General features: G+C 35.8%; 12 non-coding genes across 12 annotated transcripts; 6 read left to right on the plus strand and 6 right to left on the minus strand.

Moving 5' to 3' along the window:
* Positions 1-10,601: 10,601 nt before the first annotated feature.
* Positions 10,602-10,673, minus strand: TRNAE-UUC (transfer RNA glutamic acid (anticodon UUC)). Its single transcript has one exon. It is a non-coding gene; the product is annotated as a tRNA-Glu (tRNA).
* Positions 10,674-12,355: 1,682 nt separating this feature from the next.
* TRNAK-UUU (transfer RNA lysine (anticodon UUU)) lies at positions 12,356-12,428 on the minus strand. Its single transcript has one exon. It is a non-coding gene; the product is annotated as a tRNA-Lys (tRNA).
* Positions 12,429-15,407: 2,979 nt separating this feature from the next.
* Positions 15,408-15,479, plus strand: TRNAE-UUC (transfer RNA glutamic acid (anticodon UUC)). Its single transcript has one exon. It is a non-coding gene; the product is annotated as a tRNA-Glu (tRNA).
* A 2,002-nt stretch (positions 15,480-17,481) lies between these two features.
* On the plus strand, positions 17,482-17,553 carry TRNAE-UUC (transfer RNA glutamic acid (anticodon UUC)). The gene has a single exon. It is a non-coding gene; the product is annotated as a tRNA-Glu (tRNA).
* Positions 17,554-18,115: 562 nt separating this feature from the next.
* Positions 18,116-18,187, minus strand: TRNAE-UUC (transfer RNA glutamic acid (anticodon UUC)). Its single transcript has one exon. It is a non-coding gene; the product is annotated as a tRNA-Glu (tRNA).
* Positions 18,188-18,866: 679 nt separating this feature from the next.
* On the minus strand, positions 18,867-18,938 carry TRNAE-UUC (transfer RNA glutamic acid (anticodon UUC)). The gene has a single exon. It is a non-coding gene; the product is annotated as a tRNA-Glu (tRNA).
* A 2,026-nt stretch (positions 18,939-20,964) lies between these two features.
* On the minus strand, positions 20,965-21,078 carry TRNAL-CAA (transfer RNA leucine (anticodon CAA)). The gene is made up of 2 exons: positions 21,041-21,078; positions 20,965-21,009 (listed from the first exon to the last, which is right to left on the minus strand). It is a non-coding gene; the product is annotated as a tRNA-Leu (tRNA).
* A 2,715-nt stretch (positions 21,079-23,793) lies between these two features.
* On the minus strand, positions 23,794-23,907 carry TRNAL-CAA (transfer RNA leucine (anticodon CAA)). The gene is made up of 2 exons: positions 23,870-23,907; positions 23,794-23,838 (listed from the first exon to the last, which is right to left on the minus strand). It is a non-coding gene; the product is annotated as a tRNA-Leu (tRNA).
* Positions 23,908-28,652: 4,745 nt separating this feature from the next.
* On the plus strand, positions 28,653-28,724 carry TRNAE-UUC (transfer RNA glutamic acid (anticodon UUC)). Its single transcript has one exon. It is a non-coding gene; the product is annotated as a tRNA-Glu (tRNA).
* A 908-nt stretch (positions 28,725-29,632) lies between these two features.
* TRNAE-UUC (transfer RNA glutamic acid (anticodon UUC)) lies at positions 29,633-29,704 on the plus strand. The gene has a single exon. It is a non-coding gene; the product is annotated as a tRNA-Glu (tRNA).
* Positions 29,705-34,049: 4,345 nt separating this feature from the next.
* TRNAE-UUC (transfer RNA glutamic acid (anticodon UUC)) lies at positions 34,050-34,121 on the plus strand. The gene has a single exon. It is a non-coding gene; the product is annotated as a tRNA-Glu (tRNA).
* A 1,873-nt stretch (positions 34,122-35,994) lies between these two features.
* TRNAE-UUC (transfer RNA glutamic acid (anticodon UUC)) lies at positions 35,995-36,066 on the plus strand. Its single transcript has one exon. It is a non-coding gene; the product is annotated as a tRNA-Glu (tRNA).
* Positions 36,067-72,089: the final 36,023 nt, after the last annotated feature.

The raw sequence follows: 72,089 nt of genomic DNA on the forward strand, positions 1-72,089 counted from the left end.
TTCTATGAGAAGTCCTCCAGGTCTTCTATGAGAAGTCCTCCAGGTCTTCTATGAGAAGTCCTCCAGGTCTTCTATGAGAAGTCCTCCAGGTCTTCTATGAGAAGTCCTCCAGGTCTTCTATGAGAAGTCCTCCAGGTCTTCTATGAGAAGTCCTCCAGGTCTTCTATGAGAAGACCTCAAGGCTCTCCTATGAAAAGACCTCCAGGCTCTACTATGAAAATGCCTCCTGGTCTTCAAGGAGAAGACCTCCAGGTCTTGTATGGGAAGACCTCCAGGTCATCTATGAGAAGACCTCCAGGTCTTCTATGAGAAGACCTGCAAGTCTTCTGTGAGAAGACCTCCAGGTCTTCTATGAGAAGACCTCCAGGTCTTCTATGAGAAGACTTCCAAGTCTTCTATGAGAAGACCTCCAGGTCTTCCAAGTCTTCTATGAGAAGACCTCGAGCTCTTCGATGAGAAGACCTCGAGCTCTACTATGAGAAGTCCTCGAGCTCTTCTATGTGAAGACCTCAAGGCTCTTCTATGAGAAGACCTCATGGTCTTCTATGGGAAAAATTAAACCTTTTATAGGAGGACCTATTTTTACCTATCGCTACCCACTGTCTCAAGCTCTTGCATTTGCTTCAATTTTTATCGAATCGAAATAATTTCAGTTCTACTAACCCATTTCAAGTATGGTAAACAGGGTTGGTGTGTTAATGATAATTATGATGACCGGGGAGGCTACAATGGACTTTTGGCTACACCCAGATAGCTACTCCGCCTGACACATTGATTTATGTGCATTTGCATCGTGTGTTATAGCTTCATTTAATCGCTGGTTAAGTGTTATGATCTTTTAAGGTTAATAGTTTATTTTTAGATGCTGCACGTTTCGGATGTGGAGCAGTTTTCGCAATCGCCTCTGCCATTCATATTTTGCCATATCTTGGCATTTGCATCTTTGTAACATGTGTTCTTTGTAACGTCTGTCGTGCTTCCATGGATATATGGCTTTGCTAAGATGTTGGCATTAGTGTTGTTTTTGTAATTCCAACAATAATAGTTCTTAGGCAATGGTACACGTTTTCCACAATCACAGCCCAAGAAAATGATGCTGCAGCTAAAAGATGTTCGTTTGCTGTGATCTTCGTCGTTACTTTGGCAAATACTTCGATTTCAACTGACCGACCAGCAATGAACTGATCTGAACTTCTTGTCTTGGCGTTTCGTTCGCCATTCCGTAACAGTTAAACGGTTCTATGTTCGGTTCATAAACTCGTTAATTGTTGTTAACACCAGGCTGGGTTGGTTGGCCGGTCGGTCATTTATCATCATCAGAGTCGTCGTCGTCATGTCTGCTCATCATTATTTCTTCGTTTGTAACATTCACAGATGTGTGTGTGAGTGTATTGCTTACCCTGCTACCAGATTTGAAGCAAATCTCCGTTTTTCTTTGGCCACAATTGTTGAGAAATATTTCGACCATTATTCGGTTGACAGCTTTAAATTTTGTTTTTTGAAAATCGATATTGTAATACCGTAAACTGTAACGCCATAATTCTTAGAAAGTAACATCTCTATTTGTTCTTTTGTGGAATCTGGTGCATCTGTGGAAGAACATTGATGGCATATAAAGACTTGAACTATTTTTGGTTGCAATTCTGCTGCATAGAACGTGGCATATTGTTCAGAATTCAGTTACAGTTGGAAATATTTGTAAATGATAAATGGCTGTGATTTGAGTAACATAACTAACTGAAACGGTTTTCCGTACAAGACATATTACTTGTGTGTTAGAAATTTAGCGTTCTTCCCTAATTTTGGAGAATTTTTTGAATATGTGGAGGTATGAATACACCTATTTGGTGATCATATTTTGAAATTTTTTTGACTTATCCAAAAAGCGTTATTGGCCTTCCCTATTCCCTATCTCCAAATTATTTTTGAAAGAAGTCGATCTTATGTAAGAAAACCTCTACCTAAACTCTTGACATGCTTGTAAAGCAGTTACAAGTTGTGTTTTATCCGCCATATTAATTCCTCTTTGTTTTTTAAGCCCCTAAGTAGTTTTACGGTCCAAACTTTCTTTACGGACCAATATATATAGCCAAAGTGTTCAAATGTTTGGGTCATATGTAGAATCATTTGTACAAACTATAGGCAATGTCGGTCGACATTTTGGAATAGCCCCCAAATAAGGGTATACCTCGATATGAAGTATTTTTAGATCCTACCCATATTTTTCATACTAATATCGGCAAATTTTGGTCATTTCAGATCTAAGTAAGAAGAAACCATCCTTGCAAAAAATATAAATATAAGCCCAGGTATAGGTTTCATCCTCATTGATTTGGCGCTTAAGCATCTTGGTTTATAAGGGTGCAGAAAACCTTTTCGAAATTTTTCAGAGTACCGCTCATATTAAGGTACCTCCTGATTTTACCTATTTCGAGGGTCTAGAATACGTATTTGGTATTGGTGAGTATCATGGTGGAGATTTCGTGTGAGCGGGCCAATATTATCCATTCTCTTCAATTTAAATAAGATATGTTATAATTTTTCAAAAATGTTGAAATATGAGTGAGGAGCCAGCTATAGTGGAAATATGTATTCCACTTCATCTTATACTGATAAAAATATTTGAATATGCAAAATTTAAAGAAAATCGATTTTTTTAATTTCATGCTAATAATTGTTAATCAAAATTGTAAATTCCATATTTCTGCCATATCTCAGGTTAAAATAAATGTTTAGATTACCAAGTTTGGAAAGAATCACTGACTTGCCATGCAAGTTATGAGAGATAAGTATTCACAATTTTGACCTGTTATGGCGGAGTTATCGAGGACCATATTCATGCCAGTTTATTTATTATTATTTTCTTTTATAAAAATACTGAAATGCATTGAGTTTGAAAGGAATCGGATTTCGAATTTTATAAATTTCATGGTTTTCCTTTCTTTTACCCGTTGTGGGGGAAGTACCAGAACAAGTCAACCGATATATCCCATCTTCACATCAAATCTTTTGTTATCAACAGTGTTGCGATGTGTGAGAATCTGCATTTTAAGAGAAATGTAATTATTCAAAATTTTGACCCGTTGTGGAGGAAGTACCAAAAGGAGTGCTCCGACATGTCCCTCCTTTATATCTGAATTTGTGTTGATGGAGTTTAAAAGGAATCGGATGCATATTTCGCCTTTTATGAGTTTCATGATTATTCAAAATTTTGACCCTTTGTTGGGGAGGTACCAGAACTAGTGGTCCCACCTATCTCATCTTCATACCAGGCCTAGAGTTGTCAGAAACATTGGGAAATGCTAAATTTGAAGACAATTGGACTCTTATTCCATATTTAACAAGCATTGAGATTATTCAAAATCTTGAACCTTTGCGAGGAAAGCATTAGAGGGAGTGGTTCTTATTATCCATTTCCTCACCTAAACCACCACAAAGGCAAATATTAGGATTTGCAAAGTTTCAACAAAATCAGATGAACTTTTCGGGTTCTATGAATAAATTATTTACTGTGAAATTTTTGACCCTTTTTGGTGGGAGGTACCAGAAGGAGTGGACCGAAATAGCCCATCTTGATAATAGTATAAAATTTGGACCAAACCCGACACTTCCTTCGAGAGTTATCGTGCGCACCAGCTAGACAGACGGACGGCCACCACTAGGTCGACTCCAAATGTAATAAAACGAATTTTGTTTAAAGAATACTAGAAACTAAAGAAAACAATTTACCGTAACACTGGTAGCGTAGCCCGACGTCAAAGAAGTGGACGGAAGAAAACAGCAACATCAGCAGAAATGGTTCGAAAAGTAAAGATGCGATTTGATCGAAACCGCGTGGCTCGTGACCATTTTTCGGCCACTGAACATATCACAATATTCCATTCGGCAAATATTGGAAAAAGAGCTCAGGGTAAAGCCATTGAAATTCCAAAAAAAGTGCAAGAATTTACACCGCAACAGCAGAAAATAGACTCAAAACAGGTAAAGAGTTGCTTCGCTTGGCCGAAAGTGGTGAAGTGCCGAATTTGGTTTTCTTCGATGAGAAAACATTCGTTGTCCATCAGTTTGTAAACAAACAAAATAATCATATTTACTTGCCAAAGAGGTCAGCTGAAAATATGCACCTTCGGTTGGCCACCAGAACTCAAGTGCCGGCCATGGTTATGGTCGCCATAACAGCCAATGGTCGCTCTCCGCTCGTATTAATTGACCGTGGCATCAGAATAAATGCCGAATATTATCGTGAAAATATTCTGGAGGGTGTATTAAAGCCTTGGGCACGCAAACATTTTGGCCGCAGACCTTGGACATTCCAACAGGACTCAGCACCATCACACTCAGCACGCGCAACCCAAGAATGGTTACAAAATTAGGTTCCTCGCTCATTTCTAGCTCACAATGGCCACCAAAATCACCGGATACCAATCCGTTGGTCTATTGTGTCAGGAGTATTTAAAAAGCAAGGTTGGCAACAAAAAATACTAAAGTGTCGATCACCCCAAGCAAGCGCTCCGCCGGGAATGGGCCAAAATACCGCAGAGCAGCGTGTGACGGTTTCATTGGCCGTTTGAAGGCTATAATTCGTACCAAAGGTGACCAATTCGAAAAAATCTAACATTTTATGCTATTTCCGACATTTTTTGCTTTTATTCAATAAAATTTAATAAAAAAAATAAAAATTATGTCATTTGACTTTCTCGCAGTTATTTTATCTCACTCTGTAAGGGTACATGCCGATATATGGTATTTTTATGATTTTTGCCACATTTTCCCACTTGTTTGTCTAATAAATGGTATTTGTTGTTTGTAATGGGTTCTAGCTTCGGTGACAGAACATTTGTTATATAAGTCCACGTTTTCGTAATGCCTTCCGATATTCGGTATTTTGATGGTTTTAACCACACGTTTTCCTTAGATTTGTCCAAACAAATGGTGTATGTATTTGTTTACGCTGGCGGAACATTGCATATCTAGGTCAACGTTATCGTGAAGCCCCTGTATAAGGGTACCTGCCGATATTCGGTATTTTGATGGTTTTTCCCCATATTTTTCCACGGATTTGTCTAAAAATTGTTATTTGTAGTTCGTAATGGGTTCTAGCTCCGGTAGTAGAACTTTGAATATCTAGGTCCACGGTTTTATATAGCGAAGATATAACGGTATTCGGTATTTTGACAATTTAATTTACATTTTCAAATCGATTTGTGTGACATTTGATATTTGTACTTCATAATGGGTTCTACAACCGGTGTCAAAACATTGTCCATATAAGACATCGGTTACCATACAACGGTTCGGCATTTCATATGTAGACCTACATTCGGTATTTTGACGACGATATTAAGTAAAATTTGGTGTTTAAGACTAGCAATAGATTACCACCTTGTAGTATAAAATTTTTTATAAAGGCTCCTGGTTTGGTTTGGCCCCCTTGTAGCGGTTCCTACCACTATATTGTTTTTTGAAAACTCTAACTGCATTCTCCTACTGATATTACTGGAATTTATATATAGTTTGTTTACCTAATGTTGGAAGGTATTAGAAGTCCGTCCCGGCCGAACTTAGTGGCTTTTTATTTAACCTGATATTTATTAAAACCACATATTAGATGTTTAAAAACAAAAAAAAAACATATTTTTTTTTTCTTTCCAAAAAACTTGTTCTTTCATGGAAAAATATAGGTCAATCCATAGTTCTATTGTATGGTTTCCTCACACTTTCATAAATTTCGATTAATTTTCTCAAAATTTTCCTATCAACAATTTTTTGAGTTCACTTCAAAAACCGATATTAATAAACTTTCTTTGTTATGCAAATTAATTTAACAAAAAGGCCTATTAACAATAATACCACTATTGATGTTGTTGCCGTTTTGTTTCTTTGACTTCAACAAATCTATGGAAAACTGATGGAACAATTAAAACAAAGAGAGGAAAATTTCACTTGTTTTGTTAGCTTTTCTTATGGAGATGTTGTTGTACAACAACATATGTTGTTGTTGTTGATGGGTTAGTTACTATTATTGGTATCAGGCGGGCTGACTGGCTGGCTGACAGACTATTTATGTTGCAGTCATAACGGTCACTTTATTTTTTGAAACGGCCAATGGATATGGCTTTGAAAAGTTAGGGGAAATTGCTTGAAAATAACAAAAAATACAAATCATTTATCAGACACACTCACGGTTTTCTTGTTGTTGTTTTTCTTTGTTTACAATATTTTCTATAAGTTTTCACACACACACACACATAGGTACCACTCTTTGCAATATAAATATTATATTTTTTTAATTCATTAATGCATTTTTCCTTCTTTGATTGTTGGCTAAATGGTTGGTTGGTTGGCTGCCTGGCTGGCGGTCAGACTAGCTGATTATCTGCTTTTGTTGTGGTTATTGTTGGTTTTGTGTTTTGACCAAAACTGTAAACTTCACTGTAATCGTAAATAATAATTGGACCGATAAAATGCATTTAAACAGATTATTATAGCCTTCTTGGTTGGGGCCAGCAACAGCACTAAAACTTCACAGATTTCAACATTTTTATTTTTATTTTCATTAAATTTTTCTAGACTTTTTTTTCGTTATTAACTTCCTTTCTTCTTATTCCTTCCTTCTCATCACATAATTCCAATGAAAATTTCCAAATCATTAACATAACAATTTCAATCTAAACTATCGGTTTTCACATTCTTCTTTTTTTAACGAATCACAATTTTTTTTATTCTTAAAACGACTTTCAAAATTTATGAAGATTTTCAAACAAATACCATTGTTTAGATTCTTGATGATCAAATAAATTGCACGTCTGGTTTTTAACACCGCCGCACTCTGTGTTTTTGTTTTTGGGAGTAAGTGAGTGAGCGAGTGATAAATCAATCGAATCCGTCTTGGTCTTCACATTAAAGGCCACCCGAATGCCGTTTGTTTGTGTGTCTGTTCGTTTGCACTTAGTTTGGAAATTTGCTCAAATCGAGTTTTCCATTTCGTAGAAAATAAGTTTTCTCTCTTGCTCGCTCGATCTATCTTTCTATCTCTTCCCGTTCCCGTTGTTCCCCGTTTTTGCCGTGTTTTTTTTTTAAGTTTTGTAGTCGAGTTAAGCTTTGAAACGGAGCAACCGAGCATCAGCCAACAAGCCGTTGTGTGGTGTGTTTACTTTAAGCCTCAAATGAAGACTGATTTCTATCATCCGCCTGGTTAGACGATGAGCGCTGAAAATGGTAACAAAAACGTTTGTGGTTGCGACGATGGCTGCTGTGATTATTGCAGTGGCAGTTAGTGGAGGCCATATGGCAGCAAATGAACCGGATACCTACAGCGCTGAGGGAAGTCGTATGTAACTTTGGTGGATCAAAGAGAGGCTCAAACATTGCAAAATTGTTTTGGCATTTGGTGCCAAAATCTTAAGTTCAAGAAAACGAGAAAATCAAGGGTCAGAAATTCTGCTACACATGTAGATCATTCTAGGGTTGGGGAGTCGAAGTAGAGCAATTTTGTTGGAATGCGAGTTAGGCAATTTTATTGGAGTAGAAGTCGTAAAAAATCGACACCGCCTGAAGCCTAATATACACATAATGTTAGTGTCATATGTAAAGCAACTTTTTCTACATTTTTGTTAAGTATTTTAATATATACAGGGTGAAATAAAAAAACTGCAACAAAGTCAAACGCCATAATTTAAATCTTTTTATACCCTCAGCCATATGGCTACAGAGGGTATATATCATTTGATACGGCCAAAACGTGCCTAGTTTTTAAATTTTATTGAATGAAATCAAAAAATGTCGGAAATAGCATCAAATTTTAGAATAAGTTCAGAGTTGGTCGAATTGCTCTGAGGTATTTTGGCCCATTCCCGCCGAAGCACTTGCATGAGGTGATCGACACTTTGGTATTTTTTAGTGCCAACCTTGCTTTCCAATATACTCCAGACACAATAGTCCAAAGGATTGGTATCCGGAGATTTTGGTGTCAATTTTGCGCTGGAAATAATGCGAGGAACCTCATTTTGCAATCATTCTTGGGTGGCGCGTGCTGAGTCCTGTTGGAATGTCCAAGGTCTGCGGCCAAAATGTTTGCGTGCCCAAGGCATTAATACACCCTCCAGAATATTTTCGCGATAATATTTGGTATTTATTCTGATGCCATGGTCGATTAATACGAGTAGATAGCGACCACAGGCTGTTATTGTGGCCCACACCATCACCATGGCCGGCGCTTGAGTTCTGGTGGCCAACCGAAGCTGACCTCTTTGGCAAGTAAACACGATAATTTTTTTGTTTACAAACTGCTGGAAAACGAATGTTTTCTCATCGAAGAAAACCAAATTCGGCAGTTAACCACTTTCGGCCAACCGAAGCAACTCTTTAGCTCTTTTTAGTCTATTTTCTTTCTGTTGCGGCGTAAGTTCTTGCACTTTTTGGAATTTCAATGGCTTTACCCCGAGCTCATTTTGCAATATTTGCCGAATGGAGTATTGCGATATGTTCAGCTCACGAGCTATTTTTCGGCCACTGCGACGCGGGTTTGGATCAAGTCGCTTCTTTACTTTTCGAACCATTTCTGCTGATGTTGCTGTTTTCTTCCATCCACTTCCTTGACGTCGGGCTACGCTACCAGTATAATGGAAACGAGCGATAATATGAGATACAAAAGATTTATTTACATTTAAATGCCGGAGTGCTCTAACGATAGCCACTTGTGGTTTTCCAGCCAAATATAAAGAAATCACTCTATCACGCTTGAATTCCATCACGAATAACTTTTTTCTGGAAAATTCTCACCAAAAATGATTTTGTACGCTTGTAAACAATATAATGAGCTGTCACTGGAGAAATTTTAACAGTTGTCGGACGAGTGACTTAGAAATGACAGCAGTCTGGGTGCATTTTTTTATCTCACCCTGTAGAGACGATGTCCTGAAATTTGATATGGTTATCACTCTTGGCGTCTGTGGTTAGTAAAAGGAACTGGTTTGCAAGTGCGTACTATAACTGTACTAAATGGCACTAAAATTGATAATGGAGGAAATTGAAGACCTGAAACTGAATAAATTATGCATTTTGAGTTATTATACCCTCCACCATACTATGGAGGGTATATTAACTTTGTCATTCCGTTTGTAACTCCTCGAAATACTAATGTCAGACCCAACAAAGTATATATATTCCTGATCAGCGTAAAATTCTAAGTCGATTTAGCCATGTTCGTCTGTCTGTCTGTCTGTCCGTCTGTCTGGTGTAATCACGCTATCTTTTGCACGAATTGAGATAGAAGGCTAAGATTTTGCAAACGTGTTTATTTTTCTTGTAGGCAGGTTAAGTTCGTAAATGGCCCATGTAGGTCCACGTTTTCATATAGCCCCCATATAACGATACCTTCCGATATTCGGTATTTTGATGATTTTAGCGACATTATTCACCGGAATCCTTTCAACTTTGGCATTTGAGATTCGTAATGGATACTACAGCCTATGACAGAAACTAGTCTGTGCAGGTCCACGTCTTCGTATAGCCTCCATATAACGGTACCTCCCTATATTCGGTATTTTGACGAGTTTAGGTACAATACCCACCGAAATCGTTTGAGATATCGTATTTGACGTTAGTAATGGATGCTATAGCCTGTGACAGAAAATTGTCTATGCTGGGCCAGGTCTTCGCACAGCTCCGATATAACAGTACCTCCCTATATACGATATTTTGATGATTTTAGCAACAATATTCACCGTTTATTTCAAGTTTCGAATTGGAATATGGTAATGGCTAATGGCAAACAATGCCTATGTAGGTCCACGTCGAATAGACCCCAATATAACGGCTATATTCGGTATTTTTAAAATTTTAACAGAATGTTTTAAGGATTTTATATTTTGAAAATTTCTAAATTCGTTCCAAGTGGTGGAGGGTATTTAAAGTTCGGCCCGGCCGAACTTACTGCTTTTTAACTTGTATTTATTTTTTGATTATTCAATATTTTGACCCTTTGTGAGCCGATGTATTCACACTTTATAAGAGTTATAATTATACCAAAACGTTAACCATTTCTGTGGTAAGATACCAGAAGTAGTTGTCCGCTATTTCGCATCAGTACTGGTTTTGCTAAAAATATTGGAATTAGAATCGAATGCTTAATTTGGATTTTACAAACATTAAGGCTATTCAAAATGTTGACCCGAGTGAGATATCAGAAGAAGTTTCGTGTGCTTTCTTATCTTTATACAGTATGTAGCAAATTTGAATGAAATCAGATACCCCCTTCGAGATTTATATTGGGCGCCAGCCTTAAAAAAAATATGCTACTTCACATAAATTCTCAATTGTTATTGGTAACTCTACTAAATAAGCCTTTTATATAATTTTCATTGTAGTATGTACAAATTAAAAGTAAATGCTCCTCATTCAGATAGTCCCACATACCCAAAACGCTCTACAATATGCGAAACAAAGTTGCATTAATTATAAATCGAGAGATGTGATTCCTGAATTTTCAAAAATATTTTGTAATTAGAACGGATACAGAAGCCAATAATAAAAAACTTCCCATACCGGGAATCGAACACTGAGAAAATAAGAACTTAAATAACTTCTAAACCAAAAAAATCTTCCCATACCGGGAATCGAACCCGGGCCTTCTGGGTGAAAGCCAGATATCCTAGCCACTAGACCATATGGGATGGACTCTTGAATGTCTGAACTAGTTGATGCACTGGCGAGGACATATGTGAATTCGTCCAAGGTGACTTCCAAAATAATACTATAGAATTATGAAATAATTCTATTTAAAAATTTTACCATTTTTACTAGAAACTTGCTTCCTTAGTATAAAAGTTGCTCTTAAATTTAAGAGAACACAAAGAAATAAGTAGAGTAAAAAGTAGTAGCACTAAAAGGATTGTCATCCCAGTTAAGAGATGATGTTAGGGAACTACCTTTAGCTAAATTCGTTGAAAAATTACATAACAAAATAACTTTCTTTCCTCATTACCCAGTAACGGTATAATAAATACCCCGTGTAAAAATAATGGGTTAGTAGGTTGATTTGTAAGAAGTTTATATTACCAAAAATTGGTCAGAAAACTCATTATTTAGTAATGGAAGTTTTTGCTGGGTTAACATTTTTTATGAATTGACAGTATTTTTGGCAAAATATGTTTTATCCTGAGATGTTGTCAAAACAGTATGTTGTGCGAAAATAAGTAATTTGAATAACTTCTACGTCAAAAACAAGTAAAAAGCGGCTATGTTCGGCCGGGCCCTCCACCATTCAGAAGGAACTTACAAATTTTCAAAAAAAAGAAACATCGAAAAATTCCGCCCAAATGAAAGCTTTCATATGGTGGTGCCCGTAGTGCTTTAAGTAATTTTTTGTTATAGATGTAGTTACGATTCCGAACTTCAAATACGAAATTTGAAACAATTCCGGTGAATAACGTCGATAAATTGATGAAAATACTGAATATCTGGGGGTACCGTTATATGGGAGATATGCGATATCGTAGACCTATATAGAAAATTCTTTTCCAAGGGGTAAGTAGTCACGAGGAACTCCTTGTGTAGAATTTCAGACAATTCCATTGAAAATGTGGCTAAAATCGTACAATATCGTGGACCTACATAGACAATTTTTTTTCACGGGGAAAATTAGTAACAAGGAACTCCTTGTGTAGAACTGCAGACAATTCCATTGAAAAATTTGGCTACAATCATCAAATTATGGAATATCTGGGGGTACCGTTATATGGGGGTTATACGATATAACGTATATGAACAATTCTTTTTCAGGGGGTAAAGAAGTGTCGAAAAACTCTTTGTGTAAAATTTCAGAAAATTCCATTGAAAATTTGTCTGAAATCGTCAAAATACCGAATATCGGGGGTACCATTATATGGGGGCTATACAATATCGTGAACCGATATAGCTCATCTTCGAACTTACCCTGCCTGCAGACAAAAGACTGATCTGTGCAACATTTTAGATTCCTATCTTTATTCGGTTTGACATCACACTAAGATTACAACAGACGGACAGACGAACGAACGGACAGGGCTAAATTGTCTTAGAATTTTACGCTGCTCAAGAGTATATACACTTCGTTATGTCTTAAATTATTATTTCGATGAGTTACAAAGGGAATGACGAACTTAATATATCCTCCATACTGTGTATGGTGGAGGGTATGAAAATTTGTCAGAAAATGCATTATTTGTAAATGGAAGTTATTGCTGGCTCATGAAATGACAGGATTTTTTGCCAAAGAGCATCGGCAGCAAGAACTACCAAAATATGTCTTATCCAGAGATATGGTCATAACAGTAGGTTCTGGCAAAATTTAAATAACTTCTAAGCCAAAAAAATCTTCCCATACCGGGAATCGAACCCGGGCCTTCTGGGTCAAAAGCCAGATATCCTAGCCACTAGACCATATGGGATGGATGTTCAAATATCTGCATAAGACGATGTCATATATAAATTCGCAAATATATCTATAAGGACCTACGAAAAAATGTGATCCAGGTCGTTCCCAAAGAAATTGACCATTTGAATAACATCATGGGCCCATTTGAATAACATCAGCTGATATCTCCTAAACAAATATACATATATTTTGCTTTCTTTGTGTTCCATTGTGGTATGACCTCTCTGAACCTATTATTTTAGAAATTGCTATAAATTATAACACATGGTCCAGTGAGAATAGAATATCTGCCATTCATTCAAAGAATTTGTTTCGCAATATTTTCGCAAACAGTTCATCAAATTTGAATATCAAAGAATAATGTCTCATCTGATCTAGTGGTTTAGATAATTTCTATTATTCTTTTCATTCATATGTAGATTTTGATTTCAATACAAAACCATTTTAACAACGAATGTTGTGAGGAAAAATAATATTCTCAACCGGTTCTTGAAATAAAACACATCACTTGGACTGCTGGTGTTTGCGCCGTTGTTTGGTTTTTGCTTCGGGACAAGACATTCAAGCCATGTTTACAAGTGAGTTTATGGCCAGGCCGGCTTTGTAATATATGTTTGTTTGTATGTAGGTATGTCTATTTCGCATAGCTTTTTGTTTTCAGTCTGGTCTTGTATGTGTGTGTGTCTCTAGCCATAGATATTTAGTTCTGTTTCGATTTTAGGAGTGATAGCCAAGAGACATGTATTATTGCTTTGTCCCAGCCATCGATTAATACCAGTTGTCAAGCTACTACTACAGAAACATATTGGGAAAAATAGAACACCTAGAAAGGAAATGGCCTAATTTTTATGGGCATTCTAAAGCTGGAAAATTTAGGTTTTGCCGAAAAAATGTACTTTGCAAAACTTTCCATTTCTTTTGATTTAAAAAAGAGCATAATTTTTATTTACATTCAAACTCCAATGGCTACCCAGGGCCAGATTTGTTTTTTCCAAACCGAATACATATTTTCTTTTTTATTTATTGGTGCGAAAATGGCCTCTTGACTCCGGTAATGATATTGGTTTGGCCTCCAGCCAGCCATAATTTTTCCAGCTTTTTAACATAATTTAATCAATGATTGCTGTTTTGTGTGTTGCGTTTTTTCGTCGATGAGCTCCGTTCATCGCCATTATGCCATGTGTGTGCCGCACTCTCTGTGCCATCTAGAATCTATGGCATGTTGTGATCTTCCATCATTATGGCATATAATGATGTCAAAGAAATTATCCACATTTATAGCAGAAGATCATAAAGAGTTGGAATATTTTTATTTATCGATATGGGTATTTCCACACATAATAATGGTAGTAGAACAATGAAGACGAACACAATGAATTCAAACGGAACAACAAAACTTTATTATGGTTCTTTCTTGATATCAATTTTGATTATTTTTTTTCAGGAAATATGTGGTTAAAAATGAAAAAGACATTAATTTTAATGAGGGTTCAGTAAAATTGATGGTGGAAATATTTCCTTCCACCTTGAACATTCCTAAGAATATTTTGTGGTATAGCCATATGGTAAGAGAGGGTATATACCATTTGATACGGCCAAAACGTGCCTCATCGAAATAACGGTTATAGGCCCTAGGTCTCTTTGGACCAAGTCCGTTTTCGGACATTTCAAGTCGATCTAGGGGGTCTCCGTCCATCCGTCTGTCTGTCTGTTTGGCTGGCTGGTGTCCAAGATAACTCTAGAAGGGAGTATCCGATTTGGCCCAAACTTGGTACATCGTAATATTATTTTAAAACTCAGATGGAATTATGAGATGGGCAGTGTCGGCCCAATCCTTCTGGTAAAAAGTTCGAAATTTCCAAAAAAAACATATTGCACTGCACAGAAAAAGGAAGGATAACCCAATTTTCTCTAACTTTGCAAATCCTAGTATTTGAATCAGTGCTGAGTCAGGTACGAAAATGGGCAATGTCGGCCAAATCCATCAAGTACCTCCCCCACAAAGGATAAAAATGTTGAATAATTACAACTCTTACAAAATGTGATGTAAGAGTCCGATATTTTACTGCACAGAAAAAACCCGAATTTGCTCCAACATTGCAAATAATAATATTTACATCAGTTCCAAGTCAGGTGCGAAAATTGACAATATCGGTTCACTTCATCAAGTACCTCCCCCACAAAGGTTTAACATTTTGAATAATCAAAACTCTTATAAAATGTGGCATAAGAGTGTGATTCTTTTCAAATTTTACGCATCAAAATTATTGTTTTAACCACAAGGTCTGGTGTGAAGATATATCCACACCTTCTGGTACCTCCCCCACAATGGGTCATAATTTTGACTATTCATGAAGCTCATAAAAAACGCGAAATAAACATCCGATTCCATCAAAACTCCGTACGTCGCAATATTACTATTAACTTAAGAACTGTTATAAAGATAGCAGTGATCGGATCAATCGTTCTGGTACCTCCCTCACAAAGGGTCAAAATTTTAAATTACGATTATTATTTCTACCAACACAAGATCTGCTGTGAAGATGGGATTCATCGACGCCCTCATTCTGGTACGTCCCCCCACTAAGGGTTCAAAATGTTGAACAACAAAACGTTCATAAAACCGGGATTAAGCATCCAACCCTCTTCAAATTTCACACATCCAAACATTTTTGCTGTTTTTGATTATCCGGTGTTTTTCTTTTTTTTTTTTTTTGAAACATTTTTATTTTGGATTTCGCAAATCTTATTGTTTTGTTCAGAGAGCAAACCTGAAAAATGGTTAATCCTTCCGGTTTTACTACATTTTCTTTTGTTATAAAATACGACATTGATTTCTTCCTTTTCATGAAGGACATTTTTTCACATTTAGCTATTTTTTATGGTTTTCTACAAAAGAGTATAATGCAGCCGTACTGTCTGACAACGAAGTTGCTGAAAATTTGCTGCAGAAAAAAATAGAGGACCCACCTATTGTATTATCAATGCTGTATCCCATATGGTCTAGTGGCTAGGATATCTGGCTTTCACCCAGAAGGCCCGGGTTCGATTCCCGGTATGGGAAGATTTTTTGAGTAAAAATTTGATATTGTGAATTTTTATATTTCCTATAAGAAAAGAGAGAATTTTATTTTTCGAAAAAAATGTAGCCATCTATTCATGTGATTTGGAAAATAGAATTCTGGTTACTGGTAATTGTCGGTTTACCTCGACCAACGAAATATGTATCCGAATCCTTGTCGGGGTTGGGTATATACTTTTGTTTAATAGACAAAATATTGGGGTTTATAAGTTAAATATTCAGAAAGTGAAGAAAACTTGACAATTTCGGTCCGCCCTCTCACTCTTAACAAATCCACGTGCCAGTATGTCTCTAAACACAAAACTTCTAGAAACAATATTCTTTAAGTCCAGAGCCATTAACATAACTTTTGAATACTTCAATTTTTTGAAAAGTATTTATAAGAAAGTCCTTGGCCATGAGATTTTATATGAAAGCCCTTAACATTGTTCTGAAAGCTTTGTAAAATGTGTTGTTGAAAATCCACAATTTTTGAACGAAAAGGAAAATTAAAAAAAAAAAATACTGACTTAACACCTTATCCAAGTTTCTGATCCTTGCACCTGGCATTTATGAAATATTTTCAATAAAAACAAGTTAAAAAGCAGCACCCTCCACCATTTGGAACGAATTTGGAAATTTTCAAAAAATAAAGTCCTTAAAAAATTCTGTTAAAATTTTAAAATTACCGAATATAGCCTACATAGGCCTTGTTTGTCATAAGCCATTACCATATTCAAATTCGAAACTTGAAATAAAGGGTGAATAATGTAGCTAAAATCATCAAAATATAGTATATAGGGAGGTACCGTTATATCGGAGCTGTGCGAAGACCTGGACCAGCATAGAAAATTTTCTGTCAGGCTATATCATCCATTAGGAACGTCAAATACGAAATCTCAAAAAATTTCGGTGTGCATTGTACCAACCGAATATAGGGGGGTACTGATATATGGGGCCTATACGAAGACCTGTACCTGCATATACAATTTTCTGTCACAGACTGTAGTTTCCATTACGAACTCTAAATACGTAATTTGAAACAATTCCGTTAAATAATGACGCTAAAATTATCAAAATACCGAAGTTTGGGAGGAACCGTTATATGGGGGCTATACGAAGACGTGGACCTGCACATACAATTTTCTGTCATAGGCTGTAGTATCCATTACGAATCTCAAATACTAATTTGAAACAATTCCGGTGAATAATGTCGCTAAAATGATCAAAATACCGAAGATCGGGAGGTACCGTGGTATGGGGGCTATACGAAGACGTGGACCTGCACAGACAATTTTCTGTCTTCAAATACCAAATTTGAAACAATTCCGGTGAATAATATCGCTAAAATCATCAAAATACCGAATATCGAGAGGTACCATTGTATGGGAGCTATACGAAGACGTGGACCTGCACAGATCATTTTCTGTCATAGGCTGTAATATCCATTTCGAACTTCATATACCAAAGTTGAAACAATTCCGGTGAATAATGTCGCTAAAATCAGCAAAATACCGAATATCGGGAGGTACTTATATATGGGGGCTATACGAAAACGTGGACCTACATGGCCCATTTTCGAACTTGACCTGCCTACTGGGAAAATAAGCACGTGTGCAAAATTTTCGCCTTCTATCTCAATTCGTTCGAAAGATAGCGTAATTACAACAGACAGACGGACATGGCTAAATCGACTTAGAATTTTACGCTGATCAAGAATACATATACTTCGATGGGTCTGACATGAGTATTTCGAGTAGTTACAAACGAAATGAAAAAGTTAATATACCCTCCATAGTATGGGGGAGGGTATAAAAATTATTCGACCTGGAAAATCTTGAATTCTCTTAGACTCCACATTTTTACCAGAAAAAATCCTAACTAAATCCACAATCCTTAGTTCTGAAGTTGTTCCAATTATAACTGAAAAAGAACGAAATATGAAATGCATAATTGTATTTTAAAACTGAATGTGAATATTTCAAATATGTATGTGAAACATATATCCCATATGGTCTAGTGGCTAGGATATCTGGCTTTCACCCAGAAGGCCCGGGTTCGATTCCCGGTATGGGAAATTGTTTTTAAAATAAAGAGATAAAAAACGTTCAACTCGGCGATAATGTACCACCACCACACTCCGGTCGTCAGAAGCACCTATGTCTACGACTACTCAATGGATTCCATAATTCATGCTATAATGAGGGGGAGTAACAGAAATTCGTCAATATTGTATGTAAGGAAGCAAAAGGAAAAAAATATATAGCGAATCATGGGGTTTTCTCCTACTCCGCCAACTGGGTGGGTCATAAGAGACGGAAATTCTTTGCTCAAAATGGGGTTTTCTAGCCACTCCACCCACATATATGAATGCATCTGTCGCACCCAACCCTATTATGCTACACTATGATCCTCTTCTGCATTTTTAGATATTCTCTACATACTTGCCCTGTTTATTTGCATAAGTTATTGAATACTTTTTTTGTGCACCGGATTATAAATTTTTGTGCATCATTTATCACATATTGGTATAGATATATATAAATACAGATGCTGCATTTATATTTATGAATGCTGATCTTTTATTCTGAAAATTATCTTTTCAAACGGTTTTTTTTTACGCAATTTTTAAAAACATTTTCCCATACCGGGAATCGAACCCGGGCCTTCTGGGTGAAAGCCAGATATCCTAGCCACTAGACCATATGGGATATATGATAATCACACAACCAAAGCGGAGAGTATGCCGAAAAACATATTCTAACCCAAACATATTTTATAATAATTTAATCTAAATTTTTTTTTCTGCAAAATCTTTTCTATTCAGTCGCCCATATAATAGCTACCTCATGCACACCAAATGCGTATAAAAATAATAACAACATATCGATACACACAATTCCCCCAATTGAGTGTTCCAGTTTTTAGTCCAACGAGCTTCTAGGCTTGTATAGATTACCAGCGATGCACGCACATTGTTTGCAATCAAACAATGTTGTTGCAATACCATACTGGTTGAGTGAGTGACGAATGGGTAGTCAGCTAGTCAGTCTTTTAGTCAGTGAGTGAGTGACTTATTGGTGCATCACAAAAATCATGGTTCTGTTTCATTTATGGAATGTAATTTTGGTCAATGTTGGCAGGCAGGCAGACCATCAATATTAGTGCCATACCCAATCATCATACATACATATATGTATGTATATAATCATCAATGAGCCACAACCAATAATTTTCCAGTTTTTGCAAAAGAGAATCAAATATATGTGATTAACATCGTAATTATCATTATTATTGGCATTATATGGATTTTTAGTGGCTACGCCATACGTGGAAGAATGAGTAACAATAAATAAGAATGAAAAAAGAATTAAAAACGTAAAAAAAATCTTCCCATACCGGGAATCGAACCCGGGCCTTCTGGGTGAAAGCCAGATATCCTAGCCACTAGACCATATGGGATATAGCAGCCGGGTTGCTAAATGGTGGTTTTTTTCAATGAACCATAGGTCAGGCTTATATTTAATTAAGAATGAATTTAAGCATGAATCAAGTTACTAATTAAAGAAGACCTTCAGCGGTGTGTCACTTAAGCACAACTTATGCCCATAGAACAGTGATGCTAACACAGCGTTGAAATAAAATCGCTAGGGTGCAAGATTTTGAGTATTAGGCATGGGAATTTCAATACTTTTCCAAAATTAAAATACAAAGTATTATTGGAAAATTACTAAATTCAACTAAATTTGGTAGAGGATGAAGAAATAGAGCTGGAATCCCGAAATTTGAGATTGGGGTTTCTCTTAGTATCTGGGATTAAGATATGGTTTTGGAAATGTGTACTATAATTGTACGAAAAGTTCTAAATAGCTTAAGTAAATATATTCGAGGTGTTCTTTCTTCATCATTGATGCAATCTTTGGATGGCTGATTTCCTCTTCGGACAAAATCCGTTTCAGAACATTTGGAGTCGATCTAGGGGAATCCCTCCGTCAGTCAGTCTGGCTGATGCGCACGATAACTCTCGAAGGAAGTAACCGATTTGGTCCACACGTGGTACATCGTAATATTATTGTCAACCTCAAATCGAGTTCGGAGGTGGACAATATCGACCCATTCCTTGTGGTACCTCCCCCACAAAATGTCGAAATTTTCAAAAAATATATTTTCTGCACAGAAAAAGAAACGATAATCCGACTTTGCTCCAACTTGGCACATCCTAATATTTGCGTCAGTGCTACGTCAGGTGCGAAAACGGTCCACTCCATCAAGTACATCCCCCTCAAAGGGTGTAGATTTTAAATAATAACAACTCTTAAAAAATTCCAGGTAAGATTTCGATTGTCTTCAAATTTCACACATCCCAATATTTTTTATCAACACAAGGTCTGGTGTTAAGATGGAATATATCGGTCCACTCCTTCTGGTACTTCACCAACAAAAGCTTTTTTTCTACTCAGAAGCAATAATCCGATTTGCTCTAACATTGCAATTCCTAATATTTGCGTCAGTTCTATCTACAAACACAAGATCTGATATGCGGATGGAATATATTGGTCCACCCCTTCTTGTACCTCCTCACAAGGGGTTAAAGTTTTGAATAACCAAAACGGTCATAAAATACGAAAAAAGCATTTGGTGCTCTTTATATTTCACATACCCCATTATTTCTACTAACAAAATATATACTGTGAAGATTGAATATATTGGTCGACCCCTTCTGGTACCTCCCCCACAACGGATCAAAAAATGTAATTATTATGAACCCATAAAACGCGAAGTATGCATTCAGTTGTCTACAAATGTCACACATTCCAATATTTCTACTAATTCAAAATTCAATATGAAAATGATAGATATCGGTCCTCCTCGAATGATACCTCCCTCACCCCTAATGGTACCTCCCCCAGTTTGCAATACTTTTATCTCTCATAACATGCGAAACAAGTCGATCGTTCTTTTCAAATTTTGTATATATAAATATTTTTCTCATTCAAAGACCTGATGTGAATATGGAATTTATCGGCCACTCCTTCTCGTACTTCTCCCACAATAAAGACAAAAAACTATGATTACCAATTATTTCCAAAAATTGGTTTAGTTGTCAGATTTAGTTGTCAGATTAAAGCAAAATTTTGCACATCCACATATTTTTTGTCACTATCAGATGAAGTGGAATGCTTTGGTTCAAATTATCTGTTACTTTGCGCGCACTTCAATATTTTTTTCAAAAATTATCACATATTTCATATAAAATTAATGAAGTAGTCGATATAGTTTAAATCTGACACGTTATAATATTTTTATTAGACTTATGCCAGATACGAGATGGACAATAATGGCCAACTGCTTTGAAACCATACCCATAAATGGTCACCAGTTTGAACAATCATAAAGCGAATTCAGGGTATACATCTGTCGACTAAATCGATTAATACTTTTAAACTTATTATTTCTAATATATAATAAAAATTAAAAAAAAATAGTTTGTCAGGAGTGGGATTTGAACCCACGCCCTCAGAGAGGACCAGAACGCTCAACCTCCGTAGAGAGGTAAGATTTCTCTTGAGTCTGGCGCCTTAGACCGCTCGGCCATCCTGACGTGATTTCCAAATTTCGTAAAGTACAATACAATCTAAGAGAGAAGTTCCTAAAAATAATTTTGCATTACTAAATTCTTGATATTTCAAACAAAAAGCAGAATTTAAATACGAACGATATACGAGCACATTTTAAAGTTGCTCATCTAAGGATTTCTGTTCCATAAAAATAAGAAATGTACCAAAAATATTTTCAATTTGAAATTTTCTTAAGAAAGTTTTAAAGTCGGGCGGGGCCGACTTGATGATACCCTACACTTCTTTACATATTTAGTAGAGCTTTACATATCCAATAAAAGTTTTTATGGGGAATTTGATTATAATTAAAAGTTAAAGACCAAAGGAACTAATATATGAAAGGAATATCCTCCTCTGAATCGATATCTACTAAATTTTCCGAGGTTTTTGTGCCTTTTCAATTCAGGCCTGTATTACTCATTTGGTTCACAATTAACTTGAAACCGGTTAACGATGTACAAAATTTGGTAAAGTAATTTCTGAGCTGTTTTTCATATATTTCCCCGAATATCGTTACTACTGAGGGCATATTACGGCTGTGCAAGTGCAATTCAACAAATCGGACGTACAATGTATATAGGAGCTATAGCTATATCTGAACCGATTTTCAAATTTGACATACTTGCTTCAAGACTCAATGTGGTCGTAAATGCCAAATTCCATCCCATTTGGGCTAATATTACACGATTGGTGCACAATAAAAGGCAAATCGGACGAAGATATAGGAAGCTATATCCAAATCTGAACCGATCTCGATACAATTTTTCAAAGATACTTCAGAGTTGTATTTAATATATTTTCCCAAATATCGTTGTCACATGGTGCATATTACGGGTGCGGAGGATACAAATAACAAATAGGATGAATAATATATATGGGAGCTAGAACTACATATATCTGAACAGATTTCCATCAAATTTGGCATACTTATTTTCATACTATTTGGGCTGATATTACACATTTGGTGCACAAAAAAAAGCAAATCGGACAAAGATATATATGGAAGCTTTATCTAAATTTTGACTGATTTCAATAGGGTTCTCCCTTGGGTCAAACTAATTTTTTGTTCAAAATTTTATCTGGATCGGGCAATAAATGCGACCTGTGCTTTGTTTACATGGACAGACGGATCAACAGGCGGATGGGCATGCATAAACCGACTCAGAATGTGCTTCTATGCAGAACATCAAAAGGAACTATGGGTCTATCACGTTTCCTTTTGCCTGCTACAAACACATGCACAAAGACATAATACCTTAGCCAGCCTGTGATGTAGGGTATAAATAACATTTCAAATGTGATTTTCAAAATTTAAAATTCAACTCAAAAACAAAATTAGAAAAAAAAAGAAACCAGTTAAAAAGCAGTAAGTTCGGCCGGGCCTAACTTTAAATATCCTCCACCATTTGGAACGAATTTGGAAATAAAATCCTTAAATAAAATTCTGTTATAAATTTAAAAATACCGAATAAAGCCGTTATATTGGTGTATATACGACGTGGACCCACACAGACATTGTTTGTCATAAGTCATTACCAAATTCAAATTCGAAACTTGAAATAAACGGTGAATAATGTAGCTAAAATCATCAAAATATCGTATATAGGTAGGTACCGTTATATCGGAGCTGTGCGAAGACCTGGACCAGCATAGACAATTTCCTGTCATAGACTGTAGCATCCATTACGAACTTCAAATACAGCGTTTCAAACAATTTCGGTTAGTATTGTGTCTAAACTCGTCAAAATACCGAGGGAACGGGTATATGGGAGGTACTGGTGTATGGGGCCTATTCGAAGACGTGGACCTGCACAAACAATTTTCTGTTTTAGGCTGTAGTTTCCATTACGAACTTCAAATACCAAATTTAAAAAAAAAATCCGGTGAATAATGTCGCTAAAATCTTCAAAATACCGAATATCGGGAAATAGCGTCATATGGGGGCTATTCGAAGGCGTTGACCTGTACAGACAATTTTCTGTCTTAGGCTGTAGTATCCATTTCGAACTTCAAATACAAAATTTTAAACAATTCCGGTTAATAATGTCGCTAAAATCATCAAAATACCGCTACATCGCAAAATAGACATAGACATCACTAAATCGACATAGAATTTTTAATTTATTATACTATGGTGGAGGGTATAAAAAGTCATTTCGAATTTCACTTTAGGGTATCTTTATATATATCGAAAGAAAATGAATGGAAATAAGACCCAATTTCTAGACATATTTTTCAAAATTTATTTTGGTTCAAATTATTAAAAAATCTAAAAACTTACATAGAATCGGTCTTTTTTTACATTTATGTTTTTCGACATACATACATAAGCCGACCCTTATTTTACAAATTTCAGTTTATGTAAGGCACCTCCCATATATTGCTGAATTACAAATTGGACTTTGTCAATGTTTTCGGCAATCAGTCCTTAATTTGATTCAAAAAAAAAAATATATTGAAGTCAATACGTCTTTAATAACAGTTTTTAATTTTTTGCAAATTATATTATTTTTGATTTATATAAAAATATTCGACCTATTACCTTATGACAAATTATTTAACAAAGCCACCGAAAAATTATTGATTTTCACTTATTGTGATTTGTTAGTTCAACCAAAAAACACCAAATAGCAAAAAGTCAAAATTAAAATAATAATTAAATATTATTTTTAAAATTAATAAAAAAATAAAAAACAGTTTGTCAGGAGTGGGATTTGAACCCACGCCCTCAGAGAGGACCAGAACGCTCAACCTCTGTGATGAGGCAAGATTACTCTTGAGTCTGGCGCCTTAGACCGCTCGGCCATCCTGACTTGTAGTAAAACTTCTTTATTGAATAAATATTTTCAAATACAGTATGACATTAATAGATATTAAGAAGTTGATATTGGGATTGCGACAATGTTTTTAAAACGTCTGTCGCCTAGTTTAATAAATTCAAAGTTTTTCTTTTTTAGATAAAAGTGTTTAGTTAAATTCATTTATCAAAAGCTGCCTGTATTTATAGCTGACTTCAATGTAGTTTGTTAAGTCATTCCAGCCACTTTCTTCTTCGCCATTGAGTATCTTGATTATTTCCTCTTCATCAAGCGTTGGCTTTCTGAATGATCTCATTCTGAATTCTCGTAATACGGGACAAATTCCTAGAAAGTGCTGCATCGTTTCTACTTCCCGCATATTACAAAGCTTGCATTCTCTATTTCGGTCTCCTTGGTCAAATCTGTTGTATTCCAGAGGTATCATACCGCTACGCGCTTTAAAGATGCAAATGATTTTCTCTTCAGAGTACTTATCATTTAAATAGAGATGGCCAATATTTGTTTTTAGATGTCTATAAATTCGTTGACTCTGGCTATTTTCTTTTTTCCGTATATTTTCATTGTGGATTTGTAACTTTATGCATTTTATAATATCCTGACAGAAAGTAAACCAGTTGTTTTGAGAGGACATTACATGCGACCATTCCAAACTAAATGATTCAGCCAGTACCTTCAATTCCTTGGCCCAAAAAGTGTTCTTGCGATATATGAGTTGTGTAAGTTTTTGAGGAAGCCTGTTTTCAGAATATTGAAACAGAGTTTTTCCGAGATAGTTGAGGTGTAGCCCCAGTGTATATATTTGAGTATCTTCAACATCCGTTTCCAGCATCAAAATGTGGTTTGGAGTAAAACTAGGAACTCTCAATATTCGTTTAAGAAAGAATCTCAATAATGTGTTAGACTCTTCGAAGTAAGTGAATCCCCAGACCTGGGCAGCATATGTTTGTATGGATCTACAAACTGCTAAAAACAGCTTCCATTTTGCGTTCATATTTATGTCTGCTTTACCAATAAATTGTTTCCATGTCGAGTTTATAGCATTTTTTGCCTCTTTATTCCGATTTTGTACGTGTTTTAGGAACTTCATTTTTGGTGTGAACGTCACGCCTAAATACTTAAATTCATTTGAAATTTTGATTTCTCTGCCATTATACATCCATTTTTCATGTTTGCTTAGTTTCCCTCCGTTTCTAAAGACCATTATTTCCGATTTGGATAAGTTTACTTCTAGGCACCAAATTTTGCAGTATGTTTCCACTTTATCTATCATTTTTTGGAGTATTGCAATATCATCAGCAAGAAGCACAATATCATCTGCGTACAAAAGACTTCTGATATTGATATTGTCCACGAAAAGTCCACCACCAATATGCTCGTGCAGATCGTTTATATAAAGTGCAAATAATAACGGTGACAATAGACAACCTTGTTTTACACCTTTTGTAGTTGGAAAGAAATCTGAAAGCTCTCTTCCATTCCATACTGCCGATTGGGTGTTATTGTATATTCTTTCTATTAATGTGACCATTTTGTATGAAATTCCCATTCTAAACAGCTTATAAATAAGTGCTTGTCTTGATATGTTATCAAATGCTGCTTTGAAATCGATGAAAAATGAGTATACTTTTTTCTTTTCTGCTAATTTGAGTTCGACAATAGAGGCAAGATTGTATATGTTGTCAACTGTAGAGTAGTTTCTACGAAAACCAGCTTGATATTCGTTCAAAATTTCATGTTTTTCAACCCAATTGTAGAGCCGTTCATTAATTATCCCCATAAAAATTTTTGCCGCACAGTTCATGAACGAGATTCCTCTATAATTAGATGGCTCATTAAAATCTCCTTTTTTATGTATCGGAAAAATTACCGTTTTTGTGAAAGAGGTATCAATATTTGTGCTCGAAAATATGTTATTATATACATTCAACAATTGAGTATGTAGTTGTTCTGTGCCATTTATATAAAATTCGTATGGAATCCTGTCTTCTCCGGGAGCTTTATTTCTTTTCACACATGCAAATATTTTTTCCAGTTCGGACATAATTATTGGTGTGTCCAAATCAACATCTTCCTTATATGTAGGCGCATAGTAAATGAGTGTGGATTCTTCGGAATTATTTAAGAGACTTGAATAATAGCATTTAAAGATTTCTGGGGTTATATTTATCCCTACGAAGTTGCTTTCATTTCGAAGTTCTCTTGCCATTTTCCACCATTCTCCTGCGTTTCGCATGCTGTTTAGATTATTGCCGATTGATTTATAATATGCAGATTTACTTATATTACATATGTTTTTGTATTGGATTTGTGCGGCTGAATACCTTCTTTTGTCATCCAGATCTCCAGTTCTTCTATATATTTTGAGCAAATTAAAACTGTTTAAACGAGCTTTGTTGCATGTATTATTGTACCATTTTTGTTTTGCTTGAAATGTCGGCTTGTTTGAATATTGTGTGGGATATGACCTTGAAATCGCCTTACATATTGCCTCCAGGCATGACTGTGTTGTTTCTTGGATTACTTCCAAATTTATGTTCAATCTTCGTTGGTAGTTATTCTTATTATTCTCTTTCCAGATGAGTTTTGGCAGTAATGACATCTTTTCTTCTGTTTGCGAATAGGATCCAATATTTATCCTTACTAGAATCGGGAAATGATCAGACCATACCTTATCCTCCACTCTAAATTCTACAATTCTTTCTAGAACTTCCTTAGATACTGCACATAAGTCATTCACAGAATCGCCTAATGTTGATATGTATGTGAGATCTCCTTCCTTATCGCCTTTTGTTATTCCGTTTAATATAAGCATATTGTAATCATCACAAAGCTGTATGAATTTTGAACCTTTTTGATTAACTATTTTGTCTTTTGATTTCCTTAAATCATATCCTGAGTAGAACTTTTTCCGGTATATATCTCCGATACTCTGATTCACTTCTCCAATTCTCGCATTGAGATCTCCTATTACTATCTGATTTGAGATGTCCGCGGTTTGAAATATTTGGCTCAGTTTTCTAAAATCGTGATCCCAAGTAGATGGCCTGAGGTATTGGGGTATAAGTGTGTATACTTGTTCCTTATATTGTAATTTTATAATGAGCTTGTCATCTGTATGGATAATTTCGTATGAGACACCCATATCAATCATTTCTTGTTTGATGCCTATTATTATTCCACCAATTGCTCTTCCAAACCTATGGACCCTTATAGCAGGCTCGAAAACTAATTGATATCCGATAAAATATGTCTTGGCTCTTTCCATTTTTCCCCTTTCTAAATGTGTTTCCAATAATAAAAATACTTCATATTGTGTTATATATTGAAAAAACGTTGGGTATAGATATTTATTTTCTAGACCATTTATGTTATATGATAGTATGGATATGCTTCTTGTTTCGTTTACGGGAGTTATGTGCATCAGTTTTTTGGATGAAAATCGTTAATCAGAGTACCATAATTTAAATTGATTGACTTTATAACGTCTCCATACAACTTAACGAGTTCCTGTTCTCCATCAGCGTTGCCAGATACAAGTTTGTTATCTGCATTCCATCTGAACCAACTGTCTTTTATTTTAATCCTGTCTTCTCTCACCACGACTTTATGTTGTTTGCTAACTGAAAGTAGGTTTTTCTTAAGTGTAAGAAAAGCTTTCTTATGTTGTTGTTTATTAGGTATCATATCCCTCTCTATAGAAATATTTGACCCAGCTAATTTTCTGGTATTCTGAAAAACGTCTTGTATTGCCTTTTCATTATCAAGCTCTACAATTACTGCCATTTTGCCGTTACGGTCAAAAACTTTTTGCGCGTTCTTTATGTTGGCTAATGTGGCTAACTTTTCCTTAAACAACTTCACCACCTCTTCTCTTGGATTTTTGTTGCTTGGCAATCCTTTGATGAACAATTTATTTGGTTTAATCTGGTTCTGAAGCCAATTAATATCTCTTTTAAGTTGTGTGTTTTCATTCTTTACATTGCTTAGTTCTTCTTTTAATGCCTGATTTTCTGATTTAAGGCCATTTATGTCAGTACTAAAATTAACCATTTCAAGTCTTAAATCCTCTAAATCAGACTTTGTGGGTAGAGTTTTCAGCTTTTCATCTAAGTTCGTATTGATGGTTTCTTTTATTAATTTCACAAGATCATTGGGGTCCATGTTTGATGTTGTTTTACTGTTCTCTGGCGATTTGATTTCTACGTGTTTACGTTTAGGTGTTTGACAACTATCCTGCATGTTTCCGTACCCTGGAAGTTATCATAAATGGCAATGCTGTTGATCACAGATGTTATTTATCGACTGACTTGTAACAAGACGCGTACTCAGTATACATTTATGTGTAAGGGTGACTCACCACAAGTTGCGTCAAACTGATAAACACGTGGTTGCTCGCTAGCGGATGAATGAATGTGCGTTCATGAAAATGTGACTTGCTGTGCTGTAAAAAGTATCGGTTTGTATTTGATTTATATATGTACCTAAAGTAGTGTGAACTTTTGTTGTTAGGTTTTAAATTGTTTTAAGAGTTTTTGAATTGATTTTTCAAGTGGTATCATAAATATCGACATATATATTTTCATATAGAGAATAGTGTGAGAGTTTTAAAGCAATTTTAGTTAGTTGTTGCCGACGAAACAATTCTTTGTGCCGGATATTATCAGACAATTTTGAATTGTAGTTACCTGGGTCATTTTTATTATTTTTTTTTTTGTCAGCCCATACTGTTGTATTATATATCCCATATGGTCTAGTGGCTAGGATATCTGGCTTTCACCCAGAAGGCCCGGGTTCGATTCCCGGTATGGGAAGATTTTTTGAAACATTCCCTTTATCAGAAATTAAAAATATAAATGCATGGAAATCATGAAATTGAAGCACTGAGATCCAATATTTAAGAGGAATTGCATTTAAAACTGCAAATATCAGCAACGACGTACACAGAGATGCATTTCGAAATTATTTCAAGGGGCCAACTATCCAAATAAATAAATTTTCTATGTAAAATATGTACAAAAATGTCAGACAAATAATTATTTCGGAGGGAACGCATGCCTCCACGCGGTGGTCTGAGTAATCGAAAGTGAAACGTGGCCATAGTCTTTAAAATTTCAAATATAAAGGTTTTTACTTTATTTAAGGGTCATTCCGAAGAAACTAATAACTATCTAAATATGAGATATTGCAGGCACTGCAGTCGTGAATTCCCGTTAATAGCTTCAAAATTCCAAATTTCGCGCTTTGTTTAAGTTTTAGCCTTTAAGGACCATTCTATGCAAGCATAGTTTCTAATCTCTGGGAACATAAAATTACATTTTATGCCCAATTTGGTTAGAAAATATTTCAAAAACACCCAAAACATTGTAATTTAGTTGATACTGTTGTAGGTTCATATATGGCTGCAAAATAAAATATTCTTAAACGGATATTGTCTATCTTTGAACTTGACCCGACTGCAGAAAGACGAAAGCTCTGTTCAGATGGAATGACAAAATCGGATCTGAATTGTATCAGATCAAGAATAATCATATTCTCTGTGATCAGTATCAATTTTTCTATGAATGGAAACGGAATGAAAAAGTTATTATAACGACCAAATTCTGGAAGAGGCTATGTGAAGGCAGTAGGTGTGTTCTGTTGTCTGGCTGTTTAATATTGAAATATATCAGATATTTATTCTGTCTCCGACTGTCTGTTGGGTTTCATCGTTGTTTCTATATCCCATATGGTCTAGTGGCTAGGATATCTGGCTTTCACCCAGAAGGCCCGGGTTCGATTCCCGGTATGGGAAAGATTTTTTTTATTTTAACTATTTTTTGTAACCTGGCAAAAACGGAAAATACAATGCACCTAAAACTAGTCACTGTTCGGTGCGGATTTCAGTGCATAGGTATAATTAGACCACTTTCCTTCGAAAAAGAGCAAGGAGTAGCCGTTACGTTATAGGGTCATGTTGATCGAATTTTAGCTCACAAAAATTGGCTGAAATCCTGTTCAGAACCAAAAAACCAGAAATAAAAACAACAGGCAGGACCAAATCGATTTAGAGCAATAAGGTGCTATACTGACGGTTTTTATACCCTCCACTACACATAGTATGGAGGATATGTTAAGATCGTCCTTCCGTTTGTAGCTCATCGAAATAATAATTTTAGCCCCAACAAAGAGTATATATACTCTTGATCAGCTTATAATTCTAAGATGATTTAGCCCTGTCAGTCAGTCCGTTTTTCCGTCTGTTATAATCACGTTAGAGTCAAAAAGACTAAAGATAGAAATTTTGCCCCGATCTGCCTTTTGTCTGCAGGCAGGCTAAGTTCGAAGATGGGCTATATCGGTCCACGATATCGTATAGCCCCCATATAACGGTACCGTCGATATTCGGTATTTTGATGATTGTAGTTTGATTTTTCAATGGAATTCTTCGAAATTCTACACTAGGAGTTGTTCGAATTGCCTATATGGGTCCGGATGCCCAATATAACTGTACCACCCAATATTCGGTATTTTAATTATTTTAGCCACATTTTTTAATGGGGTTGGCTTAAAAGCCGCACAATGAGTTCCTTCTGATTTTTTTACCCCCTGAAAGAAAATTTTCTATATAGCTCCACGATATCATATATCCCCCACATAACTGTACCTTCCGACATTCGGTATTTTAATGATTTTAATGATTCTCTGTGAGTACTTTACCCCCTGAAAGAGCATTTGCTATATAGGTCCACAATATCGTAAAGCCCCCATACAATGGTGTGCCGCGATATTCGGTATTTTGATGATTTTGGCCACACTTTTCAACGGAATGGTCTGAAAATCCACACAAAGAGTTCCCTCTGAGTACTACGTTTTAGTATTGCACCCATATAACCTACACCGAGATATTCAGTATTTCCAGGAAATTCGCGACATTGTCCACCGGAATTTCGTATTTGAAGTTCGTAATGGGACGTTGCCCATGTTCGACGGACCTTTGGCCTCTTTGGGCCCATTCCAATCGACGAGGCTTGTCCGTCAATTGAATTTTGTACGGGAACAAATGCAAATCAATGCGAATAATCCGTTGTAAAATGGACCGAGCCATGCCCAACTGCTGAGAACGGCGTTTTTGGGATGTTCTTGGGGACCTCTCAACACTGGCTCGTACGGCAGCGATATTCTCGGCCGATCGTCTTGGTCGACTTTTATATGGCCTTTTCGGATTAGAAAGAGTCTTACCAGTCGAAAATTTTTCGTATAAACGCTTAATGGTGTTCTTAGAAGGCGCACTTCTCACATTTTTTAATGTTTTAAAAGCACGTTGAGTTTTCACAATTGACTTCTTCTGTTCAATGTAAATTTCAACTATATCAGAGCGCTCGCGTGGCGTGTATTGGTTCACGGTACCTCCCTTTATTCGGTATTTGATGATATTAGTGACATTATTCACCGGAATTGTTTCGAATTTCGTATTTGAAGTTTGGAAAAAATACTTATCCAGCACCACGTAACAAAAATTACTTATCCAGCACCACGTCTTCCGACATTAATAAACATTTTTATTTGAGCCGTATTTTTCGACAGATTTTTTTTTTTTATATTTTTCAAGTTCCTTCCGAATGGTGAAGGGTTTAAAAAGATTGGCCCGGCCGAAGATAGCTGCGTCTTTACTTGTTATATTATCAAAAAATCCTTTTGTACTGTTCAATGAGTATATATTTTGAATCCAAATTGCCACTATTTAGGATTTAGCCCTGTTCCATCATATATATGCTAATATTGTTGCATTTAAAAAAAAAAACTGATTCTATTGCGTCATTTTTAATTCAGGGACAATTCCCACAAAAATGTTGTTGAAGTTATTACAAAATATCAATTTAAAAGGACATAGGGTAAGTGTACCAGTAGTCGGCACTTTTAGGATTTTCGATTTTTCAATCTTTCAACATTCTGAGTGAAATCTTTCCATTGCAGAAAAATAAAGTTGTTCAGATTCCAAATTTTGTTTAGTTTCCGAAATAATAAACAATAATTGAATTTGTTTTTATTAAATTGGCAAAATTTGCAATTTTACTAAAATAGTAGTTTTTTGCCAGTAGTCGGCACCATTTTCCAATGCTCGGCATGTCTATTTGCCAGTAGTCGGCATATGGTATTTCAGTAACAAAAATATTATTTTGTATATATTTTTTTTCAAATAGTATAAAACAATGATATATAACTAATTCACAGTTTAATCCAGAATTTGAAATTAATTTCGTTTTTAAATAGTGTTTTATTTAATTAATTAAGTGTTATATTTAATTAAAACCAAATATAGGTAGAAAATCAAGAATAGTATGGTTACTTTCAGTAACGTATGGATTTTCAATTAAAATAAAAATGAGATTAAAAAAAGAAAAAAGTACCTTTCTTATATTTGGAATTTGTGAATTGATCTCTTTCCTTTAGATAGGCAACATTTTTTTTTAAAAATGCCACCGCTATCTAAAACATCAAATATCTGATTTAAAAAACCTACTTAATTTAGGAAAGTTGGTCAAAAAGCACAAATAAAAGCATCTGCCGAATAAAAATTATATATTTATTTGAGTAGTTTTTGGATTATTTTTTAATACTTTTCTCAAGTTTTGGTGAAATTGGGGAAAGATGATATTTTTCTAGTAATAGGCACCCCATGCCGACTACTGGCAAATCTCTTTTTTTTCTGTTTCTAATGTCGGCGTTAAATAATATAACAGAAAAATGCTTGATTTGTGTGTTTTTAAGTTATAAAAGTGATCTTCAGACTGTTATTTACTAGTATAACATATTTCTTATTCCAAAAGTATTAAATTTAATTTACTTAAATCGATTATTAACTTGACGCCACCACTATTTTTTTCTTTACAAACAAGCGCGCGTTAGAAGACACTCACTGACGAAAACCGTTATTCTCTCGTAATAAATGATCGGAGCTCATTGTTTTTTTACAGAAAGAGAGCAGAGAACACTGTCGACGTTTTTTTGCAATTATTTCATTATTTGGTCAATTCTATTCTTAGTTATTTAGGTTAATTTTCAAAACTGCCGACTACTGGGACATGCCGAACTTAGGCAGACTTACCCTATTTAATTAAAATTCAATATCAAAGTTTCGAATTCAATTCTTGATTTCTTAAATCAAGTTCATACAAAATGGTAGGCGGAAATACAGTGTGGGCATGGTACAATAAAAAGGTAAGGTAGAGCTTCCAGCTGATTACAATTTTTTTCTAATTGTGCCCGACTTCTGCCAATTTTGTGTATGTATTTGTTGTTTTGAAAAATGAAAACAAAATATTTTCAAAACCAATGATTAGAAGACACGTACATTGAGGTTCGCACATTAAAGATATTAACCAGTTTGGCCATCAAATTGAAAGATTGAACAGTTTGGATCATATTTTTGAGAGAAAATCCAGGCATTTAATTAATTTTTGGCGCTTTAAACTCATTTTAAAAATGAGGAAAAATATGAAAAAAATGAAAAAAAACTTGTTGTATATAATTTTGAAGAAATCTGACAGGAAGCGGGCATAGCGTCCGGGTTGAATTTCTGTAGTTTTACGAAGCTGTTCTACCTCCTTATCGTACCATGAGTATGGGAATCGTTTAAAGCATGGTAGAAGGTAGACGAGTCGACACAGCAGATGGGACAATAAACTGTCAAACCAATTTTGGAATTGAAAATGTTGAATGAAAAATTATTAAAATTTGTAAAAATTGTTGAAAAACGCGAACTATAATAGCTTCCGAATGGCGTAGTATAAGAAAACATATAAAAATCTACTTATATTAAAAAAAAAAAAACATTTATTTTTTTTGACATATCAATGCTCCCAATCGTTGATGCATCTACCTGTATTCTTCTGCCATGGTTTAAAGTGTTTTCCCTTTTGTGTTTACATTGCGTGATATTATTTTCATTTAACTGGCAATAATAATTATTAAGTGGCTTATTTTGGTCTGGCAATGCCTGAGTATGCAGAGCCATCTATTCGCGTACAGTATATACTATGAACTGTTAAATATTTGATGAATGTGATGATTTAGTATTTTGGTGTTACTATCTGACACCAGGTGTCAGTAAATGCTTACAATTTAAAATACATCATTAGCAGTCGAAATGTTATGTATCCCATATGGTCTAGTGGCTAGGATATCTGGCTTTCACCCAGAAGGCCCGGGTTCGATTCCCGGTATGGGAAGAATTTTTTTTTCAACCCATAATAATTTTTTTAATTGATTACCAAGACCGCAGTAAATAATTGACACGTTTTTGCATTATTTCCTATTTTTTTAATGTTACTATTTGATCTCATTGTTGTCCATTTGAAATGTGTTATGCGTAATTTTTCCACTTTTATGATTTTTAACAAATGTTTACACAAATATAAGCTGGCATGTGACGATAACACTGTACAAATGTGGTTTTGTCAGTTGTTTGTTGAATTAATTTTTTGTTATTTTTTTATTGAAATGTTACTACACATTTCAATTCAAATAATTATAATAAAAAAATATGTATAAAAAAGTAGTAAATACCAGGTTTTAAATTGTTCAATGGGAGGAAAAAATTGAACTGCCAATTTTCGGTAGGGGGGAAATCAACTGTTCCTTACCTTATGTTCCAAGAGGGAAAATTTCCAAACCCCTGTATAATATATGTCGAAATTTTGACCTAATACTATTTTGTCTGTGTTGCAATTGACGTTTGTTTATTATCATTCTGCAAAAAAAAAAAATCGAATATGATTTCCGACTTAATTAAATTGTACATGGATGTCTGGAGTCTGGAATTTGTAAAGAAGGCAGGTTTTAGTTGTGATATATTTATTGCAAGGTAACTGCAAATTCTGACGTTTTATCAGAATTATTAGAAGTCTCAATTTAAGAATTAACAAATATGAAATGTCTATAAAATGCAATAAAATTGAGAACTAATAAAAACTCAATTATCGAAATGGAACATAAATAATTTATTAATTATGGAATTCAATATTTGTTGTAAGTGCGTTTTTATACTCTCTACCATAGTATGGAGGGTACATTAAGTTTGTCATTCGGTTTGTAACACCTCGAAAAATTCATTTTAGACCCCACAAAGTATATATATATATATATATATATATATATATATATATATATATATATATTCTTGATCAGCATAAAATTTTATGTCGATTTAGCGATGTCCATCCGTCTGTGAAAATCGCTCTAGCTTCCGAACGAATTGAAGTAAATCGATAAAATTTTACTCAAATGTATACTGTCTCAAATGTATATTATGTCTGCAGGACTTTTGGTATTGATAATGGGCTATGTAGGTCCACGTTTTGGTATAGCCCCCATATAACGGTACCTTCGATATTCTGTATTTTCTTGATGTTAGTGAAATTATTCACCGGAATTGTTTCAAATTTGGTATTTGAAGTTCGCAATGGATACTACAGCCTACGACAGAAAATTGTCTGTGTAGGTTCACGTCTTCGTATAGCCCTCATATAACGGTACCACCCGATATTCGGTAGTTTGATGATTGTAGCTACATCATTCACCAATTTTTTTTTTTTTTTTTTGAGTATCGCATTTGAATATTGTAATGGCTTATGGCAAAAGTTATCTCTGCAGGTCCATGTCGTCGTATAGACCCTAATATAACAGCTACATTCGGCATTTTTAAGATTTTAACAGAATTTTTAACGGATTTTATTATTTTTGAGAATTGCCAAATTCGTTCAAAGCTCGTCGCGGTCGACCTTACAGCTTTTTTACTTGTTTACTCTTATTCCTATCCAAATTTGTTTTTTTTTTTCGTTCGACATCTGTAGCACTTTCCACAAAAAATGTCAATATTGTTGTGGTTTCATATTGTTATGCAACAACACTTGCTGTTACCTTCTTTTCTTCTACCAGAGTTACATTTAACTTCTTATGAACGATATGATGAGTTGAATATATTCTCCATCACCTTGTGAGGAGTGTATATAAAACAGCATACTTTCTTTTATACTTTCCTCCAAACGATGAACACCTAACATCATCAGACGAGATGCCATGTAGGTGCCACAAATAGGCACATCCCATATGGTCTAGTGGCTAGGATATCTGGCTTTCACCCAGAAGGCCCGGGTTCGATTCCCGGTATGGGAATTTTTTCCAATCCGTAATAATAAGTTTTTTTGCTTTCGGAAAACGTTAGACTTATTGTTGAGCTTAATCACACTCTCTCTCTCTCTCTTTCTAGACAATTTAGTGAAATGTCCGACTGACTAAACGATAATTAAAGCCCAGACAAAATGGCAGTAGCTAGATTCTTAAAAATTTCCACGAGGGTCAGTCTTAGTGCGTAGGCTGGGTTTTTGGAAATTCGTACTAAAAGGATACGAAAAGTACTAAAATGTACTAAAAATTGAATACTTTGTATTGGACAAACGAAATGAGCTAGAACTCTGAAGTTAATTGAAGTGAGAGTCGATGGCGTGTAGGAGAGATGTACCAAAGGGGTCTTGGAAATTCGAAATTTATTTAGGTTACGGAAAGTTCTAAAATGGTACTAAACTACTAAAATGGTACCCTTTGGTATAATGCGAACGGACAGAGCTAAATACTTGAAATTTGGTATAAGTGTGGAAATTTGGTACAGATTGGTTGGGTTGGATTGGTTTTTTTGTAAAAGTGAATGGATAAAGCTAAAATTTTGAAATTTTGTATTGGGGTCCCTGTTGGTGCTACGTTTATGTTAAAGAGGTGTTTTTGGAATGTGTACTACAAGTGCACGAAAAGTTCTAAATAGTATTGAATGAACGGATGGAGCTAAAATCTTGAAATTTGGTATGGAATCAAGGTTGGAAAGAAAATTTGGTGGCGCTATTGGATATGGGTGCTAAGTGTGCGAACTGTACTAAATGGTACTAAATTTGCAATATTTTGGTTTTGGGTGAACGGATGAAGTTGAAATTTTTAAATTTTCGTTTTGGGTCCCTGTATGTTGTAGGTTTGTGATAAAGTGGTGGTTTTGGAAATGTGTACTATAAGTGTCCGAAAAGTACTAAATATCACTATATTTAGTACAATTTAGCATTTAGTGAAGAGATATTGCTTGAAATCGACATTTTTTTATTAGGGTCGCTACTAATGTATAGCCTGGACATATAGATGTGGTTTCATAAATGTGTACTATAATTGTACGAAACGTAGTGAATGGTACTATATTTGCTATTGGGTGAAGAAATAGGGATAAAATTCTGAAGTTTTATATTTAGATTGCCGATGGTACCTGTGTTTGAAATTTGGCGATGGTTTGGAAATGTGTCCTCTATTGGTACGAAAAGTACTAATTGGTACAAAATTTAGTATTGGGTGAAGAAATAGGGCTGGAATCCCGAAATTTGATAATGAGGCCCATGTTGGTATCTGAAATTGAGATATTGAGTTGGTTTTAAAAATGTGTACATTATTTGTACGAAAAGTACTAAATGGTACTAAATAGGGTATTGGATGAAGGGATAGAGCTGGAATCCCGAAATTTGATATTCAGGTCGCTATTGGAATCTGGCATTTAGAATTGACATGAGTTTTGAAATGCGTCCTATATTTGTACGAAAAGAACTAAATGGTACTAAATTTGGTAATTGGTGAAGGAATTGGATCCTCAAATTTAATGTGGAGGTCTCTGCTGTTCTAACCGCTATTTAAAACTTAGTGGTACTAAATTTGTTATTGGGTGAGATCCTGAAATTTTAGATGGATGTCACTGTTGGTGTCCTTTTGTTGAGAGAAGGAGCTGATTTTGGAAATGCGTACTATAATTTTGTAGGGTAGGGCTGGAATACTTAAATGTTATATTGACGCCTCGGTCGGTAACTGGAATTGAAATATGGAGATGGTTTTGGAAATATGTTTTATATATGTACGAAATTTCTTGAGTGATACTAAATTGGAAATAGGGTGAATGCATAGAGCTGGAATCCCGAAATTTGTTATTAAGGTGTCTGCTGGTATCTGGAATTTAGATATGAAGGTGATTTTTGGAAATGTAGGTGGAATAATTGTACGAAAAGTACTACATTTGGTATTGAGTGAAGAGATGGACCTGAAATCCTGAAATTTGATATTGATGTCAATGTTGGCGTCGCCTGTAGCTGAGTGAAAGTGGTGTTTCGGAAATGCGTACCATGAACTTACGAAAAGTGCAAAATGTGTCATTAAGTGTTGGATGTTGGGATAGAGATGGAATTCTGAGATTTGGTACGATGTCAATATCAGTGTCTAGGGTGGAGAGCAGGAGATGGTTTTGGACATGCGTAGTATAATTGTATCAAGCGTATGTTAATAAATTTGGGATAGGGTCTTAGGATAGAGTTGGAATTCTGAAAGTTGATGTGGAGGCCACTGTTGGTATATAGTTTTGAGAGAAGAAGGTGGATTTGGAATGCGTACCATGATTTTTCGAAAAGTACTAAATGGTATTAAATTTGCCGTTGAGTGATGGATAGAGGATGAATCCTGAAATTTGATATTGAGGTCACTGTTGGTTTCTAGAACTGGTGGTGGCCAATTTTTTTATGAAAAGTCATTTCGGCCAGAATATTGAAACTATGCTTCGGTTAGCTTCAAAACGAATAATTTTGAAGGCTTTTCAGTGCAAAAAGTAATCATTAAATCCAAATATTTCTGAAAAGCAAATATTTATCCTTTCCAAAATTTCAACAGATTTTGAAAATTGTTAAAATTATTTTGGATTTTATTCAAAGCGATACATGCACACATCTACATTAGTGTTTTTACATTACAAGGTTACCATAAGGTATTCTGGAGTTTTATATGTCCTGCATAATTTTGTATTTTTTCGATATCATAAAGGAAAAATCGGTTATCGTAGCAAACACTTTTACATTCTTGCAGTTCTGGAACAGACCAATTTACAGGGTGAGATGAAAAAACTGCAACCAACTCTGGGTCGCTTGGCCGAAAGTGGTGATGCAGAATTTGGTTTTCTCCGTCTCCTATGAGAAAACATCCGTTGTCCAGCAGTTTGTAAACAAACAAAATGATCGTATTTACTTGCCACAGAGGTCAGCTGAAAATGTGCACCTTCGGTTGGCTACCAGAACTCAAGCGCCGGCCATGTAGATGGTGTGGGCCGCCATAACAGCCGATGGTCCTTCTCCACTCGTATTAATCGAATAAATGCCGATTATTATCGCGAAAATATTCTGGAGGGTGTACTAAAGTCTTGGGCACGCAAACATTTTGGCCGCAGACCTTGGACATTCCAACAGGACTTCGCACCATCGCACTCAGCACGCGCCACCCAAGAATGGTTACGAATCATTTCCAGCGCAAAATGGCTACCAAAATCTCCGGATACCAATCCGTCGGACTATTGTGCCTGGAGTATTTGTAAAGCAAGGTTGGCACTAAAAAATGCCAACGTTTCGATCTCCTCAAGAAGCGCTTCGCCGGCAATGGGCCAAAATACCACATAGCAACGTTCGGGCAGCGTGTGACGGTTTATTCGTGCCAAAGGTGACCAATTCGAACAAATCTAAACTTATTCTAAAATTTGATGCTATTTCCGACATTTTTGCTTTCATTCAATGAAATTTGAAAAAAAAAAATGTAAAAATATGGCGTTTAACTTTGTTGCAGTTTTTTATCTCACCCTGTATGTATTAATTTATACAACACTCCCAAGCGATCGTTTATTATTTTTTTGAAGCGCCTAAAAGCATGCTTTGGACTAAAATATATAATTTGCAAAAAATCACTCTATTTATGACTATGGAGCTGAAGTGTAAACTACCTTTCACGTCTCTTGCAATGCAACATTTTGTCCCGTTGTTTGCATTACTTCACCCTGCATTTCTACAACTGACTACCACCTTTGTCATAGATAAAACTTGAACTAAAATCCCATCTTCAACCAGTTCCTTGGAGAGTTTGTCTACCATATTTTGTGTAACAGTTATTTGTCACTTCTTCTTTTTTGCATTTCTACTCCACTTTCAAATGATAAACTGCAGTCGTAAGTTGCGTTTTCTTTCCCTTTTGACTTCATTTATTTGATTCATTTCTTTTTGTTTAGTTGTTCATTCGTTCGTTCGTTTCACACCAAAGGATTTGGTCAAATAATGGAGTTTCTTAAGTTTTGCGACACTTTATAAACAAATGTGGATTGCAATCTGATGCTGTTGCTGCCACTTTTAGTTTCGTGGCGAACCCATGTGCAATGCTTAAAGTTGGACTTGGCATTGCAAGTCTTGGGTTTTTTGGTAAAGTTTTTTTCTCTCTCTCTCTCGTATATCTTGGTAAATGTCCAAAAGAACAAAGAGCATTTTTAATGTTCTTTGTTTGTCTTTTTGAGACCATTATAATTTGTTCTTTTAGTTGAATTTCTTTTAAGAATTATCATGACAATGGAAATTTGGAACCTTTAAGGTGTTATGAAACGCTATTGCCGTGTTCCTCCACCTTTTTCATAAAAAACCAGTTAGGAAAGCACAAAAATCGGGTAGGCACGACGATATGATACCCTAAACACTCTTTATATATTTTTTTACATTATTAGAGCTTTTCATATGCTATTTCTATATTCATTTTAAAAATATTCCAAAAACGCCTAGAAGTATGCTTTAAAACAGTACATTTGACAATACAATAAATATGACTAGAGCATTGATGTATTAGCTAGCCTTAACCGTCAACATCAATCGCATTTTATTTCAATTAAAGGTTATTTTAAAATAAACTAATTTATTCATTTTCCAAACCTGCCATAACGCGCAACACAAGAAAAAAATTGTGTTATTTGGAAAAAATTGCCGGATTTTCGATTTATGGCTATTTGACTCATAAATACACAATTAATTATAAATTTTTAATTATGTTTACAGTGATTATTAGTTATATATTTACATGTATCTATTGATGTGATCGTTTTTGTATTGTGTATGTGTCTCATTATGAGAGTGATGTGGCCAAAATTGTAAATGTGAAATAAATTTATTTTAATTTTCCAGGGCCAATAAACATTCAATTTATTTGACAACTATAGCGGATGGCTTGAGTGATACATATACGTACGTATAGAGGGCGAGATGAAAAAACTGCAACCAATTTTAGACTGGTGTCATTTCTAAGCCACTCGTCCGACAGCTGTTAAAATTTTTCAAGTGACAGCTTATTATATTGTTTACCAGCGCCCAAAAGCATTTTGTTGCGAATTTCCCAGAAAAAAAGTTATTCGTGATGGAATTCAAGCGTGATAGGGTGATATCTTCATATTTGGCTGAAAACCACAAGTGGCTATCGTTAGAGCACTCCAGCATTAAAATGTGAATAAATCTTTTTGTGTCTCGTACCATCGCTAGTTACCGTGACACTGGTAGCGAAGCCCGACGTCAAGGAAGTGGACGTAGGAAAACAGTAACATCAGCAGAAATTATTCGAAAAGTAAAGAAGCGACTTGATCGAAACCTGCGTCGAAGTGGCCGAAAAATGGCCATTCGCAAATAAAGAGTTGCTTCGCTTGGCCGAAAGTGGTGAACTGTCGAATTTGGTTTTCTCCGATGAGAAAAAAATCGTTGTCCAGCAGTTTGTAAACAAACAAAATGATCGTGTTTACTTGTCAAAAAGGTGAGCTGAAATGTGCACCTTCGGTTGGCCACCAGAACTCAAGCACCGGTAATGGTGATGGTGTGGGCCGCCATAAGGTTGTTTAAGGATGTCTTGCAAAAAAGCTCTACATTTTTCAGAAAATGTTAAAGGATTCTCTGACTTAAAATCGCCGAGTTTTTTTAATATGAAGCGCATTTATCTGGATATCGCGAAATAGGGTTATAGGGTAATAGATATCCTTGTAAAAGTTATCCTCAGTTAAAAATTGGAACACTGAAAGATCTCGGTGCAACAAATTGAAACACAATGCTTTGACTGACCTTCTGATAAAAAATCATAAATTCGTATCCCAAAACCGTATTAAGTTAAGTTCGTAAACGGGCCATGTAGGTCCACGTTTTCATATAGCCCCCATATAACCGTACCTCACTATATACGTTATTTTGATCCTTATTCATCGTTTATTTCAAGTTTTGAATTTGAATATGGTAATGGCTTATGACAAACAAAGCATATGTAGGTTCACGTCATAGAGATCCCAATGTAACGCTTTTATTCGGTATTTTTAAGATTTTAATAGAATTTTTAACGGATTTTATTTTTTTAAAATTTCCAAATTCGTTCCAAATGGTGGATGGTATTCAAAGTTCGGCCTGGCCGAACTTACTGCTTTTTAACTTGTCAGTCATGGGTTGTAGTACACTATTACGAACTTGAAATACGAAATTTGAAGCAATTTCGGTGAATTTGAAGTGGTAAAGTACTCACAAGAAACTCCTTGTGTGGTTTTCAGGCAAATCCGCTGAAAATTTTGGCTACAATCATGAAAATACCGAATATCGGGGGATGCCGTTGTATGAGGTCTATACGAAGCTATTACTGACCCTTTAATGCCAATGATACCCGATCCTTGAGGAACAATTGTTACAACAAATACTTAATTGGAAAACGTTAAACTGTAACCCAGATCTACCCATTGTTCAAGTAAATTTATAGTGTCATACAAATCTTTGAAGCGACTTAATTGCAATCCTTTAACTCCAAATAATAATTCTTTAATATTTTCTATTACTCATTTATATAGACACACACACGTGCTCAAATGAAACACTCATTTACCCACACACACACCCAACACCAAGCTAAGTGAGTAGTAGTTTCTACATCCGCATTTGTTTGTTAATCCATTACTTAAGGATTGTTATAACACTCATCATCCTTCCTGACTTAGCATATGGCAGCTTCACACACACACACACATCCATACACATTCTCAAAAGTACTCACACATCCACTCGAACACATGCAGGCTCTGGCCAAAAGACATGGTGTTTATGGTATTTAAATGATGTTTACATTTTAGTTCATCGTTTTCTTGTGCTTCTTCCTTTTGCATTTCTTTTTTCTGCATTTCAAGAAAACAAAAGCAAAAAATGAAGAAGAAGAAGTAGAAATCTTAAAATTGTTGTTTGTGCAACATGCAACATGGTTGGTGTGTTGTCTTGTTGCTCTTACAAGTATTATCTTCCTTTCGTAGGGAGTTTTTGTTATTTTTCTAGTTGTTGTTGTAGCTGTTGATGCGGAGTTTTGTTCTGTGAACGGAATGCAAATGTATTGTGAATTGCAAAGAAAATATTATTGCAACTGTTGCTTTCTCGTTGCGGATAATGCCAAACACACACACACACAGAAAAACTGTTCACATATCCTGAATGTATCCTTTTATGGCTGTTCATTTGTTGATGCACCCAAATGAAACTCCATGGTCGGGTTTTTGCTGCTGCCATTTCTTTGAAGTTGTTCGAAATTGTTGACTGTTGCGCCACGGCATGCATTTGCCTTAAGGACACAAATGCTAATCGGTTCGTGTTTTTATTGTTTGGCGTCAAGTTCCCTGCAGAGAGGAGAGAAATACAGATCAAATTACGCAGTAGCACGTTTGAATGATGTGACAAAAAAGGGGAGATAGTTTGTCATAATTAAGAAGAAGTTTAAATGACTTCTTTAGGGAAATTTTAGGAGGACAAAAACCCATTGCATATATTCGAAGTAATATCGTAAGAAGTCTTAATCACTATTTATCAAAAAGATAAATATTACATAGTTGGACAGATTTTTTGCAATAATAATTTGTAAAAATTGGTGCAGTTAAAAGGTTAAGGTCAAACCTAAATTTGTTATTTTTATTTAAAATCAAATTTCATTATGAGTCTCTGAACAGAAGAAATATGTATGTCAACTTAATATGTATCTCAAAAAGTATCATCAATATTAGATTTGACTGCCGGTTTAATTAGAAATTGAGGATTAAACCTTCAGAATATTCTAACCTATTTTTGGCTACCTCAATGTTCGCTATAGAATCCAATCAATATTTTGAACCAGTAAAGCAAATCCTAAAGTCGGGCAGGGCCGACATTGGCATACTACCTTCTAAACTCCATTCGGTCGTATATGCCAAATTCCATCCCATTTGGGCAAATATTAGACGTTTGGTGCACAATAAAAGGTAAATCGGACGGCGTTATATATGGGAGCTATATCCAAATCTGAGCCGATCTCGACAAAATTTAGCAAAGGTATTTCTGAGCTGCATTTGATATATTTCCCCAAATATTATTGTTACAGAGTGCATATTACGGCTGCGGAGGACAAAAATAACAAATCGGATGAACAATATATATATGGGAGCTATAGCTATATCTGAACCGATTTCGATCAAATTTGGCATACTTATTTTCAGACCTAATTTGATTGTATGTACAAAATTCCACACTATTCGGGCTGATATTACACGTTTGTTGCACAATAAAAGGCAAATCGGACGAAGATATATATGGGAGCTATATCTAAATTTTTACCGATTATCTCCAACAGGGTTCGTTCTTGGGCCAAACAAATGTTGTTTGGAAAATTTCATCTCAATCGGATAATAAATGCGACCTGCATTCTGTTCACAAGAATACATGGACAGACGGACGGTCGGACAGATGGACTGACATGCATAAATCAACTCAGAAAGTGAATCTATGGAGATCCTCAAAAGTTACTATGGGTCTATCTCGCTTCCTTCTCCATGTTACAAACAAATGCACAAATACATAATACCCTTAACACTATGTGGTGTAGGGTATAAAAATGGTGGTATAAAACATGTTTCGATCTGGAAATTCAGAGAAAGCTGGGATATCCGTATCGAAGTTCTAATCCTAAATTGAATATTAGCAACTATTACTGCACTTCCGATAACCTCATCCTCTGCACTGTTACTGGCTGTGAAATGGATTTCTAAGCTTGTTGTCAAAAAAAGCATCAGTCGGTTTTGCGGATAGATGTATGCGCTCAGCCTATGTTCGATTATTTAAATATATTTTGAATTCTGTTATGATTATTCAAATTGTTGACCCCCTATGAAGCAGGTTTCGAGGGAATGAGCCAATATTGTCCATTTCGTATTGGACCTAAAAAATGTGATATAAATATTGCGACGTGCCATGTTTGGACAATATTGGTTACTTCCTTCACTTTATATGACATATAGGATAATTCTTAGTTTTGTTTGTCAAAATCTTGAATCCTATGTGGGGGGAGGTACCAGAGGAAATGGTCCGATCTCTATCAACTTTATAACAGATCTTGTGCTGACAGAAATATTGAGATTTGCCAAGTCAGAATGGATTCGAATTTTAATTTAGCGTTTTAGGAGCTTCCTTGATATTCAAATTTTTGAGCCTTTGTGGGTGGAGGTACCAGAAGGAGTGGACCGATATATACCATCTTCACATCAGTTCTTATGTAAGTAGAAATAATGGGCTGCTTGTTTCGGATTTCATAATCGTTTTGGTTATTAAAAACGTTGACACTTTGTGGGGGAGGTACAAGAAGAAATGGTTCAATCTCTACCATCTTTATAACGGATTTTGTGTTAATGGAAATATTGAGATGCACCAAGTCTGAATGGAATCGGATGGTAATTTTGCGTTTCATGAGCTTCATGAATATTCAAAATTTTGAGCCTTTGTGAGGAGGTACCAGAAAGAGTAAACCCATATATCCCATCTTTGCAGAAAATTTAGTGCTAGTAGAACTAATGGGATGTGTGAAATATGAAGAGAACGGGATGCTTACTTCGGATTTTATGATAGTTTTGGTTATTCAAATCATTGACCCTTCGTGAGGGAGATACCAGATGGAGTGGTCCGATCTCAACCATCTTTATAACGAATACTGTGTTGATAAAAATATTCGGATATGCCAAATCTGAATAGAATCGGGTGTTTATTTCGTGTTTTATGAGCTTCATAAATATTCAAAATTTTAACCTTTTGTTGGAGAGGTACCAAAAGGAGTGGACATATATATTTAATCTTCAGGCCAGACCTTGGGTAAATAAAAATATTGTGATGTGTGTAATTCGAAGACAATCGGACACTTACATCACATATTACAAAAGTTCTAGATATTCAAATTTTTGACCCTTTGTTGGGGGAGATACTTTGATGATGGAGTGAACCGATATTGTGCATTTTCACACCTAATCTAGAATTGATGAAAATATTAGGATTTTGAAAGTTGGAGCAAAATCGGAAAATATATTTTTTGAAAATTTCAACCTATTTTGGGGGAGTTACCGAAGAAGTTGATATTGCCCATCTCCAAACTCGATCTAAGTACGATGCACAAAGTTTGGATCAAATGGGATACTTCCTTTGATATTTATAATGTGCACTTGCCAGACAGAGAGACAGACGGACGGATGGACGGACATTGCTAGTTCGACTCCAAACGTCCTGAAACGGGTTTGGTCCAAAGAGGTCTAGACCATAGACCATTATTTTGATGAGTCACGTTTTGGTCGTATGGCTGAGGGTAAAAATTAGATACAGCCTGGAAATACAGTAGCTAAATTTGGGCGTGATGCATTCTGATTTGGGTATAGCTATCTTTGTACGATTTTAAGTACAGGTAAGATTAAAAAAACTGCAACAAAGTCGAACGCCATAATTTTTACATTTTTTTTTTAATTTTATTGAATGTAAGCAAAAAATGTCGGAAGCAGCATCAAATTTTAGAATAAATTTAGATTTGTTTAACTTGGTGACCTTTGCCACGAATTATGGCCTTCAAACTGCCAATGAAACCGTCACACGCTGCACAAATGTTGTTCTGCGGTATTTTGGTCCATTCCTGTCGAAAGGCTTGCTTGAGTTGATCGACCTTGCTTTCCAAAATACTCCAGACACAATAGTCCAACGAATTGGTATCTGGAGATTTTGGTGGCCATTGTGCGCTAGAAATGAAGAGAGAAACCTCATTTTGTAACCATTCTTGTGTGGCGCGAGCTGAGTGCGATGGTGCTGAGTCATGTTGGAATGTCCAAGGTCTGCGGCCAAAATGTTTGCATGCGCAAGGCTTTAATACACTCTCCAGAATATTTTCGCAATAATATTGGGCATTTATTCTAATGCCACGAGCGGAGAGCGACCATTGGCTGTTATGGCGACCCACACTATCACCATGACCGGCGCTTGAGTTCTGGTGGTCAAGCGAGGGTGCACATTTTCAACTAACCTCTTTGGCAAGTAAACACGATCATTTTGTTTGTTTACAAACTGCTGGACAACGAATGTTTTCTCATCGGAGAACCCCGATTTCGGCAGTTCACCATTATCGGCCAAGCGAAGCAACTCTTTAGCTCTTTTAAGTCTATTTTCTTTCTGTTGCGGTGTAAGTTTTTGCACTTTTTGGAATTTCAATGGCTTTACCCCGAGCTCATTGTTCAATATTTGTCGAATGAAATATTGCGAAACGTTCAGCTCACGAGCCATTTTTCGGCCACTGCGATGCGGATTTCGATCAAGTCGCTTCTTTACTTTTCGAACCATTTCTGCTGATGTTGCTGTTTTCTTCCGTCCACTTCCTTGACGTCGGGCTACGCTACCAGTATCACGGTAACGAGCGATGGTACGAGACACAAAAAATTTGTTCACATTTAAATGCTGGAGTGCTATAACGATAGCCACTTGTGGTTTTCCAGCAAAATATAAGGAAATCTCACTATCACGCTTGAATTCCATCACAAATAACTTTTTTTCTGGAAATGTTTTTGTACTCTTGTAAATAATACAATGAGCTGTCACTGGAATAATTTTAACAGCTGTCGGACGAGTGGCTTAGAAATGACAACAGTCTGATGTTGGTTGCAGTTTTTTTCACCTCATTTTGTATAGGTAATAACTTCCACATATGTGTTTTATCCGGTAAGTCCGGTCGAGATACAGATACGGCCTAAATTATCTTTGCCAAATGTTATAGAGATGGGTTGAGATTTCGATAAATTACTCTTATATATATTCCTCTGATATGAAGTGAATAATACACCCACTATGTCAGGATCCTCTAGTTTGTTTTAATTTCCTTTTAAATGATCAACCTCCGACTAGAATAAAGTCAGCCAAGTTTGACCCAAATCGGTTCATGTATAATTTTAGCTCAGATGTATATGCCGTACTCGATTCTTGGTGTCTTTGGACCAAATTCGTTTCGGGACATTTGGGGACTAGCTATGTCCGTCCGACCGTCACTCTGCTGGCTGGTGCGCACGATAACTCTCGAAGGGAGTATCCGATTTGGTCTAAACTTAGTACATCGTAATATTATTGTCAAACTTAGATCGAGTTCGGAGTGGGCGATATTGGTCCACTCCTTCTGTTACCTCTCCCACAAAAGGCCGAAATTAAAAAAAAAATGTTGGTATGACTAATATTATTTATTGTTTATTTGTACGTGTAGTTCTACAAAATGCCCATAGTGATGTAGAGTATCATGTTTCGACCCCTTCCGACTTTTGTCCTTTCTTTACAGTTTTTATTTAATTCAGCCACAAAAATTAACAACTATGTCTGTATGTGTGCTTAGGTGCGTTATGATTATGTGGGCAAAATGTGTGTAGGTGTATGGGTAGACGTGTGGGTGTGTTGTGGCATATGGAAGGTAATGCGTGTGGCGCCATGAGTAAATAGTTCAGAACATTTGTGGCATATTGTTGTGGTGGCTCTTGGCTATGGCAACGAGAGGGAGAAAGTGAGAGCGGGAGAAGGGGGAGAATAAATGTACTTAAAAATTAGAAAACCGGAAGCATAATTGCATGCATGCTGTGATTTTGTTTTAAATATTTTTGTTATTTCTTGCACACCACCTCCCTTCCAGTTAACCTCCGGTTCATGGTCTGTGAATGATGTTATAGTCAGTGGGTGCTGTTGGGAATTGTGCAAAATGTTATTGTTGTTGCTGTTACTGCTGTTGCTGCTGTTGTTGTTGACTGTGATGGGTGTCACTGGTGTTGGCTGGTGTCGGAGATGTTGCTGTTGTTTGGCAAAAATAATTTTTATATGAATGACAAACTCAATTAAGGTAATGCATTATTTGTAATTGTGTGTGCGAGTCGGTGTGAGTGATGGAAATGAGAAATGGTAGATGTGTGTGAGTTTTTTTTGTGGTTCACACCTCGTGTTTTATTTAAAAAAAATAATAATTATAACAGTTAAGGTTGTGTGCATTAGCAAAGAATGCTGCCACATTTGCAAACCTTGCTCGCATTGCATTGTTGTGGGAGGATCCAACTGTGTGTTGGGAGGCCCTCAAGCTAGAGAGGAAAATTGTGAATTTAGCCTTGCATGGCATATTTTCTTTTTGATTATCTTTGTACCAGTGTGTGTGTGTGTGTGTGTGTGTGAATACCTATTTCCCCATTTGTGGCTGGATAGCAAGGAAATGGAATATGTGTCGTTTTTTTTTCAAATAGTTTTTAACTGCTGCCACAAAACAACTTTAATTGAATTTTTCCAAAATGAGTCGTAACCAACCACATCAACTAAAAATGTTTTTTTTTAAATGCATTTAATTTTAATTAAAAAACTTTTCAAATATAATCCATTGGAAAAGTGAATGCATTTGCAAAAATGTTGATATTTGAAAGCTGCTGCTTAATATCATGGAAATTCTAATGTGCTTGGAACAATTTTATTTATTAAATTATTTCATTCTGGATTTCTAGCACAATTTAGAAAAAGAGAATTTTAATGTCAAGTTAATGCGAGTACATGTGAATTACAATCTTATGAATGTAAAGGGGACGATGAGGTATGGAATTTCATCTCTGATACAGTAGGAAATGTAGAATCTATATTATATATAGGATTGCCTTCAATTATTTTATTCTAGTCAGCCACGGGACAAAAAGACGAACTGCTGTAGGTATTTTGACAGTGAACTAGACATTAGGAATTTCATATTAGAAGAATTTGGTATTATGTGCTCGAATAGAGCTAGAAACTTTATATTTGTAATGGAAATCACGGTCGGAAAGTAAGTTTGTTATATGAAGGTGGCTTTGGAAATATATACTAAGTATGTGAACTGTTCTAAATGGTACCAAATTTCGAACAGCTTGGTTTAGGGTGAACGAGTGAAGCTGAATTTTCAATATTTTGTATTAGGGTCCCTGTTGGTGGTTGGTTCTTGATACAGCGGTGGTTTTAGAAGTGTGTACTACAAGTGAAGAAAAGGTACTAAATAGTACTAAATTTGAAAAATTTGATATTGGGTGACCAGATAGTGCTTGAAATCTGACATCTGGTATGATACGTTGGAAAGTAAGTTTAATGTATTAAAGTAGTTTTGATAATAGGTACTAAGTATGCGAACTGTACTAAAGGGTACTAAATTTGAACAGTTTGGTTTGGGGTTAACGGGTGAAGCTGTAGTTTTGAAAATTTGTTTTTTCCCTGTTGGCGATATGCTTGATATGCTACACGTGCACGAATAGTACTAAATAGTACTGTATTTGGTACAATTTTGTATTGTGCTCGAAATCTGGTATGAGAATCAAAGTTGAAAAGTAAGTTTAAAATATGAAGGTTGTTTTGGAAATGTGTACTAAGATTGCAAACTATACTAAATGGTGCTAAATTCGGAACAGTTTTGGTTTCGGGTGAACGGATAAAGCTGGAAATGTAAAATTTTCTATTGCGGTCCCTGTTGGTAATAGGTTTGTGAAAAGAGGTGGTTTTGGAAATGTGTACTAAAAGTGCGCGAACAGTACTCAATTGTACTAGATTTGGTACAAATTGTTATTGTATGAACAAATAGTGCTTGAAATCTGAAATTTTGGTATTAGGGTCGTTGTTTATGTGTGGCCTGAACATATAAAAGCTGTTTCGGAAATGTGTACGAATCGTACTGAATGGTACTATATTGGGTGAAGGGATGGAGATAAAATGTTGAAATTTGATATTTAGATTACTGATGGTATCTTTGTATAAAATTTAGCGAAGGGTTGGAAACGCTTCCTATATTTGTACGAAAAGTACTGAATAGTACTAAATTTGGTATTGGGTGAATAGATATGGCTGGAATGCCGACATTTGATATTGATATCTTTGTTAGTACATGGAATTGAGGCATGGAGGTTTTTTTCGCAAATGTGTACTAAATATTGGTACGAAAAGTACTGAATGGTACTATATTTGGTATTGCCTGAAGTGATAGGGATAAAATTCCGTATGGCCCCTATTATATGGTACTGCCGACATAATATATATTTGGCGTTTTTACAAATTCGGCTCTAAATTAACATTTTGAGTTTCTCAGAGATTAGAAACCGTGGCGACAGAGAACTAAACAAAATTTAGTCATAAAATAAAATAAAATTAAAAAATATACCTCCATCGAACAGTGTCGGATTTGAAGGATTTAATCTATAATTACCAGCAATTTTATATATCTCTATAAGTCTAGGTTGACTTTTCGGAACAACCCCAATCAAATGTTCGATATTCTGAAATTTTTGACAACTTTTTCCTGCTTGCCAGAATTTAAAATCTCAGTGCAGGTATTTTCAAAGAGCCTTTTCCTTTTTCTTATGCTGAAAGGCAGGGTCAATTTGTGTGCCTGTTTTACTTGTAATTTCCCTTGGCATTATACTATCGAATCTTCTGTTGTTCCACTCCACTTTTTGGGTATTTATTTGTCATCATTGCATTCGTTGCTGTTGTGTTGTCTTTTTATAACTCCTCATACTCCTCCAATTGTCTAACTATTTTTCCTGTTATCTTAATTATTGTCCAATTTTAGAAAAAAAAAAAAAGAATAAAATTCGTAACAAAATGTTTCCATTTATTTTTTTTCTATTCTCCACAAAGACAATAGAGAGAAAAAGTTTTTGAAAACTACTTGTCCCCATAAAATCATTGGGAATCCTTACAAATGCCAAAGCTAACTTTGCGGTCAGAGAAGGAATTAAATGGACATACATAAGCAAACAAACATAACTACACAATTCTCGTCACAGTCACAATTACAGAGAATAGCAGAGAGGGAGAGAGAGAGAGAAAGAGAGAGAAAGAGAGAGAAAGAGAGAGAGGGAAATGCAAGTTTAATTGAAAAAGTTTCACATTTTCCACTGATTTTAATTGAATTTTCCAAAACAACTGCAGAGAAAAAAAAAAAAAAACAAATTCCAACTGCATCACTGTTTCCAAATGAATGCTAATGACGTCATGGCCAAAAGATGATGGGGAGAGTGGGGGCAATGATGATGAGGATGATTTCGACGGCGGTGAAGATTATTGCATTAATGATATTATTGTTGATGTGTTTTGTGGGAAGTATTGGCGACCATGATAAATCATATGGATATATATTTAACAAACATTACAAATATGTTATGAATGAGAGATATCTAGAAAAATATGGCAACAAAACGTCTATAGATTTCAAAGGATGCAATACTATTAATTAAACGCTATACATACTCTACGTCTAGTGAGTTTGAAGACCCATATAATTATACCCTTAGCCATATGGAGAGGGGATATATCATTTGATACGGCCAAAACGTGTCTCCTCGCAAAAAACGGTTTTACACCCGAGGTCTCTTTGGACCAAATTCGTTTCAGGACACTTGTAGTCGATCTAGCGATATCCGACCGCCCGTCAGTCTGTCTGGCTGGTGCGCACAATAACTCTCGAAGGGAGTATCCGATTTGGTCCAAACTTGGTACATCGTAATATTATTATCAAACTTATATCGAGCTCGGAAATGGACAAAATCGCTGCACTCCTTTTTGTACCTCCCACACAAAAGGTCGAAATTTTCAAAGAAGATGGTGTGAAGATGGAATATATCGGTCCTCTCCTTCTGGTACCTCCCTACAAAGGGTCAGCATTTTGAATACCCATAAAGCTCGTAAAACCCGAAATTCACATCCGATTCCATTCTTACTTGATACATCTCAATATTTCTATCAACACAAGGTCCGCTATAAAGGTGATAAAGATCGGACCATTTCTTCTATTACCTTCCTCACAAAGGGTCAAAGTTTTGAATAGCCAAAATGGTCGTAAAATCCGAAATAAGCATCCGATTCTCTTCATGTTTTTCACATTCCATTATTTCTACTAACACAAGATCTGCTGGGAAGATGGGATATATCGATCAACTCCTTCTGGCACCTCCCCAACAAATGGTCAACATATTGAATAACCACGAATCTCATAAAACGCGAAATCAACATCCGATTCCATACAGACCTGGCACATCTCAATATTTTCGTCAACATGGATCTGTTATAAAGGTGGTAGAAATCGGACCATTCCATCTGGTACCTCCGCCACATAGGGTCAAAGTTTTGAATAGCCAAACGGTCATAACAACTGAAATAAACATCCAGTTCTCTTCATATTTCCCACATCCCATTATTTCTACTAACACAAGACCATCAACACAAGATATGTTACAAAGATAGTAGAGATCGGGCCATTTCTTCTGGTACTATGGAATATGGAATTTATGATCTGGCATAAAATTGGATATAAATGTTCGATTTTCTTGTAATTTGGCCGATACCAATATTTTTATCTGCATTAGATGAGGTGAGAAAATGGAATACTTGGGTTGACTATATCAGGTACCTAAGGCACATTTTAACATTTTCTCATAATTCATATATGGTGAAGGTAGTAGTCGAAATAGTCTTAACCTGGCACGTCGCAATATTTATGTCATATTTATTTAGGTCCGAAATGAAATGGACAATATTGCCCCATTCCTTCGAAACCTACTCCATAGAGGGTCAACAATTTGAAAAGTCGTAACAGAAGTCAAAATATATATAGCAAACATTGGTTGAGGGTATAAATCTGTCGGCAAAACCGACTGATACATTTTAACTGGTTAGTAATGGAAGTTTGTTATAAAACCTTTTTCCTAGCTTCCTTTCTTTACATTGCTCATAACACCCTTCACTTACATTACCCATCCCTTCAAATCAAATTTCAAATTTTCAATTAAATTCCATACAAATCACTCTTTCTGTGTCTCTCCTTTGTCATTCCGTAGACAAATGATGGCAGTCATATTCATTTTATGGGAGCTGACGATAATCTTGCTATCCAGAGGCAAGGCAATAATGTCTGAAAATTTTTAAACTTAAATATTTAAATAAATTCCTAATGCAAATATTTGATTTAGTAATAATTTATCTGCCACATTTTCCAATGTAAATTATTTGCTCAACATAAATTGTATTCGGAAATATTAGAATTGTATGATGTGTATTTGTGTTTGCATTATTGTCCTCAAGTTATTGCAACTCATATGCAAATATATCTGCTTACTTGACATAATCTTTACACAATTTTACTAATTTATTCATAATTCCGAAAACAGTGGCTAAGTATGGAGAGAAAAATGATTTAATTGGAAAGCAACAATAAATGGAACGCTCATTTTTTAAAAAAACGAACATTTTAAAGACCCGAAAAATGCGGAAAACTCAGTAATAAAGGAGTTATGGCCAAAATGAGATTTTGAATTGTTCATTTAAAAAAAAAACGACTATTTAAGACACATCCCTCTGCAGGTCGTAATTATGGCCAGACCCTCATGAAATGTTGCACGAAGTTAAAGTAAGGGTCAGAATACCAAGTGAAATGGATCACAAACAGATAATCACCCTGCTAATGCAGTCGCTCGACGGGGTACAATTATAGACCATTCAAATCGTAATTAGTTTAGAACAGGGCAGATGCCTACCATTTTGGATGGATAATATTTAGCAGGAAGAATGGACCAGATTTTTTTTTCAATCGAGAATATTTTTCAAATCACTTTCTGGCGAAATCGCAAATACCTGAAAAGGATGCCTCTGATTTTACATTAATACTGATTTCGTACGAATCTAAATTTAGAGTTATCAAAGTAAAAGTACCAGTCGGTTTTACCGGCAGATGTATACCATCAACCAATGTTCTATTATTGAAATATATTTTGACTTCTGTTATTAAATTTTTTATCCTCTATGGATGAGATTCCGAAGAAATGGGTCAATATTGTCCATTTCGTCTCGGGCCTTATTAAATATAGTACAAATATTGCGACGTGCCAGGTTTGGACTATATTGGTTACTTCCTTCACTTTATATGAGATATGTGAAGATTTTCAGAAAATGCCGACCAATTCCATTTTTATACTTCATCTAATACAGATTGGTATTACCAAAATTACAAGAAAATCGGACATCCACAGGGTGAGATAAAAAAAACTGCAACAAAGTCAAACGCCATAATTTTTACATTTTTTTTAATATATTGAATGAAAGCAAACAAGTAAAAAAGCAGTAAGTTCGGCCGGGCCGAACTTTGAATACCCTCCACTATTCGGAACAAACCAGAAAATTTTTAAAACAATAAAATCCATTAATTTTTTTTTTAAATCTTTAGAATATCTAATATAGGAAGGTTCCGATATATGGGGGTATATATGATATTGTGGACCTATTAAGACAAATCTATGCCTGTGTGTAAAGTACTCACAAGGAACTCCTTGTGTGGATTTTCAGATAATTCCATTGGAAAAAGTGGCTAAAATCATCAAACTACTGAATATCGGGGGGTACCGTTATATGGGGGCTATACGATATCATGGACCTATATAGATAATTCTGTGCTGTGGTATAAAGTACCCATAAGGAACTCCTTGTGTGGATTTTCAGACAATTCCGTTGAAAAATGTGGGTAAAGTTATCAAAATACCGAATCAAGAATATATATTCTTTGTTGGGTTTAAAATGATTATTTCGTTGAGTTATAAACGGAATGACGAACTTAATATACCCTCCATACTATGTATGGTGGAGGGTATAAAAGTGTAAGGTCTTGCACTTTTTGGAATTTCAATGACTTTACCCCGAGCTCGTATTTCAATATTTGCCGAATGGAATATTGCGATATGTTCAGCTCACGAGCCATTTTTCGGCCACTGCGACGCGGGTTTCGATCAAGTCGCTTCTTTACCTTTCGAACAATTTCTGCTGATGTTGCTGTTTTCTTCCGTCCGCTTCCTAGGCATATGTCGAGATACGCTACTAGTATCACGGTAACGAGCGATGGTACGAGTCACAAACGATTTATTCACATTTAAATGCTGGAGTGCTCTAACGATAGCCACTTGTGGTTTTCCAGCCAAATATGAAGAAATCACACTATCACGCTTGAATTCCATCACCAATAACTTTTTTCTTTAAAATTCTCACCAAAATGCTTTTGTACTCTTGTAAACAATATAATGAGCTGTCATTGGAATAATTTTAACAGCTGTCGGACGAGTTGCTTAGAAATGACAGCAGTCTGAAATTGGTTGCTGTTTTTTTATCTCATATCTTCCTCTCGCTTATCCTCTGGTTTATAACTGTTTCGAATGAACACAACGGGATGTATATGAAATAAGTTGTCATGGACATTCATAGACAGGGGAGACTTGAAGTGTCGTCTATAGAAATAGAATCCATTTTAGAGGCTTTCTATAGCTTAAAGACCTTGCATGAGTATTACATAGGCCGAAGACCATGAAAAAAGACTGAATAGGAGGGATAGCTTAAAAATATATTCTATGAACAAACAAGTAAGTAAAGGCTATAGTCGTGCGGGGCCGACCATGTGATACCCTACAACACTACAATATGTTAGAAGCCCCCTTAGGTGCAAATCCATTTTGGAAGATTTCGCTTTTGAAATTACGTCACGGAACACTGCCCAGATATTAGCCTTAGTATTTTGACTAGGGGCATTTGCCCAATATTTACGCACTCCGTCGTTCTGTTAGTCGTTGCGCTCCATTTTACAGCTAAATATAATCTTATGGTCATCCAATATGCTATAACTTTTCCCTGTCATTAACTCTCTTCTCAGGCGCGTCAATTGACTTCAATTGTGTGAACAGGATTTTTTCGGTTTTTGGGTCATATTTTGCGATCATCTCCAAAAGGAAGAGGCCCATCTGTGTCTCTAAATTGTTGTTGTTGGTCCATTTAAACCCCTAAATATATTGCGGAAGTCTTAGAAAACAATAGGCCTAGCCCTTCTGAGCCCAACCCTACCCTTGTGAAAATTTTTCGTTACGATCGGACGATATTTGCAATAATTATATAATATCCCCAACCTGTGTTGTAAGGTGTAAAAATATTATAAAATAATATAAGTCAAATTGAAAAAATCGCATGCGATAAAAAATATGAAAAAATAAAAAAATGTCACAAAATACTACAAAATCTATATTAACATCTTTATTGGCATATTTTTCTGATTTTTTTTTTTAGATTTTATACTTTTATCTCAAGAGGCATTCTGAATTGACAAAACTTGTCAAAATCGGTCCAGCCATTCTTGAGATATAAGCATTCTAACTGACATCCCCTTCCTTTGTATATATTTCGCTATATATAACCGATATATTTACTATCGGCATCTACGTAACGGTCAGAACTGACCTGTTCGTCTATTTGTGATTTCGCCGGAATTAAAAATATTCGCGGTTTAATGGAAGATTTGATTTTTATTTAACACAAATATTGTAGATCGACTCAGCTCGGCGAGCTAGGAAGATCCACATATACTTTCCTATGTGGGAAACCAATATTTCGTGGTGTTACATAATTTTTGGCCCAATCTAACTTATAATACCCCCAACACATAGTGTTGTAGGGTATAATTACTTTCTAAGTATCCTCTGTAGGTAGACATAACTATTAGAAGTTCTTTCGCTTCTGAGGGAGTTCGATAAGAAAAGGACTTCGTAAAAGACCTCTTAAAGAATACTAGCACTCCTCCCGAGACAGACACCGAATGATTAATAGACACCGTCCTAAGGTCTTCAGTAGGTAGAAGACCTTTTAATGGCATCCTGAAAATAATTGTTCCTTAAATGTCTTACATACTTATCGAAGGTATTTTGTAGGGTTCCTCCTATAAACAGAATATATGTAAGGAAATTTCTTTTTTTCCGTGTCCACTGTTATTGTCCGATTAGCATATTAGTAAGACGGCCAACAGATCAACATATCCTTTAAATAATATTTTGTAAATAAAACCAAACATTTCCTTAACAAATTAACATGTTGTCCACCATCACTTTGTCGCACTCATTCCCTCCCTGCCCCCACCCTAAACTCAATGTAGCATATCCTAATATATTAAATCTCAAGTCATTGCTTTCTTTTATGGCATTTCCTTTTTCCTGGTCCGACAACAACAACAACAGCAGTAGCCACATGAAGGAAATCTTAAATACGAGAAAATCCCTTAAGATGTCCACACTTACAACGTTGCAAACACACACAGATATAGTCATCCCTAAGAAGGACATTTTCCTCAAGACTTCTCTATGAATAATTTATTTTTAAAATGTCCCAACAGAAACAAGAGCAAGGAAAAAAAACGAAAATCATTTAGTTTTGTTTGAACATAATTGTTGTTTTTGTTCTTTCGTCCAATGGCAAAACTAACAACAATAATAATTTTATTACCCAAACTCTTGGAAGTAGCCAAAAAAAGGGTAAAAACTGTTTGTTTGTTTGTTTTCTTGTCATTCAGTTCGGTAACAGAAATCCTTCTCTTGTCAACACTTTTGGGTTAACGTAACTTAAAATTTAGTTTTATCCCTTTTTGGGGGATACGTTATCTAGGGCGGGGTGACTTGTATGACTTCTAGGTACCCTACATCGCTCACTTTTTTGTATACATTTTTTGAAAGACCAAGTAAATACAGGGTGAGATGGAAAAACTGCAACCAACTTCAGGTTGCTGTCATTTCAAAGTCACACATCCGACAGGTGTTTAAAATTATTCCAGTGACAGCTCATTATATTATTTACAAAGCAATTTGGTGAGAATTTTCCAGGTAGCGTAGCCCGACGTCAAGGAAGTGGAGGGAAGAAAACAGCAACATCAGCAGAAATGGTTCGAAAAGTAATGAAGCGACTTGATCGAAACCCGCGTCACAGTGGCCGAATAATGGCTCGTGAGCTGAACATATCGCAATATTCCATTGGGCAAATATTGAAATATGAGCTCGGGGTATAGTCATTGAAGTTCCAAAAAGTGCAAGAACTTACACCACAAAAGAAAGAAAATAGATTCACTTTCGCTTGGCCGAAAGTGATGAACTGCTGAATTTGGTTTTCTCCGATGAGAAAACATTCGTTGTCCAGCGGTTTGTAAACAAACAAAATTTTCGTGTTTACTTGCCAAAGAGGTCAGCTGAAAATGTGCACCTTCGGGTAGCCACCAGAACTTAAGCGCTGGCCGATGGTCACTCTCCGCTCGTATTAATTGACCGTGGCATTAGAATAAATGCAGAATATTATCGCAAAAATATTCTGGAGGGTGCATTAAAGCCTTGGGTACGAAAACATTTTGGCCGCAGACCTTGGACTTTCAAACAGGACTCAGCACTCGCCACCCAAGAATAGTTACATAAATAGGTTCCTCGCTTCATTTCCAGCGCACAATGGTCACCAAAATCTCCTCTTAACTATCCACTGGACTATTGTGTCTGGAGTATTTTGGAAAGCAAGGTTGGCACTAAAAAATACCAAAGTGTCGATCACCTCAAGCAAGCGCTTCGCCGGGAATGGGCCAAAATACCGCAAAGCAATATTCGGGTATCGTGTGATGGTTTCATTGGCCCTGTGAAGGTCATAATTTTTTCCAAAGATGACCAATTCGAACAAATCTAAACTTATTCTAAATTTTGATGCTATTTCCGAAATTTTTTGATTTCATTCAATAAAATTAAAAAAATGTTAAAATTATTCTTTTCTTTTTTGCAGTTTTTTATCTTTATGGTCCGAACCTCACGAGACTTGAGAGCATCAAAATAGGGCAATAATTTAAATAGTCCAATTACGTATCCTAATGTCTTGAGTCATCCATTCCAGTCCAAAGGGTTTCAGATCATCAGAAACTTTACCGGCCGTGCTCGACTGTAGTTTTTATTACATGTTTGAGATTCAGCTTTATTCCAAAAAAAAAAAAAAAAAAATATAATACTATGATTCAGGAAGGAACCATAAAGTGGGTGAGGCCGTTATATGAGTGCCATACCAAAATGGGAATCTATGTAGGCAATTTTACACTACAAGAATAGATAATAATCCTTGCGAGTCTTAAATACCTAGTTCGGAACAATTTCTTGGGTAAATTTGACTAAGATTATCGAAATACAAAATATCAGTGGCAACCGATATATGTGGGCTATAGGAAAACGTGGACCTAGATATTCAATGTTCTGCCACCGGTGATACAACCCATTATGAACTATAACTAACAATTTCTAGACAAATCCGTGGAAATTGTGGCAACAATCAGCAAAATAGTGAATATCGAGAGGTACCGTTATATGGATGTTATACAAAAACGAGGACCTATACATTCAATGATCCACCACCGGAGCTAGAATCAATTACGGACTGAAAATGTCAATTTTTGGACAAATCCGTCAAAAAATGTGGCAAAATCATCAAAATACTGAATATTGGGAGGTGCCGTTATATGGGGACTGTACAAGAAACATGGACATATTGTACAATATTCCGACACCGGAGCTAGAACCCAATATGTACTACAAATGTAAATTTTTGGACAAATCCGTAAAAAATGTGACTAAAACCATCAAAATACCAAATATAGGGAGGTACAGTTATATAGCGGCTATACGAAAACGTTAACCTTTATGTATAATGTTCCAACACCGGAGCTGGAATCTATCACGAACTACAAATACCATTTTTTAGGCAAATACGTGGAAAATGTGGCGAAAATCTTAAAAATACGAATATCGGGAGGTACCGTTATATGGGGCCTATACCAAAATGTGGACCATACAATGTTTCGCCACGCTAACTAGAACCCATTATGGCCTACATATACCAATTTTTAGACTCCGGAGCTAGAACCTATTACGAACTACCAATTATTGGACAAATCCATTGAAAAAAGTGACAAAAATAATCAAAATGATGAATATAGGAAGTTACGGTTATATAGGGGGGAAGGCCGTCTAGAACCCAATACGAACTACAAATGCTAATTTTTGGACAAATCCGTAAAAAATGTGGCTAAAACCATTAAAATACTGAATATCGGGAGATACTGTTGTATGGGGGTTACACCAAAACGTGGACGAATATATTTCATTTTCAATACCAATCATCCTAGACACAATACAAATTCTTTTACAAAAATTTGAAGCTCTACGTCAAATAATTTGGGCTGTATCGTGATTTAAACAGATATATGGACGGGCATAGTTAAATCGACTTAAAATTTTATCCTGATCAAGAATATATATACTTTGTGGGGTCTTAAATTTATTGTTAGAGGTGTTACAAACGGAATGAAACATTTAAGACACCCTCCTTTCCAAGGTGAAGGGTATACAAAAATATCCTTGGTAGTATCGTTTTTTCTTTCGAGTATTGAACGCCTAACCTTCGAGCTTGTAACCGACAACGAACACTCTGTGTATAAATAACTCATTACCTTTTGGTTTACCACTAATACTGAAGGTATGTCATTCTCTTTGGACGGCTGAATCCTAAAACTAATTTCCATGATGTTCAATGTTGATGTGAACGAGTGAGATAAGCATGGGTTCTTTTTTCTAAAGTCGAACTAAAAGTGTACTAAAAGTATTAAAATGAATTAAAAATTGCATCCAGTGTATTGGACAGACGGATAGAATCCTTAAAATTTGGAATAAGGATCATTAATGGAGTGCAGGACTAAAAGAACTAAAAATCACTTGATTTGTTGTCATGATATTTTTTTTTTTCAAGAATTAAGCTAAGATCTTGAAATTGTTGATGGGAAGTATGCCAGATATAAGACGGTGGTTTTGTACTAAATGGTACTACATTTTATACAACATGATTTTGAGTGAATGGATAAAGGTGGAATGTAGTCTTTGGATCATTGTATGTTCGTGCCGTTAAGAAAAAGAAATTTTTCTGGAAATGCGAAAAACAAGTGTACGAATGGTACTAAATGGTACAAATTTTAACATGTAGCGTAAAATAGAAGCTAGAATTGTGAATATTGGGAAAGGGATCAAGGGTTGATTTGTACGATAATTACGAAAAGTAGGATGTGGTACTAAATGAGGCAAAGAGTGTGGGAATAGAGCTGAAATTATTAAGTTTTCTATAAGGGCCACTGTGTGTGAAAATGGTGTACTAAATCCGATATAGAGTTTAAAAATGGAGCTGGAATAGGCAATGGAGTGCCTGATAAGTAGGTAATGGAGTGTCTGGTGAATGCGTACTTTTCGAAAAGTACTAATTTTGGTTTATAGAGTAGGAATAAGGGTGAAATTATGAATTTTGGTATAGTTGTCTACTAAGGGCCTAAAGGATTTGGACAATGAGGAGTTTTTGGCAATGCGTATTTTAACGTGCACGAAAGGTAAGAATAGAATTAAAATTATATATTTTGGTATAAAGATATGGGTTGCCCATATTCGACGGACCTTTGGGCCCATTCCAATCGATGAGGCTTGTCCGCAGGCCACATTCTTTGGGTCAATTGAATTTTGTACGGGAACAAATGCAAATCAATGCGAATAATCCGTTGTAAAGTGGACCGAGCCATGCCCAACTGCTCAGATCGGCGTTTTTGGGATGTTCTTGGGGACCTCTCAACACTGGCTCGTACGGCAGCGATATTCTCGGCCGATCGCCTTGGTCGACTTTTATATGGCCTCTTCGGATTAGAAAGAGCCTTACCAGTCGAAAATTTTTCGTATAAACGCTTAATGGTGTTCTTAGAAGGCGCACTTCTCACATTTTTTAATGTTTTAAAAGCACGTTGAGTTTTCACAATTGACTTCTTCTGTTGAATGTAAATTTCAACTATTTCAGAGCGCTCGCGTGGCGTGTATTGGTTCATGGTAAAAATCTGCTTGGACTGACGCTTCAAACGCGGTATGTCATTAAGCGATGTGACATCTCTGTCAAAAGTTACGGGGTAGCCAGATGGGTCCGTCGAATATGGGCAACCCTGTACATAGTCTCCAAATATCCTAAATTTTAGGCCTAGGCCCTAGTTCGATGAAGTACATTTTGGCTGTATCAAATGAGATATACCCTCTGTGGCCATATGTCTAAGGGTATAAAAATCATCTTTTAGTAGTCCCAATGGTTACACATGCCGCCCTAACTCAATAATCGGTAATGAGGAAAATATTTCATTACCATTTATTTTTAAGGAAATATGCAGGCTTTTATTTCAAATTTATCGTTTGATTTTCCAATTTTTCACTATTCTTCTAAAGAGCCCCTATATTCATTAACTGCAGAGCATTTAAAATTCGTCTTCACCTTACCTCTAGGTTCATTATATATTTGCTTCATATATCACGACATTACTTCTTGCAACATCGTGCCCTGCCAACTCATTTCTTTTCGGTCAGCTTCATCTTGGAATTGTCTTTTGTTTCAATACGTGCCATATTCTTCTTCTCTTCTTTTCTTTCATTCATTCATTCAAGAAAAGAAAAAGAAAATTTGCATATTTTTCCTTTTTGTTTATGGCAATTGGTTGTCTGAATGCTCTTTGTTGTTGGCTACTTTGGTTGTGTCGGTTATCGTTGTCTATGTATCAGTGCCTGAGCGAATGCTTGGACTTAAAATTTCTCCAGTCCAACCAAATCCTTTATCATTGGCATGGATTAAAAAGTCTTGTTTTCTTGTCGTGTTGTCCATTCGCTTGTTTGTTCAACTGTCATCAGTTGAGGAAGGGGGTGGTTTCTTCGAACTGTGGGTGGTCAGATGGGTTCCCTTGTGATGAATCGAACCACATTTACATTGGAATTTTCAGTAAATTTAAAACTAATTTTTTTTAGCTCTTCCAAGATGATGAGTGAGTGGGTGGGTGATGATGATGATGAAAAGAAAGGCTAACGGAAATTAGTTATTGTTTATTTAGGATGATTGAGTTAATAGGACAAGTGATATTGTTTTTTTGGAAGACGGGGGGTCCAAGGAAAACCCAAGTGGTTGTATATCCTCCCATTTTTTTGGTTTGGGCATAGGAAATTTATGAAATTTTGTTGTGTAGGAAAATATTTATTTAAGAAAATGTTGTTATTGATAGCAAATTGACCGGATGTGATTAACAAGCAAAGTTATTTTTGGGGGAAAAGGCATATTAAAATATTGGGCCAGGATGTTTGGTGATTTGTTTGTAAATTATGTGGGATGGGTAAATATCAGGCGACAGAGTTTAGGAATTTTGCAGCCACTTTATTGATGGATTGGTAAGTTTTCAGGGATCTAAACAAAATTCCTCCTTATTTTTATACCCTCCACCTTGGAAAGGAGGGTACATTAACGTTGACATTCCGTTTGTAACATCCCTAAATATTCGTCGTAGACTCCATAAAGTATATATATTCATAATCAGCATAAAATTCTATGTCGATTTAACGATGTCCGTCTGTCTGTCTGTCAGTTTTTCTGTCGGTCTGTAAAAGTGACGCTACAGCTGACATTATTTGACGTAGAGCGTCAAAATTTAGCAGAACAATTTGTATTGTGTCTAGGATGGTTGGTATTGAAAATGAGATATATCGGTCCACGTTTTGATATAGTCCCTATATAACGGTACCTCCCGATATTCGGTGTTTTGATGATTTTTGCCACATTTTTTCACGGATTTGTCTAAAAATTGGTATTTTTGGTCATAATGGATTCTGGCTGCGGTGGCGAAACTTTGTATGTATAGGTCCACGTTTTGGTATAACCCCCATATAACGGTACCTTCCGATATTCGGTGTTTTGATGATTTTTGCCACATTTTACCACGGATTTGTCTGAAGATTGGTATTTGTAGGTCATAATAGGTCCTAGTTCGTGAGACGAAACATTGTATGTATTGGTCCACGTTTTCGTATAGCTTCCATATTATGATACCTCCCGATATTCGGTATTTGGATGATTTTTGCCACATTTCTTCGCGAATTTGTCTAAAAAATGGTATTTGTTGGTCATAATGGGTCCTAGTTCGTGTGGCGAAATATTGCATGTATAGGTCCACGTTTTGGTATAGCCCCCATATAACGGTACCTCCCGATATTCGGTGTTTTGATAATTTTTGCCACATTTTATCACTGATTTGTCTGAAAATTGGTATTTGTAGGTCATAATGGGTCCTAGTTCGTGTGGCGAAATATTGCATGTATGGGTCCACGCTTTGGTATAGCCCCCATGTGACGGTATCTCCCAATTTTTGACATTTTGATGATTTTTGCCACATTTTTTCACGGATTTGTCTAAAAATGGTATTTCTTGGTCATAATTTGTTCTAGCTCCAGTGGCGAATCATTGCATATAAAGGTCTACGTTTTGGTATAGCCACCATATAACGGTACTTTCCGATATTCTGCATTTTGATGGTTTTTGTCACTTTTTCCCACGAATATGTCCAAAAATTGGTATTTGAGGGTCATAATGGGTTCTAATGTTTCCTTTACCCTAAAGAGGGTATAAAAAGTTCGGCGAGGTCGAACTTAATGTTTTTATACCCTACACCACAAGGTGGTCAGGGTATTATGTCTTTGTGCGAGATAGACCCATAGTTCCTTTTGATGATCTGCATAGAATCACATTCTAAGTCGATTTATGCGTGTCCGTCCGTCTGTCCATGTGTTTTTGTAAACAAAGTACAGTTCGCATTTATTATCCGATTGAGATGAAATTTTGCAAACAACATTTGTTTGGCCCAAGGACGAACCCTATTGAAATTGGAGATAATCGGTAAAAATTAAGATATAGCTCCCATATATATCTTCGTCCGATTTGCCTTTAATTGTGCACCAAACGTGTAATATCAGCCCGAATAGTATGGAATTTTGCACATACGGCCAAATTAGGCCTGAAAATAAGTATGCCAAATTTGATCGAAATCGGTTCAGATATAGCTATAGCTCCCATATAAATTGTTCATCCGATTTGTTATTTTTGTCCTCCGCAGCCGTAATATGTACTCTGTAACAACAATATTTGGGGAAATATATCAAATACAGCTCAGAAATACCTTTGCTAAATTTTATCCAGATCGGTTCAGATTTGGATGTAGCTCCCATTTATAACTTCGTCCGATTTACTTTTGATTGTGCACCAAACGTCTAATATTTGCCCAAATGGGATGAAATTTGGCACTTACGACCGAATTGAGTCTAGAAGCTAGTATGTAAAATTTGGTGAAGATCGGTTCAGATATAGCTAGAGCTCCCATATATACTGGTCATCCGATTTGTTATATTTGTTACCCACAACCGTAATATGCACTCCGTAACAACGATATTCAGGGAAATATATCAAATACAGCTCAGAAATATCTTTGTCAAATTTTATCGAGATCGGTTCCGATTTGGATATAGCTCCCATATATATTTTTATCCGATTTTAAATTAATTGTGCACCAAATGGGCAATATAAGTCCGAATTTAAAAGATACAAATGCTTCGGCATATTTAGTCTTTTGAACTTTGAATTATAAATATAATCATAGCGTGTATGATTGAATTCTCCCGTAAAAACTTTTAATTATTATACGGAGCTCTACTAAATTAGCAAAGTGGTATAGGGTATCATAAAGTCGGCTCCGCCCGACTTTAAGACTTTCTTTACTGGGTTTTTACTTGTTTTTTTTTCAGACATACTTTTCCATTCCACCATTTTAGAGTCAGAGCCAGAGAATTTGAATATCATTCCCCTTGAAGAATATGTGTCAAATTCCATCACATATGTATGAAATGCATGTATGTATATGTGTGTGTGTTACTTCCACATATTAAACCCACACAATAAATTAAGGCCAAATGAAATGAAACCACGCATTTTACCCAAATTAATGATAACCTTCCTCTATAAAATCCAAAGACTACTCGCACTTGAGCTACATATGCACGTGTATTCATTACAAAAATGGGTATGGGAAGGATAATGATGTGGCCAGGGCCAGTGGAGAAAGATAGGAAGAGAAATAAGAAGCAGCAGCACAAAGACTACAATCCTTCCACCAAATTGTATGCAACAAATCGTAAAACAGGTTTGATGCAACATTCAGGCAAACAATTGCCTCATAAACCACATTTGTTTATGTATGTTGGCCAACACTCACACCAATACTCGGGCACGTGCATACCTTGAGGAACACCCGTCCTACACCATGGAAAATTATTTTCCGGCTACTGCTACGGCTACGTACGTGGTAGTTTGCATTGGGCCATATTATGCATTATCACGTCTTCGAAGGATATGTGTTGTAATGGTCAAATTTCCTCATTGTCCTTCCTTACATTCTCTTCAATCGCCACACACATACAGAAATTGAGAGAAGTAAGGGGAAGGGGAGGAATTCAAATCTGCTGTAGCCATAAACTGGGTGTGAGATTGCCAGGGAATACCACTCTCGTTGAGAATTTAACTTAATGTTCATATATCGTGCCGTAAATAAATAAAATAATGCATAAATGCTGATGTCGAGGATATGACGAGGGTAGGAAGAATCTTGAAATTTTGTGCGAGAGTCACTCTTGCAACGAAGGTGTCAGATAGGGCTGGGCTTTTGCAAATTCGTACGAACGGTACCAAGAATATGAAATCTTTATTAATAAAAGAGTAAAGTAATTGACCGACTGACTGGCTGATTGACTGACTGAATTCACGATTCATCAACGCCCAGATGAAACGAGAGAAGCTAGAATCTAGAAACTTTGGGTGAGACTCACTCTTGGCCCGAAGGTGTCACGTATGGCTGGTTTTTTTTAATTAGTACTAGAACGGTACCAAAAGTACTAAAAGGTACTAAATATGGTATCCTTTGAATGAACCAGAAGAGATAGAACTCTTAAATTTGGAATGAGGGTGATTGGTGGAGTATATGATGACTGTATCGAAGTGTTTGCACCATAAGTGTACGAAAAGTACTAAAATGTACTACATTTGGTTCCATTTTGTATCATGTGAATGGTTCGAGTTATAATCTTGAAATTTGGAAAGTAAATCAAGGTTGAGGTGTAGCCTAGATTTAAGGAAGAAGTTTCGGAAATTGGGCACAATTCGAATTTGGAGGAACTGATGGAGCTGAAATCCTTAAATTTGAAATTACCATTATTTAAGGAGAGTAGGATTGTGAAATTTGTACTTATGTGCACAAATAGTACTAAAAGGTACTAAATATAGTACTATTTGTATTTGACAAACCGGGAGATATAAAGCTCTTAAGTTTGGTATGAGGGTCACTTATGTATGGATGTACTAAAGGGTTTTTGGAACTTCACACTATGTGTATGTACGAAAAGTACTAAAATGTACTATATTTGCTACCATTTCGTATCACATGACCGATTTTAAAGCTAAAAACTTGAAATTTGAAATGTCAATCAAAGTTCAGAACTAGGGTCGATGTCAGAAGGTAGTCTTGAAGGTGTGTGTGTGTATACATGTATACAAAAAGTACTAAACGGTATTAAATTTGGTACAATTCGATTTTGGAGGAACGGATGGAGTTAAAATCCTTAAATTCGAAATTAACATCACTGGCGGAGAGTAGGATCGGGATATACAGGTTTTCGAAATATGTACTTAAGCTCACGAAAAGTACTTAATTTGGTACAATTTAAAGTTGGAACAACGGATGGAACAGGAATAAAGAAATTTGAAATTAACAATAATAGCAGAGTGTAGTATTGGGGTATGTACGTGGGTTTGGAAATTCGTACTTATGTGTACTAAGTGGTACTAAATGTGGTAGAATTTCGATTTTGGTTAACCGATAGAGCTGGAATGCAAAATTTGGAAATACGATTACTATTGCATTGTAGGACTGAGGTATATAGGTAGTTTTTGAAATTCGTACTTATGTGTACTAAATGGTACTAAATTTGGTACACTTTAAATTTTGGGTGAACCAATAGAGTTGGAAATTTAGAAATAAAATTTGTGTGAGTGCGTAGAGTTGAGAATTGGAGGAGGTTTTGGAAATACGTACTAAATTGTACTAAACCTAAACACCTTTTGTGCGGGTTGGTTGATACTGGACACGCAATTTGGAAATACGTACTTTAAAGTATGAAACGTACTAAATAGTATTTGGAGAAGGAATACAGTTGGGAATCTGAAATTTGGAGTAAAAGTCTTTAATGCTGCGGTTGATGCTTTCGAAAAGTGTACTAAGTGTAAGAACTGTACTAAATGATACTAGATTTTGTACAATTCAATTTTCGGAGAACGAAAGCCGCTAGTGATTTGAATTGTTGGTTTTAGGTTCACTGTTACTGGTAGGTTTGTGATAAAGAGGTGGTTTTGAAAATGTGTACTACAAGTACACGAAAGTACTAAATAGTACTATATTGGGAACAGTTTGGTATTGGGTCAACAGATAGAGCTTGCAGTTTGAAATTTTGTATTAGGGTGGCTGTTCATGCGCATCCTGGTCATATAGAGGTGATTTTGGATAATTGTTCTATTATGGTACGAAAGATACTAAATTTGATAACTGGTGAAGGGACAGAGCTGGAATCCCGTAATTTGGTATTGAGGTCTCTGTTGATCTCTGGAATTGTGATATGGAGGTGGTTTTTTGATTATGACCATGATTGTACGAAAATTACTAAATTGAACTAAATTATTGGGTGAAGGGATAGGGCTGAAATCCTCAAATTTGATATAATTGTAGGAAAAGTAGTAAATTGTACTATATTTGGTACATTTTGGTATCGGATGAAGAAATAGGGCTTAAATCCTTGAACTGAATATACATAGATGTTACTGTTGATGTCTGTGGTATGGAAGTGGTATTAGAAATATATTCTATAACTGTATGATATGTACTAAGTGGTACTAAATTTGGTATTGGATGAATGTTTAGCACTGAAATCCTCCAATTTGACATCGAAGTCTCAGTTGGTATCTGGGGAATGATGGTCTGTCTGCAAAAATCGTTAAGAAGTTTCCGAGTCCACAAAATATCTTGAGGAGCTCTACCTATGGAGGGCCAATTTGTCTTCCATCAAAAAAAAAAAAAAAACAAACAAAAAAAAAAAAAGAAAATAGGTCTGTGCAAGGCCTTTCATTTGTAGACAGTCTTCAAAATGCATATATTTTTTGAGGACCTTTTGAAAGTCTTGAAATGGTCCCACCAAAGGTCCATGAAAGGCCTTTCAAAGTCCTTTTTTTATTGATGGAATACCACCTGACACTCCTTAGATAGAATCCTAGAGCTCTTCGGCTTAACGTTTTTTGAAAGGCTTCTCGTTTGAAGGGATCTTTGACAGATCTTCTATCTAAAGAAACTCTATGGGAGTTTATGTGTGACTAAAGTTGATCTTTGCAATGACTTATGTGTTGAACCCTTTTCAATATCTCATCTACAGATTATTTATTGCATATTTCAGCCATATACATTTGCCCTTTATATGAGCGTTAACCATTAATCCCTTACCACCCCTCGTTTGGACCTGGCCTCCAATAAAAAAAATTAAATAATATTCCACATCCACCACCATGTATTACAAAGCAGCATAGTAGCAAGTGACTTACTGACCCTTTACGGCCAGTAAAGTCACTTCACAGCGGCCTTATGTGAGGCTTCTGATTCCCCCACGTCATACTCCTCCTCCAATCTCGTGCGTTACATGTTTTCCATGCATGGCTATGAAAAGATAAACATAATGAGGTTGATTTTTACCATGCAATTTACAAACAACAGCACTTTCACTCCTTCTACACCATGCCCCACACTTCCACTCCTGTGTTACGGTAAAATATATCCATGTTATGGGGGTATGGTTGGGGGGAGGGGGCTTATGGTCAAAGGAAATATTTTTAACATGGTGGTGGTAGGTAACGTAAAAAATTCAACAGACTTTTATAAATGTACGGCCATTATGAAATGCTGGAAGCAATGCTGTTTCAAGCTGTGCTATTGGCTGTTTGAAGAGATCTTCGTCGTCGTCGTCATCATCATCGCCATCGCCAGGGTCATCATCATGCAGCTAGAGAAGTCTGTTGGAGTACTGACTGTTTGGCTTTTTTGTTTATGACCATGGCCAGGCATTTTGTATTTTGTTTTTGGTAATTTCCTTAACCTGTTATGCCCTCACTGTTTTGTCTCCTCCTCCTCCCGGCTCCATGTCGTAACAGGAAGCCACTATATCAATTTCCTCTTGGATAATAGATTACGGGCTATTTTCTTTTTAATTTAAACCATCATTCTAGACCACAAAACCTTTCTATATAAATTGACTTCTCCTCTTGCCCGGAACGAGTTCGTTCTCCATTTGGCTAGGAATGCATATGGATTAGATGCCATTTTGGCAGGCAAGTGTTGGTACCATTTCAAAATAATGCCATTGGCAGAAAAGTAAACCAGGCAGGAATACCGAAAAAATAATCCTAACCAAAATCCTAAATTAGATTGCCAAAAACAACACTGTTGCACTTTAATTCAATGTTATTTTATTTCCTCACATCCGTACCTTTCCGTTTTGGTTATTCACTGCTCCATTCACATGGATTCCATCCATCTGCCCGGCAGCAGTAATTCTGGGAAAAAGTAATAGAAGTCATAATGTAATGTAGATTGACAGAAGACAGCCATGAAGGCTGGCATGTGATAAATCTGTCATTGACCCAAATTTGGAAAATTTGGTCAATTGACATGCCTGCAGTTTCCTGCAGTGAGTAAGTGAGTGAGTAACGAAAATTGGCAGGATAAGTGAAATTGAAATGTTGAAGGATGAAAAAAGAAACATTGTGGATGTGTGAGGATGTTTTGCAAATTATGGGCTATGGGCGTATTATATATCAAAGAATCCCTCGGTCCACCAAACACACAGAGTTTCAGATGCAGTCCAAGTGACGAAATCTGCCAGCGCTGTTATATGTCCTGCAATTTTGTTTAAAATCCCTGAAGATCGGAAAGATTATTTTTTATCATTTTGCATAGAGACGTTAATTCTTTGTTCGCAAAAATGGTTTCGATCGGCATTTTTGGGTACATCGAAGACGGTGTGAGAATTTGTTTTTCCCATGTGGAGGTCAGTAGAGTCTAACTAAGTCGTGAGTATTAAAATAATACATTATGGGCCTCACTTCCTCTTCTTCTGCCTAGGATATTTCTTTTTGGAGTCTTAATGAAATTAGATTGAGAAT

Source organism: Musca domestica, unplaced genomic scaffold (genome assembly GCF_030504385.1).
Source record: "Musca domestica strain aabys unplaced genomic scaffold, Musca_domestica.polishedcontigs.V.1.1 46, whole genome shotgun sequence".
Taxonomy (NCBI): domain Eukaryota; kingdom Metazoa; phylum Arthropoda; class Insecta; order Diptera; family Muscidae; genus Musca; species Musca domestica.